Source organism: Aegilops tauschii, chromosome 3, assembly GCF_002575655.3.
Source record: "Aegilops tauschii subsp. strangulata cultivar AL8/78 chromosome 3, Aet v6.0, whole genome shotgun sequence".
NCBI lineage: Eukaryota > Viridiplantae > Streptophyta > Magnoliopsida > Poales > Poaceae > Aegilops > Aegilops tauschii.
Window position 1 is genome coordinate 333,563,001 of NC_053037.3, and position 72,089 is coordinate 333,635,089.

At 43.7% G+C, this 72,089-nt stretch overlaps 2 protein-coding genes across 2 annotated transcripts; one reads left to right on the forward strand and one right to left on the reverse strand.

Moving 5' to 3' along the window:
• The first annotated feature begins 19,039 nt into the window (after nt 1-19,039).
• On the forward strand, nt 19,040-20,890 carry LOC109741293 (uncharacterized). Its single transcript, XM_020300369.4, has 2 exons — nt 19,040-19,775; nt 19,900-20,890. The coding sequence occupies exons 1-2, from the start codon at nt 19,207-19,209 to the stop codon at nt 20,579-20,581; spliced, it is 1,251 nt and encodes a 416-aa protein (XP_020155958.1). The 5' UTR covers nt 19,040-19,206; the 3' UTR covers nt 20,582-20,890.
• Nucleotides 20,891-34,847: 13,957 nt separating this feature from the next.
• On the reverse strand, nt 34,848-39,056 carry LOC109741286 (plastidic ATP/ADP-transporter). The gene is made up of 5 exons (XM_020300364.4): nt 38,171-39,056; nt 36,685-36,954; nt 36,469-36,612; nt 36,033-36,380; nt 34,848-35,432 (listed from the first exon to the last, which is right to left on the reverse strand). Exons 1-5 carry the CDS (start codon nt 38,930-38,932, stop codon nt 35,094-35,096), a joined length of 1,863 nt encoding a protein of 620 aa, XP_020155953.1. The 5' UTR covers nt 38,933-39,056; the 3' UTR covers nt 34,848-35,093.
• Between the last annotated feature and the right edge of the window lie 33,033 nt (nt 39,057-72,089).

The following is a 72,089-nucleotide window of genomic DNA, read 5'->3' on the forward strand; positions in this document are numbered from 1 at the left end:
TAAGTCAATGTTATATTCATGCCCCAATCATGAGCTCTCAAGAGAAATTATTATCAAGAATTTTTATGCGCGGCTTTCTCGTAATGATGAAATGCTTGATACTTCTTGTGCGGGTTCCTTTATGAAGAAGACTAATGAATTCTGGTGGGATCTTTTGGAAAGAATTAAACGCAACTCTGAAGATTGGGAACTCGAGAAAGGTAAATAGTCAAGTATTAAATTTAAATATGATTGTGTTAAATCTTTTATGGATACCGATGCTTTTCAAAAGTTTAGCACTAAATATGGACTTGACTCTGAGATAGTAGCCTCCTTTTGTGAATCATTTGCTACTCATGTTGATCTCCCTAAAGAGAAGTGGTTTAAATATCTCCCACCTATTAAAGAAGAGACACTACTGCAGGATGCTGCTAACGCGACACTACGATCAGAGACCCTTTCACGAAACTGTGTGCGATGCATCAACCACAAACGGGGATGTAAGAAAACCGTCAAAAAGGTGCAAAACATTTGCAATGGAGGATGCATCAAACACGGTTCAGATTTTAGTTGCGTGTGTGATCCAGGGCATACGGTTCAGTCCAATGAACTATTTGCGATGAGGCGGAACAAAAGAAACGGGCAGCCTGATGAAGGCGTGTGCGATATAGAGAATACGGTTCACTTGGATGAACTGTTTGTGATTAGGCAACACAAAAGAAACGGGCAGCCAGATGAAGGTGTGTGTGATATACAGCATACGGTTCACTCGGATGAACTGTTTGCGATTAGGCAACACAAAAGAAACAGTCAGCCAGATCAAGGTGTGTGTGATTGAGGGCATATGCTTCAGAAGCATTAACTGTTTGCGATTAGGCAACAGAACAGAAATGGGTAAGCCAGATCAAAGTGTCTGCGATTGATGGCATACACTTCACATGGATGAACTATTTGCGATTGGCCACAACAAACTGAAACAGTTAGATAGATCAACGTGTGTGCTCTAGACGGGCACACCCATTCTAATTAAAATAAGCGTGCGCGATGGTAATAACGAGCGCGCACGGGTGTTGGAACAAGACGTGTGCTGACATTGCCTATTGCGGTGCACCCTATGGTGCAAACGCCACGTACGCGGCCGAGAAGGCGTACGTGCCCACATTACGCCTTCCGGGAATAGTGCCGCACTTATAATCGTCAATAAAGTTTGAGCATGCGTCCCGTCACAATATTTTTAGAAGAACAGGGAGGCCGCGTCCCGTCACATTCCAAATTGCAAACCTGTTCACACCGATCAAAACCTAAACGGTTTCCCACTTAGGAGCGTATTACTACGCGGTCATAAATACTACTACTACAAGATGACTGCACATTCCTCCTCAACTCCTCATCCACAAAAAGTCAAAAACAAACAAGTCATTCATCATTGTTCCATTGCGTCCGCCATGGCCAGTGTGAGTTCTGGGTCGAGAGACTGCCACCAGGGAGAGGCGAGCCTGGAAGCGGGAGCACGAGAGATGTCCCACCTCGCCGCAAAAGCAGCCAACATGTCCCGCCACACGACCGTAGCAGCAAAGAGGTCCCGCCGCGCCGCCGAAGTAGCACGAAGGACCTGCCGCGCCGTCGATGCAGCAGACTGGTCCGGCCGCGCCGCGGAAGCATAAGAGATGTCCCGCCGCGCCGCGAATGCAGCAGAGATGTCCTCCTGCGCCGCGGCGGCCTGGGAAAATTCCTCGCGGGCAGGCGAGGACTCTTACAGGCGCATGTGTGCCCTCGTCCTTAGGCGGATGGATCAGATCTCCAGGTGGGAGAGGTTGCAGGATGACCTGAAAGCCTCGTTTGAATAGTCTACTGACGTCATCCGGCAACTAAATGAGAGCAATGCGAAGCTCCGGGCCGAGCGTGACCTACTGAGGGCGAAGATCGTCGGAAGTGCGGAGCAGTAGGAGCAGACCACTGCCTTGTTGAAGAGGACCAGCGTCATCGTCGAGAAACTTATGGACGAGAATGCCGTGTTGCGCATCGAGCGCAGAAGGCTGGTGGAGGAATCTGTGGATGCTCTCAAGCAGCATCTTGAGGACAAGAAAGAGCTCGTCGCCGCTCGCCGCGGAGACTAGTTCCCGCGGCCTGCAGCAACGCATCAAGAAAGTAGAGATCAGCGAGCCAGATCGTTGTCTTCCTTCTTCTTTTGCCCTTGTGTATTTCGGGCGTTGCCGCATGTGGCTTTTTTAATTGTGTTTCTAAATATGTAAGACAATTATTATCCACTATCATCGTCCTTATATTCATCATGCTTGCTATAAGTCGCCGTCGATGCTATATAGGTCCGTCGGATCTTACATCAACATCCGTGCAAAACTTTCTTTTCAGATTTTCATTTTTCTCTCTTAAATCTCAGTCCAGTGAGACATATAGCCACGCCGTAGAACAGGTGCTCGGGCACCATTAATGGAGACGTTGGGAGGGAGGTGCGCGGCAGGTAGCGGTCAAAGGGCTCTCCTCCCAATGAGCACGCGCAGGGGTCTGATCGCACGCCTCCCGTACTCAAATAGCTACCCCGCACGGCACCTCCTAGCCAATAAAAAAGGGACGCGAGGCCGCACGTAATTGGTAAGTCGAACGCCCACGGTTTCAATAATACTTGTGTTTCTGATTTGTAACGTGACAGCACTTGTTCCAAATGACTTTGTTCATTGTTAATGTGTGGGCCTTCGCAAATCGGACAGAAAAATTATCACGTCATGTTGGTGCCATGTCATGAGACCATGCCAAGTTTCATAATTTTTAGGCGTGTTTTGGTATTACAGGGATTAAAAAACCAAGTTTCTCAACTTTCCGGTCGTGCCACGACGCCCATATGTTTGAATTTCACTCCCATCTCTTGCATGGGACCTAGAAATTCACCCAAGGACACACATGTGATTTTTCAAACAACTTTGGTGCACTGGAGCACGTGCTTGTAGTTCAAATTTGAATTATACACATTAAATGCGCAGAAACTCAATTAATGTATAAAGAATGCCAAACGAACATGGAATAATCCCAAATTTTAGCACAATACTTCTATTTGGTCTAATCTGCCTGTGTAAAAGAATTAAGGCGGGAGAAGGCAGTATACGTATGTCGTTTCGCACACGGAGGTGACACGTTCCCTCTCGGAACCAGGAGCCTTCTTGAGGGAAGCTCCGGTTTGCAAGAAGCCTACACCAAAGCTTGTCCCAATTCGGCAAAAAAATTACCGCAGCATGTTTGTGCCATGTCATGAGACCATGCCAAGTTTCATGATTTTCAGCCGTGTTTTGGAATTACAGGAATTAAAAAACCAAGTTTCTCAATCTTTCCGGCCGAGCCACGACGCCCAGATGTTTGAATTTCACTCCCATCTCTTGCATGGGACCTAGAAATTACCCAAGGACACACATGTGATTTTTCAAACAACTTTGGTGCACTGGAGCACGTGCTTGTAGTTCAAATATGAATTATGCACATTAAATGCCCAGAAACTCAATTAATGTATAAAAAAGGCCAAACGAACACGGGATAATTCCAAAATTTAGCACGATACTTCTATTTGGTCTAATCTGCCTGTGTAAAAAAATTAAGGCGGGAGAAGGCAGTGTACGTATGTCGTTTCGCACACGGAGGTGACATGTTCCCTCTCGGAACCAGGAGCCTTCTTGAGGGAAGCTCCGGTTTGCAAGAAGCTTACACCAAAGCTTGTCCCAATTCGGCCAAAAAAAATACTGCAGCATGTTGGTGCCATGTCATGACACCATGCCAAGTTTCATGATTTTCAGCCATGTTTTGGATTTACAGGAATTAAAAAACCAAGTTTCTCAATCATTCCGGCCTAGCCACGACACCCAGATGTTTGAATTGTATTCCCATTTCTTGCATGGGACCTATAAATTCACCCAAAGACACACATGTGATTTTTCAGCAAACTTTGGTGCATTGGAGCATGTGCTTGTAGTTCAAATTTGAATTATGCACATTAAATTCCCAAAAACTCAATTAATGCATAAAAATGCCAAACGAACCCAGAATAATTCCAAATTTAAACACGACACTCATGTACTAGTTGCATGTTTACTGTACGTAAATGTTCTAGCAATTCAAACACCATCCTTTCCCTCCGTAACACCATTTTGTCTTTCAAAACATAATGAAAAAATCAGGTGTACCACAAACAGTTTACTTGAAAGAATCGTGTGGGATGCGATATAAAATATCTTGGCGCGCCGTCTTATTTGGTTTACGCAGGAAGCTTCGTCGTCTACAGTCCACCGCCCCCGCTTGAACCACACTTGCGCGCCAGTTTCTCGCGGCACCGAGCGAATTTTTTTTGCCACCGCGGAAATATCTATCTCCCCGCCCCCTCCCTCCTACCAAAAGCCACATTTCCACTGTTCGTCCTTGATTTCCAAGTTCAAACCTTCACTGATGCTTACTAGCAGCTCAGCCGCCTCGCTGGCGACCCTTCTTCTTGCAGCGCCGCCTCCTCGTCGGCTACCCTTCTTCTTGCAGCGCCGCCTCCTCGCCGGCGACCCTTCTTCTTGCTGTGCGGCCTCATCGATATGGTCAGGTAATCCACACCCCACCCACACCATCATCCTCCTTTCCCGTCCCACATGTGACTGACGGAGCGACACCTTCCAACGAAATCACTGCCCCCCTCCTCCAATTAAGCGCCGCCCACAGCCATTTTACACGCAGTATAACGTGGAGCTGAGTAGCATGTGGCCGCACGTGCGAACGAGGTTGCTATGGATGACATGCATGTCGACCGCCAGATCTTGGAGGAGCACCTCGTCTTCGAGGCCACCGTCGACACCACCGCGCGGTTGTCTACTTTAAAATACAGCTCGTGATGTTTTCTCGAGGCCACCGCCAGTGCCTTCTAGTGATTTGTCCTCTGTAATGTCAATATGCAATCTGATGTTCAGTTAACAGTTTGGTCCTCTGAAATGTAATGTTCAGTTAACACTTTGGTCCAACAATTGCTACATTTCGTAGTACTGTTCTCAAGCATTCTTTGTTTTGTTAACTGTCTTATCTTCTAGTACATATTTCTATTCTGCAATGTCGTGCTCAGTTAACTATTTTGGTTCATTTGGTCTGCTGTCCATTTAACTGTTTGGTTCAGTTCTGCAATTTGATTTTCATTTGCTGTGGGTACAATTTTGTATTGTTATGCATGTGACACCAATCGAATTTGGCTATACTCAATACATATTCTACTGATAGTATGGCAACTCTCAGTTAACCTGATCAAGATCTTCCTTATGTGTGTTGCAGGGAAACAATGTGAGACACTGCGGTTTACCATCGAGGTTTATTCAAGCACGGTCCTTTGGCTAATAGCACATTATTGTGCAGTTGCGGGAATCATTCTAATATTTAGGCTTCTTACAATTTGGTCTTGCACATGTAGGTCTTGCTGTCAAAGGCTTAGACCCACTGTTCGACCCATTTTGCATATGGGAAAATGAGATGTCCATGAATATCAGTCAAGTCAAGAAACTCAGAAAGATTGTTAGGATGAAGAAACTTGCGACGAATAACAACAAGATCTTTGTTTGCAAAATGAAGAAGACATCAGTCAACTATAGGATGGTACCAACTCTTTTACCTTGTTTTTACCCCTTGCACCATTTCAAAATTTACAACAGCGATTTATGCATAGCTTTGTTTTCAGTACTTTTCAAAGCAGTTCACCGATGATTACCTCTCAAACCACCTGCATGGTCAAGAGGCGAGGAAGGCATTCATTCAACACCCACGGTACAATATTGAAGTCTTGCTGAAGAGGACGAAGGTTGGGCGGGCAATTATCCATAGCCACTGGCCTAAAGTTGCAAGGACATTCAACATCACTGAAGGCTCAATATTTGCCTTCCGGTTCTGCAGTTTCCCAGATGAGATTCATCTGTCTATTTACCATGTATGATGCTACTTTCCAAAGGTTTTTTATGCTGCATGTGAAACTTGGTGCTGCTGTGTAATGGCGTAAATGAGTGTCGAAGCTATCTGATGTAATTCGATTATGAAATCCTGGTTGCTTTTATACGGATATAAAATATCTGGCGTGTTTTATAAGAAATATCAGTTTGATTAGTACATGGATTATCAATAAAAGGCTAATTACCCTGCTTATTGGGGTTTTCTATTGCAAACGGCTACTCAGACAGCACCGTGGGCGATGAACTCAAACAACCCGCATGATTTCTAGAAAGTAGGCGTGTTCGATCAACTAACAATCACACACGGCTTTCGGCAGCGAACTGTTTGCGTTAGGCCACCTTGCACAAACGTTTCCACACAAAGAACTGTGTGGGATGTACATACATACGGAAATGATTTTCTGGGATTCACCGTATTGGATGTACATACCTACGGAAATGATTTCTGGGATTCACCGTATGGGATGTACATACCTACGGAAATGATTTCTGGGATTCACCGTGTGGGATGTACATACCTACAGAAATGATTTCTGGGATTCACTGTGTGGGATGTACATACCTACGGAAATGATTTCTGGGATTCACCATGTGGGATGTACATACCTACGGAAATGATTGGGTTTCCATGCCTCACCCGATCGCACACGGCCCCAGCCTGGGTCCCCCGAGGGCCTATCCCCGACGATTTCTGGGTCGTGTGGGAAGGTCCCCCCTATCGCCCACACTCACTTGGCGACGTTTTCAAATGCCGTCGCGGAAAGGGGTTTTAAACCGTTTGTTTAGGACATCGCTGTACCCGTGAGACTAAAGAACCGGTACCAGTTAAAGAAGAAACTATACTTTACAATGTTGATCCAGTTGTTCCTTCTGCTTATATTGAGAAACCACCTTTCCCTGTTAGGATAAAGGAACATGCTAAAGTTTCAACTGTGCTTACCAAAAGCTATATTAGAACACCTAAACCTGATGAACAAATTAAAGTAGAACCTAGTATTGCTATGGTTAAAGATCTCTTGGAAGAAGATATGGATGGGCATGTTATTTACTTCTGTGAAGAAGCTGCTAGAATTGCCAAACCTGATAAAAAGGATAAACATAGACCTGTTGTTAGCATGCCCGTTGTCTCAGTTAAAATAGGAGATCAATGTTATCATGGTTTATGTGACATAGGTGCTATTGTGAGTGCTATTCCTTACACCTTACATCAAGAAATTATGAAAGACATAGCACCCGCAGAAATAGAAGACATAGATGTTACTATTAAACTTGCTAATAGAGATACTATATCACCAATTGGGATTGTTAGAGATGTTGAAGTCTTGTGTGGGAAAATAAAATACCCTACTGATTTTCTTGTTCTTGGTTCCCCACAAGATGACTTTTGTCCCATTATCTTTGGTAGACCTTTCTTGAACACCATTAATGCTAAAATAGATTGTAAGAAACAAACTGTCGGTGTTAGTTTTGGTGATGAGTCTCATGAGTTTAATTTTTCCAAGTTTAGTAGAAAGCTTCATGAAAAAGAATTGCCTAGTAAGGATGAATTAATTGGTCTTGCTTCTATTGCTGTACCACATACTGATCCTTTAGAACAATATTTGCTAGACCATGAAAATGATTTACATATGCATGAAAGAAATGAGATAGATAAGATTTTCTTTGAACAACGTCCTCTACTTAAACACAACTTGCCTATTGAAACTCTAGGAGGTCCTCCTCCACCTAAAGGTGATCCTGTGTTTGAATTAAAACAATTGCCAGACACTTTGAAATATGCTTATCTTGATGAAAAGAAGATATATCCTGTTATTATTAGTGCTAACCTTTTAGAACATGAAGAAAAAAGATTATTGAAAGTTCTAAGGAAGCACCAAGCTGCTATTGGATATACTCTTGATGATTTAAAGGGCATTAGTCCCACTCTATGTCAGCACAAAATTAATATGGAACCTGATGCTAAACCCGTTGTTGATCACCAACGTCGTTAAATCCGAAGATGAAAGAAGTGGTAAGAACGGAAATATTAAAGCTTCTGGAAGTAGGTATAATCTATCCTATAGCTGACGGTAGATGGGTATGTCATGTTCATTGTGTCCCTAAGAAGGGAGGTATAACTGTTGTTCCTAATGATAATAATGAACTTATTCCACAAAGAATTGTTACAGGTCTAATTGATTTCAGAAAATTAAAGAAAGCAACTAGAAAAGATCATTACCCTTTGCTTTTTATTGATCAAATGCTTGAAAGATTATCTAAGCACACACACTTTTGCTTCCTTGATGGATATTCTTTTTTTTACAAATACCTGTTTCTCAACCTGATTTGTCCCTTTGGAACCTATGCTTATAGACGTATGCCTTTTGGTTTATGTAATGCACCTGCTACCTTTCAAAGGTGTATGACTGCTATATTCTCTGGCTTTTGTGAAAAGAGTGTTGAGGTTTTCATGGATGACTTCTCTGTTTATGGAAAGTCTTTTGATGATTGTTTAAGCAATCTTGAGCGAGTTTCGCAGAGATGTGAACAAACAAATCTTGTCTTGAATTGGGAGAAGTGCCACTTTATGGTTAATGAAGGCATTGTCTTGGGTGATAAAATTTCTGAAAGAGGTATTGAAGTGGACCAAGCTAAGGTTGATGCAATTGAGAAAATACCATGTCCTAAAGATATAAAAGGTATTCATAGTTTCTTAGGTCATGCTGGTTTCTATAGGAGATTTATCAAAGACTTCTCTAAAATTTCTAGGCCTCTTACTAGTCTTTTGCAAAAGGATGTTACTTTTGTTTTTGATGATGATTGTTTAGAAGCCTTTGAAACACTCAAGAAAGCCTTAATTTCTGCACCTATTGTTTAACCACCTGATTGGAACTTGCCTTTTGAAATTATGTGTGATGCTAGTGATTATGCTGTTGGTGTTGTTCTAGGACAAAGAGTTGATAAGAAACTGAATGTTATTCATTATTGTAGTAAAACTCTAGACAGTGCTCAACGAAACTATGCTACTACTGAAAAAGAATTCTTAGCAGTGGTGTTTGCTTGTGATAAATTTAGACCTTATATTGTTGATTCCAAAGTAACTGTTCACACAGACCATGCTGCTATTAAATATCTTATGGAAAAGAAAGATGCCAAACCTAGAATTATTCGATGGGTTCTCTTGTTACAAGAATTTGATTTACATATCATTGATAGAAAAGGAGCTGAGAACCCAGTAGCTGATAATTTATCTAGGCTTCAAAATTTGCCTGATGACCCACTACCTATTGATGATAGTTTTCCTGATGAGCAGTTAGCTGCAATAAATGTTGCTCACAGTACTCCTTGGTATGCTGATTATGCTAATTACATTGTTGCTAAATATTTACCACCTAGCTTTACATACCAACAAAAGAAAAAATTCTTCTATGATTTAAGACATTAATTTTGGGATGACCCGCATCTTTATGAAGAAGGAGGAGATGATATTATTAGACGTTGTGTACCTGAGCATGAACAGGGAAAAATCCTACGGAAATGTCACTCCAAAGCTTATGGAGGGCATCATGCTGGAGATAGAACTGCTCACAAGGTATTGCAATCCAGCTTTTATTGGCCTACTCTCTTCAAGGATGCCTGTAAGTTCGTCTTATCTTGTGATGAATGTCAAAGAATAGGTAATATCAGTAAGCGTCAAGAAATGCCTATGAATTATTCACTTGTTGTTGAACCATTTGATGTTTGGGGATTTGATTACATGGGACCTTTTCCTTCCTCTAATGGGTATACACATATTTTGGTTGCTGTTGATTATGTTACTAAATGGGTAAAAGCTATTCCAACCAGTAGTGCTGATCACAACACCTCTATTAAAATGCTTAAGGAAGTTATTTTCCCAAGGTTTGGAGTCCCTAGATATTTAATGACTGATGGCGGTTCACACTTTATTCATGGTGCTTTCCATAAAATGCTTGCCAAGTATGATGTTAACCATAGATTTGCATCACCTTATCATCCTCAGTCTAGTGGTCAAGTTGAACTTAGCAATAGAGAAATAAAATTAATTTTGTAAAAGACTGTCAATAGGTCCAGGAAGAATTGGTCTAAGAAATTAGATGATGCACTTTGGTCTTATAGAACAGCTTATAAAAATCCTATGGGTATGTCTCCTTATAAAATGGTGTATGGAAAAGCTTGTCATTTACCTCTTGAGTTAGAACATAAAGCATATTGGGCCATCAAAGAGCTCAATTATGATTTCAAACTTGCTGGTGAAAAGAGGTTATTTGATATTAGCTCTTTAGATGAATGGAGAACCCAAGCCTATGAAAATGCAAAATTGTTCAACGAAAAAGTTAAAAGATGGCACGACAAAAGAATCCAAAAGCGTGAGTTTAAAGTCGAAGAATATGTTATTTTGTATAACTCTCGTTTCAGATTCTTTGCAGGAAAACTCCTCCCTAAATGGGAAGGCCCCTATGTTATCGAGGAGGTTTATCGGTTTGGAGCCATCAAAAAAAATCTGAAGGTACTAACCCGAAGGTTGTCAATGGACAACGAATAAATCATTATATATCAGGTACGCCCATTAATGTTGAAAGTAATATTATCCAAACTTTGACACCGGAAGAACACATAAAAGAGTCCTTCCGGAGCTCCAGAATCGTGAAAATAAGGAGGTACGTGATACGGTAAGTAAACAGACTCCGAAAAATCCACAAAAATATTTTTTATCAGTTTTGGAATATTTAAAAATTTAGGAAATAAAGAAACTTCCAGGAAGCGTACCCTGGTGGGCACAAGACACCATGGCGCGCCAGGCTTTCCTGGCGCGCCCAGGTGGGTTGTGCCCACCTGGGCCACCTTCCGGACTCCGTTTTTCTACCATATGCTTGTCCTCCAAGATAAAAAAATCTATATATACTTCCCGAACCTGTTGATCACTATATCGTGGAGAAATCCTCTGTTCTCTTTTCTTGCTTTTCTCGGTCAGATTTATCAAGCCACGCATCATGTCTTCCTCCTCCTCCAACAACATGGAAGAAGATGCTTGGTTGATGAAGATCGAGCTGAAGAGGGAGGGGCCTACAGACGTCGTCAAGGGAGACAAGAGCAAGGGGGCCATCGTAGATCCCCCTTTGGTGGTAGAACAAGCACTACCTGCAGCGGAGGAAGAGGAAGATATCCTTAAGCCTTACCTTGCTCACCTTACTCCTGCTGAGATTGAAGCCTTTCGCATCATTGAAATAGTTTGCATACAAAATAAGTATCTTACTCGCGAAAATATTCTGCATCAAGAGCATATCATCCATCTCCGGAGCGTCATCCATCGTTTGGAGAATCTCTTGATCCTTAAGGACAAGATCTCTCCTTCATCACCATCATCTTCTTCACCACCAAAAGAGAACTAAGTATCGGGCATGGGCACTCCTCTTGGCTTCCGCCAAGCTTGGGGGAGGTGCCCCGGTATCGTATCATCCCACTATCTTTTTGTCTTTACTTATTTAAGTTCAATCTTGTAACACCCCAAATTTCCAATTTGGAATGTTATACATTAGATCATCATTGCATAGCATATTTCATTGCATTTTGGCAAAATCCTCGAAAATCCTAAGCAACTCAAGGACCCTCGAAGAGAGTTGGGGATTTTTCGCGGTTTTCATATTTGATTTTTATCAAATAATGAAACGAGGATTTTTGGTTTTAATTATTTTTCTCTCTGAAAAATATTTTGTATTAAAATAAATGAGAGGAGAAAATATGACTTCTCCAAAATAATTGAAATATTGGAGGAAAAATATTAAATCAAATATTTGATGTTATTCGGATTTTATTTGCAATTTTAATTGCATTAGAAAATTGCACGTTTTCAAAACTGCATTTTTGGGCCAAGAAAATGTTCATCTCGTTCTAATTATTTTAATTAGACGGCGAAAATTTGTTTTGGCATTTTTGGATTTTTATTTATTTTTCTACCATTTTTTTTAGGTTCGGCGAAATTATTTAAAAAAACGCGCGAGCGCTGACTGGGCCGAAGCCCAGCCGCGCGGCCCAGCCCACCGCCCGAGCTGTCCCCGACGTGGAGACCGCCGCCGCCCGAGTCCCGCTCGTCGCCGCCGCCCCTTGCCCCTCCCCCAAGGCAGCACCGCCCCCCCTCATATATACTCCCCACCTCGCCGCCGCCCTCACCTCACCCCACCCCCGACCCGAAGCCGCCAGGAGCCGCGCTGGAGCCGCCCGACCCCGCCGCCGAAGGAGCTCGCCGCCCGGAGCCCGAACGCCGTCGCCCGTCGCCCCCTCGACGACCCCGCCGCCTCCCGTCGCCTTCCCGCACCCCGCCGCACCCGAAGACCCCGCCGGAGCCCCGTCCCACCTGCCGGAATACCTCGCCGGAGGTATAGCCGAGCCGCCGCCGCCGTGCCGGTTTTTTTTAAATCGTTCGGTTTATTTATTTATTTTCCGAAACCCTAGATTTTTTTTTTAAAATAGATCGGTTTATTTTTTTCTTCGGTTTAGTTAGTTAGTGAATGTTCACCGACCCGTTCATTTTAACGAACGTGTTCGCCGGTTAGTCGCAGTTAACGAACGTCCGTTCGTTTAATCGTTCGTCAGTTTTCTTTTTCGTCGGATTTTCCGCGATTATTCCAGATCGCGATTTCTGATCAGATTTTCGTTCTGGTATATCTTTTAGCTCGTTTATCGGAATCAAGCGATTCAAGCGCCTAGAGTTTCGTCTCGAAATTCTCTTTCCGTTTAATCTATTCAAACAAGTTTTTGCTACTGTAAAATTTGACTTAGATCCAGATTAGTAAACGAAGCTTGTTTCTTTCGCCGTTTGATTTTCGTTGCTTCGTTTGATTCGATCCTTTTTGCAAACCGGAGTTCTTAAGTTGAACTTTCTGTTTAGATCTTTATTTGAGTTTTACCTGTGCATTAGATGAGTGCTTATTGTTTGCTTGTTTGTTTGCGATAGAGTACCCGGAGTGCGCCGCTTGCTACTTCGAATCTCTAGGTTTAACGGATCATCAGCAAGGCAAGTAACACTTTGATCATACTTCTTTTACTACCCGATTTTATTGCATTAGACCAATCCTCAAACATTGCATGATTAGGACCTAATTAAATTGTGGGTATTGGGAAGTAGTTGAGGTAGTACCTATTACCTGTTTGTTATCAAACCTTTGGGAGTTACTTCTACGTTTGCTCATATTGCTATGCTATGCTAGTAGACGTGGATTGGGTTTGAGTGTTACCATGATAGATGTGAGATTTTTAATTAATGGTTAACCTTAAGGTGGCAACTAAAACTCACATCTGGGTGGATTGAGGTACCTGGGTATTCCAGGATTGCCTGTTTTTCTTTTGGACCGTCACCCAGGTTCAAAGGGATGATGAGATTATTCATGCTAGAAACTTCCGTGTGCAGCCACAAGCTATTATGGGCTCTAGCATAGTTGAGTAGGTTACATGATCTCTTGAAGAGGTGGGCTAGCAGATGTAGGGGAAAGTAGGTGTAACTGTCCACCCGGAGTAAAGAGTTATTGTTTCTGAAAGACTGTGTCTCGGTCATCCGTTTCTCAAACATCATGTAGTGTGAGAATCAAGCGGAGGCGATCGAGTCTTGTGGGGAAAAGTGTACAAACCTCTGCAGAGTGTATAAACTAATCATGGTTAGCCGTGTCCCCGGTTATGGACATCTTGAGTATCTAGTACTTGGATTATCATGTGAATCTCATCATGTTACTTTAATTAATATTGTTGGGTTTGATGATGATACTTAATTGGGATTGAGAATGCTGTCAACCATTCTCAATGTTTAACAACCACCATGATAGTTAAATAAAATTTATTCCTTTGCAGTAGGGAAAAATTGGCTTTTCGCAAAACTGTAACCATAGAGCCTTCTACCAGCCATATATGCATGTAGTATAGCATTATTATGTTCATTACTCTCTATGTGTTACATTGCCAGCATATTCCATGTGCTGACCCGTTTTCGGGCTGCAACGTTTCATGTTGCAGACTTTTCAGACGACGAGTAAGGTGCCTTAGGTCGTGGTCTTATACTCAGTGATGCCGTTGGAGTTGATGGACTCACTTATCTTCCAAGTCTTCCGCTGTTATCGTTTTTAGATGGCCTTAAGCCATATTTGTCATACTTATTTCTCTCTTGAGATACTCGATGTAATAAGTGTGTGATTGCTACTCTGTTATAAATCCTCCAAGTATTGTGCGTGTCAGCATTACTGATCCAGGGATGACACTGGTGCACGGTAGATCAGACTATTTGAGGTCTGGTCGCTACAAATCTTTTGCTTTAGATGAATAAAAGTTTAGTTCGATCCTTTCTTCTTTGAGAGTTTGCTTAGTGATCTATCCTTGTAATCGTGTGCAAGTTATATAATAAAGTTTAGTTTGAGTTTTTGCTTGCTTTAGTTTCATGCTGCAAATAAAAGAAAAGAAATAAGAAAGAAAAAGAGAAAGGAAATAAAGGAAGAAAAGATCATATACTAATCTTATGGTAGGTGATGACACCACATAAGGAAAAGTATAAGTAGAAAATTTTATTAGAGATTGACAAACATAGCTTTAGTCAATGATGCAACTCATGAAAGAATTAATAAGGGAAGAGAAGATTCACATATAAATATACAATCCTACAAATCTTTTGTGATTGTGAGCCCTCATCAAAATATTATATGCCAAAATTGTTGACGTTGGACAAGGAAGACAACTTAATGGTTTGTGTTTGTTTATATTCACATAGAAGTCATATTGTCATAGATCCTTTAACATGTGGTGCTTGCCCCTATCTTTGCTAGCCAAAAATTCCGCACTAAGTAGAGATACTACTTGTGCATCCAAAAACCTGTAAACCCAAATCTTATTTTCAAGTGTCCACCATACCTACCTAGGGATTGATCAAGATCCCTCAAGTAGGTTGTCATCGGTGCAAAAAGGCAATAAAAATTGCTTCTAAAAGTGTGAGATCATTTAGCGTAAGAGAAAATTGAGCGTTGCACGAACTTGTGATGGTGAAGAATAAAAGCGACAGTCTGCATAATAAAGGTCGCTATCGCAAGGGGCAATGCAATGTGACGTTCTTTTGCACTAAGGGGTTGAGCATACAAACAAATAAGCGCATGGCAACCTCTGCTTCCCTCTGCGAAGGGCCTATCTTTTACTTTCATATTTACTTTTATGCAAAGAGTCAAAGTTTTCCTTCTATTCCTTTTTATTTTCTCCTTTGGCAAGCATCATGTGGTGAGGAAAGATCTAGGCACATATGTCCAGTTGAATATAGATAGCATGATTTATTATTGTTGACATCATCCTTGAGGTGAATACGTTGGGAGGCGAAACTATAAGCCCCTCTCTTTCTATGTGTCCAGTTGAAACATTTTGCTCATGTGTACGCGGTGAGTGTTAGCAATCATAGAAAACTATATGATGGTTGAGTATGTGGACTTGCCTAAAGGCTCCGATACGTGACCCTTCCTGAAAAGATGATGAATTGTAGTTGCAAAAGTTGACTGAGAACATAGTTTGTTAGTTTTTAATAGAGTTTTTTGCTTTATACTTCATTTGTGTGATGAATTGTTACTTATTCATGAGAGGTATATGATAAAAGTCTTATTTTTATTTTTTTTTGCTATTATAATAATCAACATGATGCTTCTATGTCCGTATTTTGTTTTTATCGACACCTCTCTCTCAAAGCATGTGGACATGTTTTTCGATTTCGGTTTTCGCTTGAGGACAAGCGAGGTCTAAGCTTGGGGGAGTTGATACGTCCATTTTTCATCATGTTTCCTTACTGTTATTTATAATGTTTTTATCCATAATAATGCTTTTTGGAGTAATTCTAATGCCTTTTATCTCATAATATGCAAGGTATACACAAAGAGGGAGAATTCCGGCAGCTGGAAATCTGGACCTGGAAAAGCTACGCCAGGCTACCTATTCTGCACAACTCCAAACAAGCTGAAACTTCACAGAGATTTTTTATGGAATATTTGAGGAATATTGGAGCAAATAACTACCAAAGGGGGCCCACCAGGTGGGCACAACCCACCTGGGCGCGCCAGGGAGCCTGGTGAGTTGTGCTCATCCAGGCCCACCTCCGGTGCCCATCTTCTGGTATATAGGTCATTTTGACCTAGAAAAAAATGAGGAGAGGACTTTCAGGACGGAGCGCCGCCGTCTTGAAGCGGAACTTGGGCAGGAGCATTTTTGCCCTCCGGCGGAGCGATTCCGCCGGGGGAACTTCCCTCCCGGAGGGAGAAATCATCGTCATCATCATCACCAACAACAAATCTCCCATCTTGGGGAGGGCAATCTCCATCAACATCTTCAACTGGACCATCTCATCTCAAACCCTAGTTCATCTCTTGTGTTCAATCTTGTTACCGGAACTATAGATTGGTGCTTGTGGGTGACTAATAGTGTTGATTACATCTTGTAGTTGATTACTATATGGTTTATTCGGTGGAAGATTATATGTTCAGATCCAATATGCTATTTAATACCCCTCTGATCTTGAGCATGATTATTATTTGTGAGTAGTTACTTTTGTTCTTGAGGTCACGGGAGAAATCATGTGAATTTGATATGTGTTCGATATTTTGATAGTATGTATGTTGTAATTCCCTTAGTGGTGTCATGTGAACGTCGACTACATGACACTTCACCATATTTGGGCCTAAGGGAATGCATTGTGGAGTAGCAATTAGATGATGGGTTGCGAGAGTGACGGAAGCTTAAACCCCAGTTTATGCGCTATACCGTAAGGGACCGATTGGATCCAAAAGTTTAATGCTATGGTTAGAATTTATTCTTAATACTTTTTTCATAGTTGCGGATGCTTGCGGGAGGGTTAATCATAAGTAGGAGGCTTGTTCAAGTAAGAACATCACCTAAGCACCGGTCCACCCACATATCAAATTATCAAAGTACCGAACACGAATTAAACCAACATGATGAAAGTGACTAGGTGAAATTCCCGTGTACCCTCAAGAACGATTTGCTTATTATAAGAGACCGTTTTGGCATGTCCTTTGCCTCAAAAGGATTGGGCTACCTTGCTGCACTTTTGTTACTACTATCGTTACTTGCTCGTTACAAATTATCTTGCTATCAAACTACTCCGCTACTTACAATCTCAGCACTTGCAGACATTACCTCACTAAAAACCACTTGTCATTTCCTTCTGCTCCTTGTTGGGTTCGACACTCTTACTTATCCAAAAGAGCTAAAGTTGATCCCCTATACTTGTGGGTCATCACACATACACAAAGAGGAGATACAAGGATCCAAATCCAACACAAGAGGGTACAAAGGGTAGCTAGTTCATCCCAATCCTTGAAGGAGAGAGGTCTTTAATCCTAGGAGGATCTTCCCATGAAGGGGTCTTGAATCCACTTGGGGGATCTTCTCACACGGAGGCCTTGAGCTCCATGGGAGAGGTAAGTGGATGAGCAAAGCTCTATCTCTATCTTGAGCTAATCCTTTGCTAACCCTAAAACATGGGCAGAGGAGGAGTATATATAGTCTAGGGGTAGGTAGAGGTACATGGGCCTCGGCCCAAGTCATGCACACACGCACGGTCCGGATGATCCGGACTCTGGGGGTCCAAATGATCCGGGCGGTCGCCCGGATCATCCGGTTGTGTCATTGCAGCCATCGTTGGTCCGGATGTCCGGGTCGGCGTTCAGATGCCCGGGTGGGTTCGGATGATTCGACTTCGTTTGGAGGCGTGCTGTGGTCGTCGGGCACATTACCCGGATCTTCTGGAATGAGGCCCGGATTGTCCGGGCTTCGTCCAAATCATCCGGGTAAGTCGTGTCTTGCTCCATTTCTTCTTCGTCTTCGCGTTCTTCTCCCTCCGTCGTTCGGCCTTGCTACTCGGCTTCTCCATGGCTGGTTCCTTGGTACCTGAGTATGCAAAGTGTCTCCGTTTGAGGTAGTAGTCATGTCTCATGTGATTCAAAAGGGAGTTGCGAGAGGAAAGGTGTCACCTCGGTCTCGAGAGCTCTTGTATGTGCTTGTGTCATCGGTCCAGTTGGCACTTGGGGAGACGAAGGTAGGTCCATGAGGATGACCGTGGGATGCTCCGCATCACGGTCTCCTATGGCGACGGGGATGGAGTTGTCGACTGACGGCTCGGCGACGCATTTGCATAGAGGGGCAGTAACGGATGAGATCCATAGCAAGGGAAAGAGAGATAGGGTGAGGGGAGAGAAAGAGAGTTGAGGGAGGAGGAGCTGGGAGGAGGGGGCGTCATTAGGAGGTGTCCTTGCCGAGCAGCCCAATGCACCAAGCACCTCTTGCACCCTCACCCTTCTCCCCTAGCAAGCTCTCTCACTGCCGCGACCGCGGACACCATCAACGCCCTGGAGGTGGTTGGTAACAAGGCCCTCGCTCCAACCGTGCAACAACAGCGCCCGCCCCAGCACTCGAATAGAAGGACGTCGAGGACAGCAGGGCGGTGTTGTACTTCTTCCTCACGTGCAGCGACGTGCAATTGTCCATCATGGCTTACAAGGTGTGGCGGGGGTATTGGGGTCATGCACGTGCGCGGTCGCCGTCGCGCTCCGGCAGCTCAACAGGCTCTTCAGTTGCTCCCAGATGATGCCAGACGCCCAGGGGCCACGACTTGGAGCCGGTGCGGCGATGTCGTGCGTGGTGGTCCTTGGACACAGCGAGCTTGGCCTTGGCGCCGATGATGGCCGCGGCCGGAGCGGGGCTTTTCTTAGGCGTCCCGACGATCGGGCCAGAGCAATTAGTGAAGTAATGCGTCCTTGCGAGTAGGCCTGTAGCAATTGGTGAAGTAATCAAACCGATTAGCATTCATCATTGGTGTTTTCTTTATCACGGTCAATTTTTCTGGTGCGGTGATTTTTACGATGAAATGTAATGTAGTGGTTTGCTGCTAATGACATTGTGGTGGTTTTTTGCATACTCTCACTAACGACACATGCATCACATTCCGAGATGAACCATTTTAGTGGGATCACGCACCGTCCGGAGAGCAGAGAACACAAGAGAATTCCTTTTTCTCGTGTAGAATAAAGTGAGCTGAGCCCTATAAAACATCACTCTTTCATCCCTGTCCACAAGAAAGAAATCCAGAACCCGATGAAGTAGAGATTTAGCGCACCAGGTCAAACAACCGAAAAACCGTCTCGCCAGCCCTGTATAAAGAGCAAGACCCGGCAAACTTGTCTCCCAAACCAACAATCCCGATCCCCATCCCCAAGAAATTAAACCTCAACAAACCCCTCCCATGTCCGACCACCACCTCGCCGGCGACCACCACTCCTCCGCGGCGAGCACCGCCACCACGGCCCTCGGGACCCTGCTGCTCCTGCCGTCGGAGCTCCTCCACGAGATCCTCATCCGCCTCGCGCTCCCGGAGCTGCTCCGCGTCCGCTCCGTCGCCCGTCCCCTGTCCCACCTCATCTCCTCCCCGGACTTCCGCCGCTTCTACCACCTGTCCTCCGTCTCGTCCGGCCCCGCCCCGGCCGCCGCGTGGCTCCTCGTGTTCAAGAAGCTCCCGCCCCGCGGCGCCGCGCTACGGGGCTTCCACGGGCCGTCCGGCCGCTGGTTCCGCATCCCCGTCTCGGACATCATCTCCCCCGCCGTGCCCCCGGGAGAGGACCTCTACTTCCTCGCCGCCTCCGGCAGCTCCTTCCTGTTCGCCGCCAACGGCCGCCGCGAGCTCGTGGTGGTTGACCTCTCGGCCCAGTCGGCCCGCCGGCTCCCGCCGTCCCCGCTCGGCCCCCGCGGCACCTCGTCCTGGCGTCGCTTCGGCCTCAAGCTCGTGGCCGATCCCCCCGGATCAAGCCAGTTTAGGTACACGTCCTTTTCTTTCGGTGGAGGACTCTGGAAATCCTCTTTTATTTTCTTTGTAAAAAACAGCACTAACCTTGACGATGATGATACGTTTCAACTTTCTTTTTTTTTCCTCTCCAACAAGGTTTCTCTTCGCCGAGATGGTGAACAACACGCCCGTTCTCTTCGAGTACCAGTCTGACACCGACGCGTGGCAGTCATCGGAGGCGGTGCTGGCAAATGGTCCCGCCGCACCGGCAGGTCCCGACGGGGACGGCACGTACCTGTGCGCTGCCCACGCCGGGCCGGACTGCGTGATGGTGTACTCAGGCCCGGGCGTCGACAGACCGGTCTTCTTTCGGCCGGGGTTCCCGCACAACCCGAACGCCGGCGGCCACGGTGATCGGCTCCACGTGTACGGCGACGGCAGCGCCGTGGTGGTCCGATCAACGGTGATCGATGAGCCGAGCCGGACTCGGGTGAAGTTGGTGGCGGGTGTGGACCTGTATGGGCTCGGGCCGGAGGTCGGGGGTGACTGGCAGCTGGTGTCCACGGTGCCGGGCGAGCTCATCGAAGGGTTCAGGAAGCCGTACGCCGTGATGACGGGGCTGCTGGCGGAGAGGGAGGGCGTCTTGAGGCTGGTGCTCATCTCCAACTGCAGGGGCGCGTGGGACCTCGTGTGGCTGTCGTACGACCGCGCGCGCGGCGAGTGGAGGTGGGTGCCCGTGCCGGACTGGGGCGGCGCCAAGGGCCTCAACATGGCCGGCATCGCCGTGTCGTCCACCTTCTCGCGTCTCTGGCCGCCGGCGCCAACCATCTGCCGCTGAACCGGACCGTCTCGGCCGTACGTGTTGCTTGTGTCTGTACGTACAGTGGGCAAGGTAGCGTGTGGGATTATTGTTCATGGGAGAGGTGTTTGGCCAGGCGTGGCAACAAAGGCCCCCACGATCATCCGAGTGGTACCTTCTCTGTTCTCCCCTCCATGCCGCTGGGGCCGTCGACATGATCCTGTGTGATAGCTTGGTTGATGCGGACAAGTGATGGCGTGAGTGTGTTAGATAAGGAGTGGTGTGTCCGTGTTCATAAATCTGGTATGTGCCTTCCTAAGAAAAAAAATACGGTATGTACCTAGAAAATCGTGTATCTTTCGTGTTCACGTCCGGGGGCCAAGAGAGAACGTGCTATGCTATCAGTTACTGTCTACTAAGGGCATCTCTAATGACGACCCATAAATTTTATCCCGCATCCGACCGTGAACAGAGTCCCGCATCCGGCCGTGAACAGAGGATCAATCCGCGGACACGGATGTGGAAGGGCGTCTTTCAAGCTGCTTCCATACATGTCAACAATTTTATAAACCAACCGGACGAAGTTCGTGCAAACACGGCGGATTTTATATAAACCGAACGCTATTCATGTAAACACAGTAGATTTTCATTACATTTCAAACAAAAGAAATTCCAGCAGCTGCCGGCGTCCAAGCCCTTGTTGTTCCCTTCCTTGGACTGCCTCCTCTATCCGACGTCTCTATGAGCACCGGCGATAAGACCGATGAAGTGAAGTTGCGGTCTCCGGCAAGGAAGATAGAACACGGGAGACGGACCAGCCCACATGGGACACAAGGTCTTGCTGCCTCTCGTGCCCTACTCATTCTCGGAGGAGTCCCCGCCTTGTCCGTCACTGATGGACGTCAGGTCCACGATGGAAATGGTGGCGCTTGCGCTGTCGTCGTCCCACCAGGCCGCCTGATAGTTCGTCGACGGTGCGTAGGAGGCGGCGTTGTTCTCCTTCGCGGTCGCCTGGAGGCGCGGCGGCTGCTTCTTGGCGAGCAGCGGCTTGAGCGCGGACGGCCTCGTAGATCCCACCCTGCTCCGCGACGAAGTTGGGGTTCGCCACGGCCTCCTCGCTCCAGGAAGAACATGTTGTACCGATGTTCATCCTGCACCAGCCGGCGTGCACAGGTGCGGGCTCCGGTGCGGTGTCGTCGGAGCCCGTCTCCACCGTGGAGTCGTCCTCATCATCGGAGACCTCGGGCGAGTTGGACGGCAAGCTGGCCTTGATCCTCATGGCACGGCGGCTCTGCCAGGCAGCCGCAAGGGCGGCCACCTCCTGCTTCATCTCCGTGGAAAGGCTCTCCCACAGAGATTCACCGCCTACAGTCATCGCAGATGGGGTACAAGGGAGGAGGATGTGGAGCGGCTTGTGTTGTGGTGTGGAGTTAGCTGGGTATGGCCGCCTTTAAATAGGGGACTCCGGTGAGGCCAGGTGTCCGTGTTCGTCAATGCACGACGCCGAAGTGGGTTTCTTGGCTAGCGGACCTTCTTAATGATGGCATACAGACGGACAGGGCATTGAACGGGCGTGGTAGATATCCGTTTCGTCCCGTCCAGTAATGCATCTCCAGCATTGAATTGGTGCGGACATCGAGGACGCGTCACGGGCAGCGCCCTCGGCCGGCGCGCCGCTTCAATGCTGGAGGCAATGAGAGGTCGCGTCCGCTCTGCAGCCGGCTTCAATGTGAAGCGGCCGCTCCACATTGGCATGAATACGGGCAGCTGGCGCTGGGCGGGAACGCGCGCGGGCGAGCGAGGTGGGGGTTTGGGTGGGCCGGGGCAGTCAGAAGCGGGCATGGGTGATGTCCGGACGCCAGAAAAGTACTCCCCCTCGTTTGTCTTCGGTTTGCGGGGGAAAGTGCGTCCGGACCATCCCGCGGACCGATGCAGGACCGCATTGGATGGCACAACACATTCGGATCACACGGCCCGGACGTATGCGAGCGGTTTGAGGGTCGTTGTTGGAGATGCCGCTAACCTCTAGAACAGACACATTATTCGTCCACAGACGTGTCCATGAACACATATATAAGAGTGAGCCATCCAACCGTAAATGTCTGTACAGATCAGCCATCCGTCATTTCAAATACATAGCCATGAGCAAATTAGAGTACGATGTTAATGGAACTTGGGCATGATAAAAAGACGTGGATGTTCATAATTTTTACATGTGCCCGACCACAAAAGTTTGAGTCCATGCAAAAAATAGCATTTTGAGGTTAATATTCTTCTCGGCCGTAGTCATCAAGATGTTAAACATCTCCACCTTCTTTTCCTCCTTGACATCGTAGCGCTTGAACATGACTCCTCCTTCGCCAAGATGTTCTCAAACCTTCTTGCTTCTCCTTCATCTTGGTTGTCTCCCCTTCTTGCTTCTCCTTCTCCTCCCACTTCTTTCTTCGGAACCCCCTTTTAACCGTTTTATGCGGCTCTTTTCTTTGGTCGGCTGGACACCGATTTGTCTTCATCGGCGATGTCAGCGGTCTTAATGGAATTGGCAATGGATAGTTGCCACTAATGTTGCGCATTCAACTTCAACCAACAATGCATGAGGACGAAGATCTTCTTCTACACCTTCAAATACAGTGTGCATGCACGGAAAGTCTAGCAAACAAAGACATTGCCAACAAAGTGCGCATATCCAGCCAAATGACCAACACATGGAGTATATCCGGCCAACAAGTTGCATATTCGGTAAAATAACCAACACACAGAACGACTTACTTGCTCATAGATTTGTGCACCACTTGGCTATCGGTTGAGTAGTTTTTTTATGTGGCCGCAATACTTGCTCTGAAAGCACAAGTGCTCCCTGGGTGATTTTGGTAATTAATGTCAACATATCTCTTGTTGGACTAATAGTCTTATCTAGTATATTTCAAATAAGTTCAACAGTGGCGTGGCAAGGACAATAGGATTGTGGACCCCTTAAAAATGCTAAGGACAAGGATTGGCAAAAGCTCAAGACACTTCATCTTTATTTAAGTGATCCGAGATCACATTGAGTCCATAGGAAAGCCAATACTATTAAAAGGGGATGAAGTGTTGCTTAATAGTCTTGTTGCTCAAGTGCTTAGTGATATTGCTCCAAAACCCTCAGCCACTTTCTCTATCCAAATATGTAAACCCTAATTCCCAACTCGGCCCCACCGATATTTCCTACCCGGAGCCACCGAGTTCACCTAGACTTAGCCACTGCCAAAACCCTCACAATTCGGTTCCACCGATATGGATCCCGGTCCCACCGAGATGGCCTTGCCGATGCTCTGTGACTTGTTGCATTCACTTCGCTCTCACCGAGATGTTGCAGTCGGTCGCACCGAGTTGGTTTGACTGATTCTCTGTTGCCTTATTGCTTCACTTCGGTCTCACCAAGATGATGCAATCGGTGTCACCGAGTTGAGGTTAGCCCTAGGCCCTAGCACATCGGTCCCACCGAGATTCCTAACATTCATATTTTTGTATAGATCGGTGCCACCGAGTTTACTGATCGGTGCCACCGAGATGGGTCAAAAGTGTGTAACGGTTGGATTTTGTGTGGAGGCTATATATACCCCTCCACCCCCTCTTACTAAATAAGAGAGCCATCGGAACGTGCCTACACTTTCACCATACATTTTCTGAGAGAGAACCACCTACTCATGTGTTGAGATCAAGAGATTCCGTTCGTACCATTTGAACCTTGATTTCTAGCCTTCCCTAAGTTGCTTTCCACTCAAATCCTTCTTCCACCATAACCAAATCTGTGAGAGAGAGTTGAGTGTTGAGGAGACTATCAGTTGAAGCACAAGAGCAATGAGTTCATCATCAACACACCGTCTATTACCTGTTGGAGAGTGGTGTCTCCTAGATTGGTTAGGTGTCGCTTGGGAGCCTCCGACAACATGTGGAGTTGAACCAGGAAGTTTGTAAGGGCAAGGAGATCGCCTACTTCGCGAAGATCTATCGAGTGAGGCAAGTCCTTCGTGGGTGATGGCCATGGTGGGATAGACAAGGTTGCTTCTTCGTGGACCCTTCGTGGGTGGAGCCCTCCGTGGACTCGCGCAACTGTTACCCTTCATGGGTTGAAGTCTCCATCAAAGTGGACGTATGATAGCACCACCTACCACGCCAAAAATTCTCCACGTCTCCATTGCGTTTGCACACTCTATTCCCACCCCTTACATTCTCGCACTTGCATGCTTTACTCTTTCGCTGCTCATACTCTTGCTATGCTTGTGTAAAATGTATTGTGTGCCCATTAATATGTGCTAAACTCAACCTTAACTTGAAGAAACTAAAAACTGCCACTTTTACTTGTTAAGGGTCTAGTCACCCCCCTCTAGACCCCTCTTCTCGATCCTTGCAATTGGTATCAGAGCATTGGTTTTCATTGCTTTGGTTTAATCGCCATTGGAGGAAGATGAATGAGTCTACGTTCGGGAGTATTAGACGTAGAGTGCGTATTCTTGATGGGGAGTTTTATGGTTCATGGAAAAACGAAATGCTTGAGATCTTCAATGAATATAATTTGAGCAAGTATATTCTTTGTCCTTATGTGCCTCCTATTGATCCTTTGCATCCTACCCCCAATGAGTATCTTGACATGGTTTGCAATATTAGAACGGTTGATCTTATCATTAGAGGCTTACCTAGAAATGTGTTTGTTTGCTTACCTACCTTTGAATGCACGTACACCATATGGAAATATCTTGAGGAACGCTTTCCAAATTACTCTTTGCAAAATCTAATGAAATTCTTCAAAAGTCCATTGCTTTTCAAAAGATGAAACCTAGTGATCCCAAGTTTGATGAATGCCTATTTGAGCTCCGTGATCTTATGCGTGCTAAGGGTGACGTTGGAACCATTAGCGACATTATCATGGAAACCATTAGAATTCATCAACTTGCACATTGTCATGGTCATAAATCTAACGAATCACTTGACCTAGGTGATGATCATATACATGATGATGGTGGTGATATTGAGCATGGTTATTATGATGAAGACGAAGAGAATGATATTGATTATGAGAAGACTATGAGAAATATCATGGCTAATCTTCGTGACTATATGGCCGGAGGAAAAGAGTGGATTCTTGATAGTGGATGTACCGATCACATGACCAGAGATAAAGACATGTTCCGTGAGCTTGCCAAAAATGATGGACCATGCAAGTATGTAACTTTTGGAGACAACTCCAAGGGTAAGGTACTTGGCCTTGGTAAGGTGGCCATATCCAATGATAGCTCCATTCAAAATGTTATGCTTGTTGAATCTCTTGGTTACAATCTTCTTTCCGTATCTAGACTAGCCGACTTTGGTTTTAATGTTCTATTTACCGAAGTAGATTGCCAAGTGTTTCATTGAGATAATCATAATATGGTCTTTATCGGTACTCGTAGAGGTGATCTATACATTATTGATTTCACTAAAAGAGCCAAACCTCATACTTGTTTAATTGCAAAATCTTCTAAAGGTTGGTTATGGCATAGAAGATTAGAACATGTTGGCATGCAAAATCTTGACAAACTTATTAAAGATGATCGTATCCTTGATGTTAAAAATGTTATATTTGACAAGGATAGACTTTGTAGTGCGTGTCAAGCAGGAAAACAAGTTGGAGGAGGCCATCCCATGAAGAACATCATGACCACGAGAAGACCACTTGAGCTACTTCATATGGACCTCTTCAGTCCCAATGCTTATAAGAGCCTTGGTGGTAACTCTTTTGTTTGGTCATTGTTGATGATTTTTCCAGATTCACGTGGGTGTTGTTTCTTGATGACAAATCACGGGTCCAAAAGATCTTCAAGAACTTTGCAAAGAAGGCCCAAAATCAATTTGAAGTGAAGATCAAGAAGGTTCGAAGCAATAACGGAACGGAGTTCAAGAACGCTAATGTGGATACCTTTCTTGACAAAGAAGGGATTTCACATGAGTTCTCAGCTACGTACACACCTCAACAAAATGGAGTCGTTGAGAGGAAGAACCGGACTCTTATTGAGATGGCAAGAACGATGCTTGATGAATACAAGACGCCAAGACACTTTTGGGCGGAAGCAGTTGAAACAGCCCATCATGCTACAAATCGACTATATCTTCACAAGCTTCTTGGTAAAGCGGCATACAAGCTACTCACTGGTAACAAACCCCAAGTTGGATACTTTTGAGTATTCGGCTCAAAGTGCTAGATTCTTGATAAGCATCGTCGTTTGAAATTTTCTCCTAAATCTCATGAAGGTTTTCTACTCGGTTACGGCTCAAACTCTCGCACTTACCGTGTCTACAACAATTTCACCCGAAAGGTTGAAGAGACGGTAGATGTGAAGTTTGACGAATCTAACGGCTCGCAACTAGAGCAATTGACAATTGATGTAGGGGGCAAAGACCCTTCAGAAGCAATTCCGGATTTGTCTATTGGCAAGATTCCCCCAATGGAGGTGAAGGAGAGCACTTCGTCCATTCAAGTGGAAGCATCAACTTCACATCAAGGTGAACCACAAGTTTGACATGGAGGCATCCACAAGTGGAACACGTCAAGACGAAGGAAATGAGGAAGTATGTCAAGATGATCCACCTTGACCTCCTTCTCCACCTCCACAAGCGAATGACAACGCCACCAACAATGAAGAAGAAGAAGAAGAAGAAGATGATGATGATGATGATGATGATGTTCCACCACAACCCAAGCAAAAGCTCTCACGAGTTAGAGCAAGAGTCCCAAAGAATCATCCCGTTGAACAAATCCTCGACGACATCAACACCGGGAGAATCACTCGCTCTAAAATTCGTTTGGCTAACTTTTGTGAACATTGCACATTCATTTCTAGTATTGAACCTATGAAGGCGGAGGAAGCCCTTGAGGACCCGGATTGGATAAATGCTATACACGAAGAGCTCCAGAACTTTGAAGGGAATCAAGTGTGGACATTGGTAGAAAATCCCAAGGATGATCAAAACATTATTGGTACAAAATGGGTGTTCCGAGGTAAGCAAGATGAGGATGGACAAGTTGTACGCAACAAGGCTCGTCTCGTTGCTCAAGGCTACACTCAAGTCGAAGGTATGGACTATGGTGAGACATATGCCCCCGTTGCTAGACTTGAGTCCATTTGCATTTTACTTGCTTATGCCAATCACCATGATATCACTTTATACCAAATGGGTATTAAAAGTGCTTTTCTAAATGGTGAAATTGAGGAGGAAGTTTATGTTAAACAACCTCCCAGCTTTGTTAATCCCAAGAAACCTAATCATGTCTACAAACTTCACAAAGCTCTTTATGGTCTTAAACAAGCACCTAGAGCTTGGTACAAATGCTTAACTAAGTTTCTTAATGCGAAGGGATTTGAAATTGGGAAAATTGATTCAACTCTTTTAACAAAAAGGGTTGATGGAGAATTCTTTGTGTCCCAAATTTGTGTCAATGATATCATATTCGGTTCTACTGACCCCCATTTTAGTGAAAAGTTTGGAAGGGTAGTGTCGGAGAAGTTTGAGATGTCTATGATTAGTGAACTCAAATTCTTCCTTGGCTTGCAAATCAAGCAAACTAAGGAAGGTACGTACCTTTGTCTCACAAACAAAGTATACCAAGGATCTTTTCAAGAAGTTCAACATGCAAGAAAGCAAAGGTATGAAAACACCCATGCCTACTAGTGGACATCTTGACTTGACTAAGGATGGCAACCCGGTTGACCAAAAGGTTTACCGATCTATGATTGGTTCATTATTATATCTTTGTGCCTCCCGTCCCGATATTATGCTAAGTGTGTGCATGTGTGCATGATATCAAGCTGCTCCTAGAGAATGTCATCTTAAGGCCGTGAAAAGGATAGTGAGATGTTTGATTCATACACCAAATTTTGGCATTCGGTACCCTAAGAGGTCATCTTTTGATCTTGTTCGCTATTCCAACTCGGACTATGCCAGTGACAAGGTTGATAGGAAGTCCACTTCAGGTACATGTCAATTTCTTGGTAGATCCCTTGTCTCTTGGTCTTCCAAGAAACAAAACTCGGTATCATTATCCACCGCCGAAGTGGAATACATTACCGCGGGATCATGTTGTGCTCAATTACTTTGGATGACCCAAACTCTTAAAGATTATGGGATACATGTGAGAAATGTTCCATTGCTATGTGACAATGAGAGTGCTATTAAGATTGCTCACAATCTCGTGCAACATTCTCGAACTAAGCATATTGAAGTTCATCATCATTTTATTCGAGATCATGTTGCTAAAGGAGACCTTAATCTTAAGCATGTTCGTACCGACAAGCAATTGGAGGATATCTTCACCAAACCTCTTGATGAGAAGATATTTTGTCATTTGAGAAGTGAATTGAACATCATTGATGCCTCAAATTTGGAGTAGAAACTCTTTTGGATACATGCAGGGCATGAGCTTATGTGACTAATCCTTGATATTTCTCTTATGATGAAGATCATTTATCTTGGATATATTTGCACCCTTGTATGGTATCTAACTATTGTAGGTACTTAGATGAGCCTCATTCCGCAAGATTGCAAACCACTCACACCTTGAGCAATCTTGTCATGACCAAGTATCTATGCTTTGGTTGGTGAAATCAAGGAAGCATGAACACATTCAACATATCCTTTGAAGATTTCTATATGATGAACTTCACGCCTGTCAATTTAGATACACAAGTGCTATTCCTTGCAAGACTAACCCATCTAGGAAGATGAGCTTCAAAATCCAAGGGATGCTCCCAACTCTTGATGGACAAATTCAACATTGAGCATCCACCACGAGTTCAACTACATGATCAAATTCAATAACAAACCCAAGGTGTGTCTTTCCATCTTAGAGAAGCTTTGCTCCAAGACATGATCCAAAGCAACTCAACAAGATGAGAAAACATTGAAATGCTTAATTGAAAAATGGCAACCCCATTTTGAGCTTAATGATGAGTATGACCTATAATCAAGTGATCCCACTTGACTCCTAAGTCAATATACACTAACATAGGTGACTATGTTGCCGACTATCTCTAGATGAAGTTCTCTAGTGTTCCCCTTCTTAGTTGCATTTTCTTTGCATTTCTCTTGCTAGAGTGAATCTCTTTTTCTTTAACAAAACAAATTCATGTAGATCCTTCTCTTTTCTATTTCTCTGTCAGTTTCTCTAAGTTTTAATTCATTGCAAACTTTCTCAAATTCCTTGAAAATCCTTGTGAAATTTCATTTGCAAGTGAGCTGAGTTGACAAAATCTTTCCTCTGCATTGAACTCGGTTCCACCGATCCAAGCCTATCGACCAAACCAAAACACAAGTACTACTTGTACACAGTTCATCGGTTCAACCGAAATGGACTAACTCGGTCTCTCTGATATCCTCTGTCTGTGGCTGCCTCATCTCGGAGTCACCGACCAATATGAATTGGTGTCACCGATTTCACTGCTGAGAAAACATTTTGTCATCTTACATTGATAATTTGCTTTCAGCTTCACTCAATCATTCTTTCCCTCTACCTGCATCTTAAGCCGCATTCTATTGAATTGTGTCTCTCAAGGACCACACTCACTTGACTCATATCCACGAAGGCTACCCTTCTTGGAAATTGATGTCAAAGGGGGAGAGAGAGAGCACATCAAAGCTTATCCTTACAGAACTAGTCTAAGAAAGGAAGAGAGATGCACTTTCATAAGAGAAGAGAATTTGCATGTCTTTAAGAGGGGAAAGACATTTAAGTTATTTCATTTGAGCCTTTATCTGCTCTGATTCATTTCTGTTTATCTGCTCTGATTCTTTTCTGATCTGATTTTATCTTACCTTACCTTCTCCCATTATCCAATACTAGATTCAGGCGGGAGAGGAAGTCCATGCTTAGGGGAGAAAAATCCTTGGAAATTCATCGTAAATTCTTAACTCTTTGGGGGTATGTACATATTCAATAGAAGTATTCACTTTGTGATACTATCCCATTATATGCCATCCTAGTCTTGGTACTCTTGTGGGTCTTAAAGTCTCTTTCTTGAAGTTCTCTTGTGTTTCCTAACCCTATTTTCTCAAGCTTGCTTCTTCAAGAGTCAGTTCAAGGACCACAAGGTAAGTATATGCATCTCACTCATGGGCATGATGATCTCTTGGTTTTTGCACATATTGTTTGCAAGAGGGAATCATAAACATGAAGGTACATTTCTCATTACTTTTCACTTTGATGCATATAGTCAAGATACATGTAGCTTATTGTTTACTCTGCCATGTTGTGCATTCACATGTCTTCTAAGTCTATCATTGCATGGCTGCACACATGTAGGGGGATCCTATGCAAGTTACATGTTCCTCCAAAGCTTTATGTACTACTCATCATATCATTAATTGAAGCTTTGATGTATGTTGTCATCAATTACCAAAAAGGGGGAGATTGAAAGCACAAGTGCTCCCTGGGTGATTTTGGTAATTAATGTCAACATATCTCTTGTTGGACTAATAGTTTTATCTAGTATATTTCAGATAAGTTCAACCGTGGCGTGGCAAGGACAAGAGGATTGTGGACCCCTTCAAAATGCTAAGGACAAGGATTAGCAAAATCTCAAGACTCTTCATCTTTGTTTAAGTTATCCAAGATCACATTGAGTCCATAGGAAAGCCAATACTATTAAAAGGGGATGAGGTGTTTCTTCATGGTCTTGTTGCTCAAGTGCTTAGTGATATTGCTCCAAACCCTCACCCACTTTCTCTATCCAAATATGTCCAAACCCTAATTCCCAACTCGACCCCACCGATATTTCCTACCCGGAGCCACCGAGTTCACCTGGACTTAGCCACTGCCAAAACCCTAACAATTCGGTTCAACCGATATGGACCTCCGTCCCACCAAGATGGCATTGCCAGCGCTCTCTCGGTCTCACCTAGATGTTGCAATCGGTCCCACCGAGTTGGCTTGACTGATTCTTTGTTGCCTTATTGCTTCACTTCGGTCTCACCGAGATGATGCAATCGGTGCCACCGAGTTGAGGTTTGCCCTAAGCCCTAGCACATCGGTCCTACCGAGTTGTTTCCGTCGGTCCCACCGAGATTATAACGTTCATATTTTTTACAGATCGGTGCCATCGAGATGGGTCAAAAGTGTGTAACGGTTGAATTTTATGTGGAGGCTATATATACCCCTCCACCCCCTCTTACTAAGTAAGAGAGCCATCAGAACGTGCCTACACTTTCGCCATACATTTTCTGAGAGAGAACCATCTACTCATGTGTTGAGATCAAGAGATTACATTCCTACCATTTGAACCTTGATTTCTAGCCTTCCCCAAGTTGCTTTCCACTCAAATCCTTCTTTCACCATAGCCAAATCTGTGAGAGAGAGTTGAGTGTTGGTGAGACTATCATTTGAAGCATAAGAGCAAGGACTTCATCATCAACACACAGTCTATTACCTTTTGGAGAGTGGTGTCTCGTAGATTGGTTAGGTGTCGCTTGGGAGCCTCCGACAAGATGTGGAGTTGAACCAAGAAATTTGTAAGGGCAAGGAGATCGCCTACTTCGTGAAGATCTACCCTAGTGAGGCAAGTCCTTCGTGGGCGATGGCCGTGGTGGGATAGAAAAGGTTGCTTCTTCGTGGACCCTTCGTGGGTGGAGCCCTCCGTGGACTCACGCAATTGTTACCCTTCGTGGGTTAAAGTCTCCATCAACGTGGACGTACGATAGCACCACCTATCAGAACCACACCAAAAATCCTCCGCATCTCCATTGTGTTTGCACACTCCATTCCCACCCCTTACATTCTTGCACTTGCATGGTTTACTCTTTCCGCTGCTCACACTCTTGCTATGCTTGTGTAAAATGTATTGTGTGCCCATTAATATGTGCTAAACTCAATGTTAACTTGAAGAAACTAAAAGCTGCCACTTTTACTTGTTAATGGTTTAATCAGCCCCCCCTCTAGACCCCTCTTCTCGATCCTTACATGCTCATATAATTTTTGATGGTGTGCCAGGTTGAGCGACTTTGGCCCATGATTTCGATGACTTCCTTGTGGTAGAGCTCGAAATACTTATGCTTATGGAACCAAGAATGAATATTGCACCAAATGTTGCGTCGTTTTGCTCCATGTCTTAGGATGGATCAATGCTAGTGGCCAACCATGCATCCCACAACAGTTCGCCCTCCCTCAACTTGAAACTTTCTTCTCTACCCCTCTTCTTTGGATCGGTCGGCCAATTGTACAGATCAAGGCTCGTCTCGTCAACGTACATGTCCTCCTTCGGTTGCGTGGTGTACGTGCCCGACTGCTGGGTGTATGCCTCTAGCTGGGAGTCATCCACTTGTCCATCCTCAAAGTAGCCTTCGCCTCCGTCATGGATCATCTCCATCATCACCCTGTATGTGTCATCATACGTCGTCGCGCCTGATTGAGACAAACCGGAGAATAGAGAGCCAGCTGATTCACGCCCGATGTCCATGACTGGACAAGCTGCGTCGACGTCAAGTAAGCAAACTGGAACGGTGCATTGAGTTTGACGCAATACGGAATGTACCCAACGGCAGCGGTCGCGGGCTGGTTGGCGACGTAGAAGTAGGGCGGCTGAAACTGCTCTGGCCAGGGGCGGCGTATTCATGGAAGACGGTGGGGGCGCCCCCTCCCCCATCCCTCCCAGCCAAACCCCTGCGGCGGGGGCTGGGGACTGTTGGTGTCGTCCGAGTTGGTTGGTGACGTAGTAGTAGGGCGGCTGAAACTGCTCTGGCCAGGGACGGCGTGTGCATTGACGGCGGTGCCGGCACCCCCGTCTCCACCTGACGCCCTTCTTTTTGCCATCCATTTCCCAATCTTGATCCTTTGTTCTCTTTTTAGGGTGGCAGGCTTGTCGTGTCGCCAAGTTGATCTTGAGGGCGGGCCATCACCTGTGGATCTTCCGCCTCCGCCGGCTCCCGCAGCTCTTCGAACGGAGAGCCAGGCGGCGACGAACGGCAAAGAGGGTGGGGAAAGCGCGGGTTTTGATATGAAATATAGTGCAGACCATTCCAAATGAGCGCGCTCCGCCTTGGTTTTGGGTGGACCGAGGGTGTCGAAGTCCTGTGTGGTAGATGTCTGGGCACCCACAAAGCCCCCTCCCACACACACATACACTTGCGTATAATTTGCGAAAAATGGATGTGCAGAGTAAATGCAAGTTTTGGTAACTGCGCCAATGCCGCATTCTGCAGCCATCGTGTAGTACAGAGTAATCACAATATATTTTGTGCGGGGAGAAATTTAATGAATCGGGTATGGTATTAACCCATCATAATGCAACGTCATTCTCGTGTCAGATGGGATGGGGGAGGTTTCTGGACTGTTCGACGGCTTCTTTGCCGACGTTGCCGCTTAACTGCTTAATGTCAAATCACGTGTTGTGTGATGGAGAATATTGAGAAGGACTAGGCGGAGAAAACTGGTCACAAGAGCTTCTGTAGCTGTACCCGCGAGGGAGTAGACGAGCAAAGCGTAAGCACTAGCCGTTGTACATGAGCGCTGAGGAGGATGTGTGTGGTTTTGGCGTCCGAATTTAGGTGATCCGTCCACGTCCTCTTTAGCTTTTGCATAAAGCAGCACAAGGACTCCCATCCCAGGTTCTACGACCCGCGCATTTAGGCTTTACGCGCGCGGAATTATCCGCTAATGGGACGACCAAAACACTCGTTACAACAGCAAAAAAACAAGAAAGGAAGCAATTTAAGCAAATACTATCAACAGAACGAGCAAGCAGCCACGCATATAGACCGAAAAGCATGGGTCAGGCGAGGGACATGGCTGGAGATCTCACTCGATCGCCACGAGGAATATGACACGATTTCCGGATCAATTCATCTGGCAAATATTGCACGCACGTACATGCAATCTCGTCCTCCTATATGTAGAGTGTGTACATGGGGTTTGCTATTTGTGTGATCACATCATCATCCCACCACTTGGGCCGCCCTATGAGACGACCTAGAAATGGGCAACAAAAGGATGGGCTCACATGTTTCTGCTACTTTGCCCTCTCGGCTCTCGGCCAGCCGCTGCTAATGCTCTGCTTGTCTGTCATAGTCGAATCGGACACAAAGTGTCAACATGAGGCGAGATTGCAAGTTTGATACGATTCGAGCTTTACAATGGCAAACACAAAATCCGTCGCCGGACTTGCAAGATATCATAGTTGGCTTACCGTTGGACATGCTGAATTCATTGCTTGCTCCTGCCTATAGAGAGTAGCAGTTCAATTCCAGCGGAAATGAGACCAGGCACCAATGACATGGTAAAGTTCTGAGCCCGTGTGACAGAAACTTTGCGAGAACACAATAAAAATCTGTGTGTTGTAATTGCAACAATGGTTGAATTTCCACACCGGCTCACCAGGCCTACCAGGCCAGTTGTCAAAATTTGCTTACCATTACAAACTAACCAGCACCTTGATGCTGCTCACTGTTACAAACTCTGGAAAGAAATCGTCAATCGTTCCTTCATCATTATTTCTGCTCAACGTAACCAGTATCCTCCTGCCTATGGCTTCTCCAAAGAAGGTTGACCGGTCTATTGAGCTGGAGATGAGTCGGATGGTGAGTTCTCAGTTCCATTTGATTGCTCCACCAATACATCAGTAGCCGACTCAGGTTCCTTGGGTGCCGCCGTTTCTACTTTCTCTTTCGACATCTCCTTTCTGAGATCCTCTTTGGCCAAGCTTGAGAACTGCTTGTCCAATGATCTTGCCGCGCCTAGCCACGCAAGCACGATGACCAACAGTATACCACCAAGGTAGGGGGTCGAGTTTGCCAAAGAGCCAAATATCAGGATCAAAAACTGTTGGATCAGTGCACCACCCGACTTGCCCAATGGGTTGCAGACAACATCAATGGCTGCCTTTCCCTTCAACTGCAAATTGATCGAACCAAAGTTAACATGTGCAGCATAACAATGGTGCAGTCAGTAAGTTCTGAAGAATTGAGAATTAGCTAACCAAACATGGTGCGAACCAGGAAACATGAAGGAGAATATGGTATGGTGTTTACTGGACTAGGCTACATGTGCACTGATCTTCTAAGACTGCTCGCGGCAAGGAATTGCACTTGTTGAAAGTACATATAAGTCTACAACACATGACAACACATTCAACAGCAGGGAAAAACAAGTAATGTGGTTATCCAACTACAGGACCATGCTGAGCTCTGTATGAGATTTGATATGTTTAATAAAGGTATATCTCATCTGCGTCCTGAGAAAATTGAACAGATTATCAAGTTGCCATACTAAATTCCGCATGACAGCAACCGATAATTATGTGTAAATTATTTACTAATATTTACATATATTTAATCAAGAATTTGCTAGAGTAAACACATATCAAGCAACCAATTAACATACATGAAATACCATTACACAGAAAAGAACATCAGTAAATGAATATATTTTTTTCACAGAAAATTTACCAAGGAATCACACAGATAAAAATGGAGTCTGGAAGGATGAACAAACCTTCATATCTCCATCCAAAGGAATATAGGCCATTTCCTTGCATGGGTCGAATAAACTGTACTTTGCACTCTTGCTAAATATGTTCTGCAACGCACCCACATAAACAGCCGCAAGAAGAGGGGTCATACCCCACGTGGCAAGCAGGGGAGTCAGTGGTTGCCCAAACAAAATCAGAGAGAAGAAACCAACGCCAGTCACCAACAAAACTGTGGGGGTGATCATGGCAGCCACCCCCCAGCCAAATCTTTGGAATATAATCCGGCCTAACAGCATCATCGTGAAAGTTGCAATTCCAGTTGCGGTAGAGAAATCACCCATGAAAGATGAGTACTCGTTTGGACTGGGGAACTGCCAAAATGAATAAGGAACCATTACTGCAATGAAAAGGTTAAAGGAGTACAAGGAAAGAAGAAAAACAAAAGCCGGAAAAATTTACCTGTGCCTTGAGCTTCGATTTCCATGTCACTTCCACAAGATTGATACTAATGCCATATGCAACGACTAAGGTAGCAAGGTCCCTCACGTATTTTGAAGAGATCAGAACTTTCATACTCTCTTTCATGCTAAGCTTAGGTTTGTTCTGTTGAAACAAAGGCTATCAGAATATGTAAGTGGTAATAAAAAGGGAAGCACATTCAAGTATTCTACTGACCTTTTTCTTCTTGTGGTCAGATTTTGGAAGAGAAGGATCATTCAACACAAGTTTGTTCACTCCCCAATAGATGGAAGTAATGACAAGCCCAAGAAGTACCACTATGCCCATCATTCCTTTCAAAGATACCTCCCAACCATCAACTCCTGGACCCATTGTCTTCCGCAAATTTGAGAAATACTTCACAGTACGCCCAGAAAAGATAAGGGCAATATTTGCCCCAAGGCCAAATAGAGGGTAGAATTCTTTTGCTTCATCGACTGTGGTGATCTGAAAAAGATTTAATCAACTCAACTGGAGCACGAAGGGCTATCATTTAATAAGAAAGCTGAGCAAATATAAAATAAATATTCAAACTCAAAATTCCATATGGCAGGCACAACAAGGACATGGACAAACAAAGCCATCACAAAGGTACCCTTTCTTTAGCAGTCTGCTCTCCAATGGACAGCAGGACAGCAATACAAACACCATGGTCAAACCAACAAGGCAACAACTACAACAGTGAGCTCCTACTCTTCAGATACCCCCCCCCCCCCCCCCCCCCCCTCCTCTGTTGCTCGCCTCTGGCAGGCATTAGTGTCTGGCTACACCGCTATGGTGTTGTCTTCAGATACATAACTCCCTCACTACCTAAGTCACAATGCAGGCTCGTAAGCTCTGTCTTCTTAATGTGCTCTGAACACTCCCACTTAGAGGTACTTTCAATAAAACTGACTGCAGAACAGAATGTTTCACATCTGAAGCGATAATAACTTAACAAGAATAGCCATTAAATTATGATAACTGAACCATTGAAAACATACAGGTGCTAAGCATGACAATGCAATGCTGAATATTTTCAGACATTATCTCTGTTCTCCTTCTGTACACTTATTTTTAGTGAGTTTCAGAAATGCTGTCCTGATTGTCTCTCTCAAAAGAAATTGCAGCTAGTAAAATGTCCATGAGCGCATGTCAAGTATGAACAAGGTACCCTTCCATTCTGGAAGAGAAGTAGTCATAATGCAAAAACCTACCATTAGCTTTGCTCAAGACTAAATTGCTCATAACTATCTAAGAAGGGGTTAGAAGGTGCGAACCATATCCAGCCAGGTGTTGCATAAAACAAATATACACAACCAGTTGATGACTGAAAACAACTCAAACCTAATTCAGGTTGGGAAGCTGGCAATCATGCAGCAAACGATATTCGTAGCAGAAAGCAACAAGCACATAGACCTCAACCAACAGTTTCAGCCATAGCGAAATGCTACAATGCAGGACCTACAAAATACGACTACAAAGAGCACATCCCGTTTATGTCATCATCAGCCGTCTAACCATTCTGAGACAGAGAAGTTTTGTTCTCGAATAACCAACCGTCCCGTCAAATATTTGACTGTGAACGGTCGAAACTACTGTATAAAATTAGCCTGGAAACTAACGACGGGAGTGACATTTGCACATTCCAAGGTTGAACGAAAAAACCAAAGCCGCAACTCACCTGGTTGGCAAAACCCCAGAAGAGGACAGAGACGACGACGCTGCCCCACAGCTCGGCCATGACATAGAATAAGCAGAAGCTCCAAATCCTGAGGATAGCTACCGGTCCAAGGAAGCTCGGGCCGAGCGCCGCCAGAAGCTTGTCGGCGAGGGCGGTGGGATGGATGGCATCCCTGAGCGGGTAGAGCACGAAGCCGAAGAGACCGAAGAAGGCGATGAATGGGAATATGACGGTGTAGAAGAGCGCCTCCCGGGAGAGCACGTCGGAGAGCTTGGAGTATGCGAGCATGAAGCCGATGGCCATGGGCAGGTTGACCCAGGTCTTGAGGAAGGGGATGATTTCCGCGCTGCTCCCCTTGGCGGTGACCACCAGCACGTCCTTGGTGTCCCGAAGGATGGTGTAGTTGAACAGGATGCAGAAGAACATCAGGCCCAGGGGCACGATCTTCTTGAGAGTCGGGAGGCCCACGCCGAGGAACTTCTTGACCTCCGGCTGTGCCGGGGGCACCGCCGCCGCGGCCGCGGCCGCCGCGCTGCAAGAGACGCCAGCACTGATTCTGCGCTTCAAGAGCCCATACCCCAGGACGGCGTCCTGCGAGGAGGGGGCCCTCGACGAGAGGAGCGGGGCTTGGAGGGCGGCGGGCCTGGAGCTGGACGCGGTGGAGAGGGACGCGCGGGTGGCCCGGAGTCGCGGGAGGGGGAGGCGGGGCCCCGCGCGGAGAGAGAGGCCGGGCTTAGCGCTGAGGAGGGCGAGCGACTCCATGGATGGGTGGCGGCGCTCTGCTCTGCTCGTCTCGTCGCCGCCGCTACCTCGCCCGCACCAAGGCGCGGATTGGGGGGAGGGGGAAGGTGGGGAGGGACCGAGGGAGGGAAGTGGGTGTCGAGCTTGGGCGTGTATTAAAAGATGGCGCATCCATATGAGGACGGGATCGGCCGTGGGTTTTCGGGCCCGAGACGATCCTGGCCGTTGGTTCGGGTTCTGGGGTTGGGGTTGGTGGGAGCAACGAGACGGCGTCAAGCGGCCGCCCCACGTGGGTTTTGTTTCAGGGCAAAGCAGGAGTTCTCCCACTACTTTTTCACGTTACCGAAGTCCAATTCAAAAAAAAAACGTGGAAGCCAGTTCAAATTCAACTTCAAGGGCTTTTCTCCGTGGTTGGTGGCGGTGAGGGTTTTATTCAAAAAAAAAGGTTTTAGAAGAGCACCTGATGAATACCTATATCGAGGCCATGACCTAGGGCGAGAATAGGGTTTTGACTCCACCGACGGAGGTTAGGGCCATCATTTTTTTCTCGAATATGCACGAGTGTGCATATCATATATTATAGAAGAAAAGGCAAAGAGTGCCTCCACCGTTGGTTACATGAATTCTATTACATGCTAATCCTCAGCACTCACCCACCTCCCTACCCTACAAAAGAAGGGAGTTACATTCCCTTTTAGTAGACCCGCAGAGGACCAGACTACACCCTCCTCTCGCACTCTTTGCAACAGTTGCTCAATAGATGGCCGAGCTCCGTCAAAGACAATCGCATTCCGGTGCTTCCACAACTCCCACCAAACAAGCGCGAAAATGGTGCGTAGATCTTTCGTGCCCACATTGTTAACTCCCTTCTTGCCGACGGCCCATTCAGTCAACACATCATTCGGCGAGGGTGTCCATTCAGGTTTGCCCAGCGAGCCACAGATGGCTGCCCAAGCGCTCCGAGCAAAGACACACGTAAGCATTATGTGATTGATCGTTTCTTCCTCTTGATCGCAGAACGGGCACGCATCCTGGTGAGGTAGACCCCTCCGTGCAAGGCGATCCGATGTCCAACATCGATTCTTCATTGCTAGCCAAGTAAAGAATCTGCACTGCATGGGGGCACGCGACTTCCATGTTAGATTTGCCGTAGGCATGACCTCCCTTCCGCCAAAAGCAGCCGCACAAGCCGATCGGACTGAGAAGTGTCCCTTCGCCTCCCATGACCAGGCAATCTCATCCGGTAGATCCTCATTAGCTTCCCAAGCAGAAACTGCTTGCCAAAGTGCAAAGAACTCATGCAAAGTATCCGGTCCAAGGTTGGGGCCAAGGTCCGCAGCCCAAGACCCGTTCTCCATAGCTTCGCAAACTAACCTCCTTCCTCGTGTCCGTGGTGCAATCAACTCATACACTCTAGGAGCAATCTCCTGGACTCTTCGCCCATCCAGCCATCGGTCCTCCCAAAAGAATGTTGTCCTACCAGAATGTGTTGTAAACCTCATGGCTGCATTACACAACATGGTTGCTTCCTCGGCCACCTTGATCTTGAACTCACTCCACGGCCTTGTCTCATCTGTTCTTTTTAACCACGGCCAGCGGGCTTGCATGGCCACGTTCATCCATGTAAGGTTGGGCAGCCCCAACCCACCTGCCCATTTGGGCGTGCACACCATATCCCATGCAACCGCGCAGTTACCACCATTTGCTTCTCCTCTTTTGCTCCACAAGAACCCTCGACAGATCTTATTCATCGCCGCGATAGTTTTCATAGGTAGATCCAGCGCCATCATTGCATGGATAGGCATGGCACACAGCACAGATTGCACTAGAGTAAGACGGCCACTCTTCAGCATTAGAGCTGCCTTCCACCTCGGTAGCCTATTTGCCATATGATCCACCAAATATTGTAACTGTGTTGCAGATTGCTTCCTCAGCGATAATGGCAGCCCGAGGTACTTTATTGGGAACGATCCCAAGGGACATTGAAGGGCATTGCATGTCGTTGCTATCTCCTCATCGGACACCTAATTGGTAGAGCTGCTGATTTGTTCATATTAATTTTCAGCCTGACAGCCTCCCCAAACAACTCCAGGATGCACTTGCACACATCCAGATCCACATGCCTCGGCTTGACAAAGAGTACTACATCATCGGCAAAAATGGATAGGCGCTTCATCATGCCCTCACGTGCAAGAGGCGTCAACACACCTCTACTAGTAGCCACCTCAAACATCCGCTGTAGCGGCTCCATGGTAAGAATGAAGAGCATAGGGGAGATGGGGTCCCCCTGTCTCAGCCCTTTGCAGTTCCAATTCGTATCTCCCGGATCACCATTCACCATGACCTTGGTGGTAGAAGTGGCAAGTATCCCACATATCCACGCTCTCCACCTTGGCCCAAAGCCAAGTTGCTGCAACACCTCAAGAAGGAAGGGCCATTTCACGGAATCAAACGCTTTTGATATGTCGAGCTTTAGCAAGATAGATGAGCACTTCAAGGCATGTAGGCGCCTTGCCATGCTCTGCACCAGCATGAAATTATCATGTAACGATCTGCCCTTAACAAACGCGCTTTGATGATTTCCAACCAACTTGGGTAGATCACCCACCAACCGGCACGCTAACACTTTTTCAAAGATCTTGATGGCCCTATGGACAAGGTTGATGGGCCTGAAATCGCTCACATCCAATGCGCCCTCCTTCTTGGGCAATAGCGAGACGAGAGATTTATTGATCGAGGCCAGCCCTCTCATATCACCATTGTAAAAGCAACCCATCGCCCTCATAAAATCCTCCTTGATGATACTCCAACACGCCGCATAGAACCTTCCAGTAAACCCGTCCGGTCCCGGAGCTTTGTCAAGAGGCATGCTTTTGATCACCTTCTCTACCTCCTCCTCCGTAAACGGCAGCTCGAGGTGCGACAAGTCAAGATGAGGAAGACCCAATATGTCCAAGTTCAGAGTGCGATGCCTGCTCTCCGAGTCTCCAAATGCCGCACCAAAGTACGCGTCCACCGCGGATGCAACCTCATCCTGCCCAGCATAGATGTTGCCATTGTACCGAACCGTACATATGACGTTCTTCCTTTGTCTGTGGCTGGCTTGCTGGTGGAAAAGCCAAGTGTTTCCATCCCCTTCTCGCAGCTGCAAAAGCCTTGATCTCTGCCTAGCGATCGTCCTCTCCAGAGAACTCAACCCAAGGAGCTTGTTCTTTAAGCACCTCCGCAGCTCCCGCTCATTTTCCATCAGAACCCTACTCTCCATAGCAGTATCCAGTTGTTTAATGACTTCCAGAGCGATCGCAATTTGCAACTTCACATTGCCGATCCATTTGTCACTCCAGCTTTGTAAGCTGACCGCAGTTGCTCTAAGCTTATTATGAAGCGTTAGATAGTTGTTTGAGGTAGCTGGTGTTGAGGTCCATGCTAGCTTGACCACATCCATGAAACCTTCCGCCTTAACCCAGAATGATTCGAACTTGAAATGGCTCTTAGTTTTGATTTTCACATTCATATCAATCATGAGCGGACAGTGATCCGAGATCGCCGTACCCAAAGACGAAAGAAAGCAGGCTGGGTAGGCCTCATCCCACTCATTGGAGACGAATACGTGGTCGATCTTCTCTAGGGTAGCAATTCTTCTTTCATTTGACCACGTGTACCTCCGCCCATTGAGATAGAGCTCTTTTAGCTCAAGTCGGTTTAGCTTAGTACGGAATCTCGCCAACATTCTGCGGTTTATTAGGGCATTATTTTTATCCTCCTCCCAAGCAATAAGATTAAAATCACCGGCCACGAGCCAAGGCCCAACGTGCAAGTCACGAATATCCACCAAGTCTTGCAAGAATTCCAACTTGTCATCCTCCTCCTGCGGCCCGTACACACATGTGAGCCACCACGGCTGCTCGTCCTTAGGGCCCATCATCACTACTCTCGTTGTTTATCTCTCATGCTTAGCTGGCAAGGGAGGGTGTTGTCCTTCGCCGGAGAGACGTAGGGTGAGATCATATCAATGTATGCTAGGATTTAGATGACCATGGTGATGGTGAGCTCATCCTCGATAGGGGATAAGGGAAAGAAGGTGCAAGTTGATCTATCTGCCAAAGAAATCGAATACCTACAAGATGGTCTTCGGGGAGGAGCACCGCTCAGAGCAATGAGCACCATGAGCTTCAACCGTCGTGCCTTGGTAGCGCTATGACAATATGAGAACTTTGCAAGTTGGGAAATCATGTTGTGTGTTCTGTAAACTCGGATTCATGAAGTTGAGTTAGGAAGTTGTCCAATACATGTTTAATAGGGAGTTTTTAGTAGATAGGGAGTTTCTAGTAGATATGATGTCCACAAGGGGCTTTAGCCCAGACTGGATCAATAAGATTAAGTCTTTGTTGTATAATGGATCTGTTGGTGTCAGGTTAAATGACATGAACAATGATTTTTTCTTGACCGGTAAAGGAGTGAGACAGGGGGACCCTGCATCACCCTTGTTGTTTAATCTTGTAGCTGATGTCTTTACTAGAATACTAGGCAAGGCTTCTAATAACAAGTTCATAGAGGGAGTTTTCCCTCCCACTAATCCTGCTGGAGTAATCAGCCTGCAATATGCAGATGATACTCTTCTTTTCATGGGTGATAATATAGACCAGGCTAAAAACTTGAAATGTCTCTTATCTTGCTTTGAGCAGATTTTAGGCTTGAGGATCAACTTCCATAAATGTGATTTGGTCCCCATTAATATTAATTCTGACAGGGCTAATAATTTTGCCCAAGTCATGGGTTGCAAGCTGGGTAGTTTCCCTATTAGATATCTTGGAGCTCCTCTTCACTATAATAAACTTAGAAAAGAGGATCTCCAGCCCGTGGTTGACAAAATTATCAAAAGAGGGGCAGGCTGGAGAGGAAGGCATATGTCCTTTGGCAAGAGATTAATCTTAGTGCAATCCTGCCTGGCTAGTATCGCTTCATATCTGATGGGAATTATTAAATTCCCTAAATGGGCTATAGCCCTGATTAATTCCCAATTGGCTCATTGTTTCTGGGATGATTATGAGGGGCATTTTAAATACCATCTTGCTAATTGGGGATCCCTAGCCACAAAAAAGAAATTTGATGGGCTGGGGATAACTAATTTGGCTGATTTTAATCTTTGCCTTCTTGCTTCCTGGGGCAAAAGATATCTTCTAGATGAGGGTAAGATCTGGAAGAATGTAGTAGACTTTAAATATAATATTCATAATCCTAATATTTTTGCCTGTTCTAGTGTGGGTGCCTCCCCCTTCTGGAAGGGGATTCTCTGGGCTATTAAGGCTACTAAATTTGGGTATGTTTGGAAAGTGGGCAATCGCAAGAGTATTAGATTTTGGGAAGATAGCTGGTGTGGTGAGGTTAACCTTGCTACTCAGTTTTGGGGGCTGTATTCTATAGCTGTTAATCAACACACTACTATTAGTGAGGTTTGGGATGGGATTAATCTCAAGATTAATTTCAGGAGATGTTTCTCCCCCAGCATGATGATTGACGGGAACAACCTCTTTGATGAGATTAAATCTCTAGTTTTGAGTGACAGACCTGACACTCTTATATGGAAATATGAGGCGAAAGGTCTGTACACTGTTAAATCCTTTTACAATATTGTTAATTTTAGAGGGGTTCTTCCTGTGAATATTCCTGTGGTATGGAAGATTAAAATACCCCCTAGAATCGAAATATTTCTCTGGTTGATTGCGAAGAACAAACTTCTGACCAAAGATAACCTTAACAAGAGGCAACATGTTCCAGATTTGACATGTCTATTTTGTTCTGAACATGAATCTTCTTGCCATCTATTTTTTTACTTGTGTCGTTGTTGTGGAACTGTGGAGAGTAGTTAGGGCAGTTACCAGTATTGTTAGCCGTGATAATTTTTACAATATGCTTGAATACTGGTTTCGTAACCCCAACACTGCTGCTGTCGTAGTGCAAGTTGCGGCCATGTGGGCTCTCTGGAAAAGCAGGAATGCCATCTGTTTCAATCGACCGACCTGGTTTGGTATGCAGGTAATCGTGAGGAAAACTGCAAAAAAACCTATCCTTATGGGAAGTGGCCTGGCCAGATGCTGTCAAGACGGAGCTGAAAAAGATCGTGCGGAAGTTGGGGCAAACAGCAAGAAATCCCCCACTCCTCCTGTGGCCAGATCCAGGTTGATCATGGGGAAATGTGGGGGGAGGACTCCCTGGGAGCGATCTGATAATGACTTGATGCGACCTGGTACCATGGCGATCTCCACTGCTAGTTTGATTGATGTAGAAAAGCAGAGTGGAAAAAAGCGTGGGAGGTGTGACTACGGGCTGGAGCTTCGTCTTGTTTGTCTTGGTTTTCTTTTAGTTTGTTTCTCTCGCCAAGTGGGGTGTTATTCCCCCTGGCATGTTGTTGCTTTTCCTTTTAAGCATTGTAATAACACTTGTTACATGACCTTGACTTGCTGGGTTTCATTGATGATTCAATGGAGCCGGGGCTAGGCCCTTTTTCTCTAAAAAAAATTTATCCAATACATTAGGTTTTCATAAAGGATTTGTTGGAGGTTTAGGCCTTTTTGGAACAATAATACAAGTGTTGCTACCACATTGATGCTACTGTATCTGGTGTGTTGTATGGATATGTGGCACTTTACTAACGTTCACGGAGAGGTGAGGACATCATACGATATAAAACATATGATACACTAAATGTCACTGGCGACTTCAGTGAGGTCCTCCATCACGGGGAACATGAAAGAGTGTAAGAGTTACCCCAATGTGCCGGAAAAATCTGGCCGTGAATCCTTTGGGATTCAATGAAGATTATGTGATGCATATCTGGTATAATTTTCAAAGATACCCATAGTGACATTGGGGTAACTCTCTAGATTAAGACTAGAACGATAAAGATAATGAGGTTGTTGTTTAATATAATTTTTGAGGTTGCCATGCCCTATGGATTAAGATTAGACAGAAAAACTTGTAGGTGTGTGATACGTTCCATACTATTAAAAGTGCCAGTTGCTGTTTTTTGCTTGTTTTTTACTTCGCAAAATATAAGTACCAAATGGAGTCCAAATGCCACAAAACTTTTTGGAGAATTTTTTCTGCCGAGAAGACACCCAGGAGGCCCAAGAAGTGCACCAGAGGGGGCATGTGGGGCCCACTAGGCACCAGGGCGCGCCAGGCCCCCTAGGCATGCCCTGGTGGGTAGTGGGGCCCACAGGCACCCCCTCCACCGACCTCTGGCTCTATAAATACTCTAAAAACCCAAAAACCCTAGGGGAGTCGACGAAACACAATTCTAGCCACCGCAAATTCTAGAACCACAAGATCCAATCTAGAGGCCTTTTTCGGCACTCCGCCGGAAGGGTCAACGATCACGGAGGGGTTCTTCATCATCATCCTTGCCCCTTCGATGATGCGTGAGTAGTTTACCACAGACCTACGAGTCCGTAGGCAGTAGCTAGATGGCTTCTTATCTCTTTTTTATCTTCAATACAATGTTCTCCTCGATGTTCTTGGAGATCTATTTGATGTAATGACTTTTTGCGGTGTGTTTGTTGGGATCCGATGAATTGTGAGTTTATGATCAGATCTATCCATGAATATTATTTGAGTCTTTGTTGAACTCTCTTATGCATGATTGTTATAGCCTCGTATTTCTTCTCCGAAACTTTGGTTTGGTTTGGCCAAGAAGATTGATTTTTCTTGCCATGGGAAGAGGTGCTTTGTGATGGGTTCGATCTTGCGGTGCTCAATCTCAGTGACAGAAGGAGACATGACATGCATATATCATTGCCATTAAGGATAAAAAGATGGGGTCTATTCCTACATGAATAGATCTTGTCTACATCATGTTATCGTTCTTATTGCATTACTCCATTTTTCCATGAACTTGATACACTAGATGCATGCTGGATAGCGGTCGATGTGTGGAGTAATAGTAGTAGATGCAGGCAGGAGTCGGTCTACTAATCTTGGATGTGATGCCAATATACATGATCATTGCCATGGATATCGTCATAATTATTTGCTCTTCTATCAATTGCCCAACAGTAATTTGTTTACCCACCGTATGCTATTTTCTTGAGAGAAGCCTCTAGTGAAATCTACGCCCCCGGGGTCTATTTCCTATCATATTATTTTCAGATCTATTTATCCAAAAAATCAAAAAATACCTTGCTGCACTTATTTTTGCTTATTTTATTTTGTGTTTTTGCTAGATCTATTTATCCAATCTCATACATTAATCTATCTCGGTACCGAGGAGGGATTGACAACCCCTCTTACGCGTTGGGTTGCAAGTTTTTGTGGTTTGTGTGCAGGTGTTGTTTACATAATGTTGTTTGGTTCTCCTACTGGATTGATAACCTTGGTTTCATAACTGAGTGAAATACTTACCGTTGTTGTGTTGCATCATCCTCTCCTCTTCGGGGAATTACCAACGCAGATACAAGCAACCAGGAAGAATTTCTGGCGCCATTGCCATGGAGACATCATCAACATCTACCAGGTTCCTACGCACAAACTCTCATCTCCTTGCAATTACTTTATTTGCCATTTGCCTCTCACTTTCCTCTCCCCCACTTCTAAAACATTTTCAGAAAAACAAAAAATATTTGCCTTTTTATTTGCCTTCTTTTCGTTTTCGTTTTTTCTTGTTTGATCTTCTGTTTGCATGTGATCTTGTTTGCGTAGTCACGATGTCTCAAGAAAATACAAATTCGTGTGATTTTTATAATACTAATAATAATGATTTTATTAGTACTCCGATTGCTGCTCTCGCCGCTAGTGCGGAGTCTTATGATATTAATGCCGCTTTGTTGAATCTTGTTATGAAAGAGCAATTTTCCTGTAATCCTAATGAGGATGCCGCGTCCCATCTAAACACTTTCATAGAATTGTGTGATATGCAAAATAAAAAATGTGGACAATGATATTGTGAAATTGAAATTTCTTTTTCTTTGTGAGATCGTGCAAAAATTTGGGTTTCATCTTTGCCACGAAATAGTATTGATTCTTGGGACAAGAAAGATGCTTTCATCACTAACTATTTTTCTCATGCGAAAATTATTTTCCTTAGAAATTAAATCATGGATTTTAAGCAACTTGAGCATGAACATGTTGCCCAATCTTGGGAAAGGATGAAGTTGTTGATAAGAAATTGCCCTACTTATGGTTTATATCTATGGATGATTATACCAAAAAAATTATGCGGCATTGAACTTTGTTTCTAGAAATCTTCCACCGTGGGTAGTACTTTTATGGAAACTAGAAGATGCCCTGCGCGTTGCTGCAGGAATCCCTTGTACATGATATGGAGCACTCCTTTTTGTGAGATTATATAGAAGACTTTGAATTCTATTTGGTTGAATAGAAGATGGTCCCCGCAAAAAGATAGAGAAGAACAGTAGACACTCATTTAAAAAATAGTGGACATATCAAGAGAAACTGTACCAACAATAGGCTGCTATGTGAATTAGGAAGTGTGTTAATAATGTGGAGTGGAAGACTGCATATATACATGTGATTGAAAAGTGAGAATTCATGCACTCCACAGGAGTAAGATGATAAAATACAAAATGCAACTCAGATGCAATCCAACAACACACGTTTAGCATACCCGGCTATCATCCTCAAGAATTGCTTGAACTGCTTGATAATCTAATCTAATCTGTTTTCCTGTTATGATATAGTTCATGTCAAATAAATATCAAAGCTCCAACCCTCGTAATGTCATAACCATCTATGCTTCTTGTACTGATGTAGGAAATCAGATAGCACAATTCGCAAATAATCTAGAAGAACAAATCAATAAATATGCGTCATTGGGGATGCATGATTGCAAAAAAGGATCACAATAGATGTATTTGCAGATATTTGAAGATAGTCATGGATGCACAAACACCAACCTAAGTTGTTTAAAGGGTCAAGGGCGGTGGCGGAGGTCCGAGGCTGCAGCGTACTGGTGAAATCCTGATGCATGTTCTACTTGATGTCTACTACACAACCTTCTTCTTGTAGACGTTGTTGGGCCTCCAAGTGCAGAGGTTTGTAGGACAGTAGCAAATTTCCCTCAAGTGGATGACCTAATGTTTATCAATCTGTGGGAGGCGTACGATAAAGATGGTCTCTCTCAAACAACCCTGCAACCAAATAGCAAAGAGTCTCTTGTGTCCCCAACACACCCAATACAATGGTAAATTGTATAGGTGCACTAGTTCGGCGAAGAGATGGTGATACAAGTGCAATATGGATGGTAGATATAGGTTTTTATAATCTGAAATTATAAAAACAGCAAGGTAACTAATGATAAAAGTGAGCGAAAACGGTATTGCAATGCGTTGAAACAAGGCCTAGGGTTCATACTTTCACTAGTGCAAGTTCTCTCAACAAGGATAACATAATTAGATCATATAACTATCCCTCAACATGCAACAAAGAGTCACTCTAAAGTCACTAATAGCGGGGAACAAACGAAGCGGAGAACAAACAAAAATCATAGGTTAGTCCCAAAATTCTTCTCATTCGGGATAGTGGGAGTATCATAAGAAACTCGAATACTATAAATTGTTTCCACATTAAAAGAGTAATGTTCAGAAAAATGGTAATCATAATCATGACAAGTTTTATAAATATAATCATCACTACTTTTTATAGCATAAGTGTCATCACAATAATCATCATAAGTAGCAACTTTGTCCTCATCATAATCAATTGAAACCTCTTCCAAGATAGTGGAATCATTACTAAATAAAGTCATGACCTCTCCAAATCCACTTTCATAATTGTCACAATAAGATTCAACACCCTCCAAAATAGTGGGATCATTACTTCCTAAAGTTGACACTCTTCCAAACCCACTTTCATCAATATAATCATCATAAATAGGAGGCATGCTATCATCATAATAAATTTGCATATCAAAACTTGGGAAGTTAAAAATATCATCTTCATAAAACATAGCATCCCCAAGCTTGGGGCAAACATTAATTGCAGCAAATAAATTCTCAAACATGTCATTCTCATCAAACATAGCATCCCCAAGCTTGGGCCTTTGCATATCATAAGCATAATCAGTCTCATCATTAATAGTATGGATAGCACCAATAGTATAGCAATTATCATCATCACAATGAGTAATAGGAGCAACATCATTTGGGAGGGATACCTTTTTACCTTTGCTTCTCCGTCTTTTCTTTTTCTTCTTCACATTAAGTATGGGTTTAATCCTCTTTTTGGAGCTCCTTATTAATGAGATTGGTTGAATAGAAGGCTCCTCCTTGTTACCTGATTCATCATAAGAAAGAATAGGAGGATATTGGGAAATCTCTTCCCTTTCATTAGTATTCTCTTCATCTTCTATTTGTTTTCTTGTCTTTATGTAATTGGCAATATAAGGATTTTCAATGCAATTCACCGCACAATACATATAAATTTCCTCTAGATCAAAATCAAGAACTTTATCAAGGAAAAATTCTGGAATATCCTTAGTTATACGTTTCATTTCTTCATAACCCACAAGCAAACTAAGTTCATTATGATGCACAAGGAAAATCAAGTCATCACAATTTTTGGACACGATACGATCATGAAACAATTTTGCATTGGAGATTTAAATGATCATGTTCATTGCAAAGTTCACAAGGATGGCAAAGAAATTTTAAATTTTCAGCACAAGCATCTAGCCTCTCTTGCAACCGTTTAGTTTCTAAATACTTATGCCTCTTGCAAAATCTATCTTCCCTATTTGGTGTGTACCTGCAAACTCTATGCACTCCACAAAAATTAACATGCTTATAAGAGACATTTTCATCATGACTAGTGCAATCATCATTAGTACTACGGATATTCAAAGAGTTCATACTAACAACATTGCAATCATGCTCATCATTAAAAGATTGTATGCCAAACATTTTATTGCATTCTTCTTCTAACATTTTGGCACAATTATCGGAATCCTTATTTTCACGAAAGATATTAAAAAGATGAAGCATATGAGGCACCCTCAATTACATTTTTTTGTAGTTTTCTTTTATAAACTAAACTAGTGATAAAACAAAAAACTAAAAGATTCAATTGCAAGATCTAAAGATATACCTTCAAGCACTAACCTCCCCGGCAACGGCGCCAGAAAAGAGTTTGATGTCTACTACACAACCTTATTCTTGTAGACGTTGTTCAGCCTCCAAGTGCAGAGGTTTGTAGGACAGTAGCAAATTTCCCTCAAGTGGATGACCTAAGGTTTATCAATCCGTGGGAGGCATAGGATAAAGATGGTCTCTCTCAAACAACCCTGCAACCAAATAGCAAAGAGTCTCTTGTGTCCCCAACATGCCCAATACAATGGTAAATTGTATAGGCGCACTAGTTCGACGAAGAGATGGTGATACAAGTGCAATATGGATGGTAGATATAGGTTTTTATAATCTGAAATTATAAAAACAGCAAGGTAACTAATGATAAAATTGAGCGAAAACGGTATTGCAATGCGTTGAAACAAGGCCTAGGGTTCATACTTTCACTAGTGCAACTTCTCTCAACAAGGATAACATAATTAGATCATGTACCTATCCCTCAACATGCAACAAAGAGTCACTCCAAAGTCACTAATAACAGAGAACAAACAAAGATATTATTGTAGGGTATGAAACCACCTCAAAGTTATTCTTTCCGATCAATCCATTGGGCTATTCCTATAAGTGTCACAAACAGCCCTAGAGTTCGTAGTAAAATAACACCTTAAGACACAAATCAACCAAAACCCTAATGTCACCTAGATACTCCAATGTCACCTCAAGTATCCGCGGGTATGATTATACGATATGCATCACACAATCTCAGATTCATCTATTCAACCAACACAAAGAACTTCAAAGAGTGCCCCAAAGTTTCTACCGGAGAGCCAAGACGAAAACGTGTGCCAACCCCTATGCATAGATCCTCAAGGTCACAGAACCCGCAAGTTGATCACCAAAACATACATCAAGTGTTCTCAAATCCTTAAAGACTCAATCTGATAAGATAACTTCAAAGGAAAAACTCAATTCATCACAAGGAGATAGAGGGGGAGAAACATCATAAGATCCAACTATAGTAGCAAAACTCGCGTTACATCAAGATCGTGCCACATCAAGAACACGAGAGAGAGATATCAAACACATAGCTACTGGTACATACCCTCAGCACCGAGGGTGAACTACTCCCTCCTCGTCATGGAGAGCGCCGGGATGATGAAGATGGCCACCGGTGATGATTCCCCCCTCCGGCAGGGTGCCGGAACAGGGTCCCGATTGGTTTTTGGTGGCTATAGAGGCTTGTGGTGGCGGAACTCCCGATCTAGGTTTCTTTTCGGGGGTTTCTGTATTTATAGGAATTTTTGGCGTCGGTCTCACGTCAGGGGGGTCTCCGAGTCATCCATGAGGCAGGGGCGCGCCCAGGGGGTAGGGCGCGCCCTCCACCCTCGTGGATGGCTCGGGACTCTTCTGGCCCAACTATTTTACTCCGGGGGCTTCTTTTGGTCCATAAAAAATCATCAAAAATTGGCACGTCTATTGGACTTCGTTTGGTATTCCTTTTTTGTATAACTCAAAAACAAGGAAAAACAGAAACTGGCACTGGGCTCTAAGTTAATAGGTTAGTCCCAAAAATCATATAAAATAGCATATAAATGCATATAAAACATCCAAGATGGATAATATAATAGCATGGAACAACCAAAAAATTATAGATACGTTGGAGACGTATCACTGCTCCCTTTGGCAACCCATCTTGCTGAAAATAATTATAGAAAACATGACAAAAAAATTAATCAACAAATCATGTAAGATAACCTCAGGGCAAAGTAGAAATATAGTAGAGTATAGGTTTAGGATTGGATCCATGGAGGAATCAAGAACAAACTGACACAAAATCGACAGTACAACGATGTTAATTTGACAGATATAAAAGGGGATCGATGTAAGCGATTATTTACCTGCTCACCGATGTGGTCTTCGGCTCTGGGGAAGGAAAGAAAGTCGGGGGTTTGCTCCTGAAGCATCGAGCGTCGGACTGCCAAAGATGGCACTACAACTTCGATCATGGAGCACATACAGAACGACCTGGAGATATGAATGCCTCCTCCAAATCCACCCTGTTCATCATGGGTAAAGGGTTGCAGGCTTCAAATTCATCGCTCCAGCAAATTGATTTTCTATGGGTGAAAATTGATTGGCAAATACTCTCAAATAGGGCCGCTAACTGATGTGAACACTAAGTAACCCACGAAGACAACAAAATAAAATCTTCAGATCGGGGGTCCTCCCACCTTCCACACGGGCGATGGCGACAAGTTGGCAACGCCGACGATTTCTCCGGGCAGGCCATAATGTGACGGTAGGTCATCTCCAAGCTCTCAACCCGCAGCAAGGCACACCGCAGGGGGCCTAGGAGATGGAGAGACGGGGTAGACGAAGGTTGTACAAAGGAGGCAAAGAGATTGAAATATAGAGGGACAGAGGGATGCGCTAGACTGACTCCTCGGTTGCACACGGCTGGTGGTAATTTCGTGGACCTTCGGTTCGGTAGTAAAAATGCTAGCCTGACTCCTCCTTTACCAAAGTCAAGACATATGTGCGCAGCCTATGGTGGGTTCTAACGTGGCTATTTTGTACCGTGTTGGGTCCCCCATGCAAGTCTCTAACAAAACGCTGATGTGGCAATGCTGCTGATGTGGATAGGCTGCATGTCGAAAGAAATATGATAGTGGGGATCAACTATTTAATTATTATAATTACTTTGGGTGAAGCTACTAAATTGCTAGATAATATCATGGCAAATTATTCACAATGGCATACAGAAAGAGCTCCTACTAGTAAAAAAGTTAATTCTGTTGAAGAAATTAGTACTTTGAGTGAAAAGGTTGATGCTCTTATGAAATTGGTTGCTAGTAAAAATGCTCCTATTGATCTTAATGATGTGCCTTTGTCTACTTTTATTGAGCAAAATAATGATCCTGTAGATGTGAATTTTGTCGCGCCAAACAATTTTAATAACAATGCTTATGGAGGTAATTTTAATCCTAGGCCTTTTCCTGGAAATTCCTCTAATAATTATGGCAATTCCTATGGTAATTCTTCCAATAATAATAATAGGATTCCCTCTGATCTTGAAAGTAATATTAAAGAATTTATCAATGCTCAAAAAGTTTTCAATACTACGATAGAAGAAAAATTGAGTAAACTTGATGATATGTCTAGGAACATTGATAGAATTACACATGATGTGGAAAATCTCAAGATTAAAAATTTTCTACCCAGGGTTGATATTAATTAATCAATTAAAGCTTTATATGTTTCTATGGATGAAAGTAAGAAAAGAACCGCTATGCTTAGAGCTAAAAGAGAATTTTTAGAAAGAGCATTTTCGTCCGATTGCTTTCATAGTAGTGATGAAGATGTTAAGATGACTGGTTTTTCTTCTATTGATTCCTTGTTTAGTAATATTAAACTTGATGATAAGGGGACTGAAGAAGATTCAACTTTAGTTAGAAGGAATCCCCATAATTTGGAGGGTGAAAATCTTGTTGAAAAAATTGATAAAAGTGGGTTCGGAGAGGTAAAAACTTTAACTAGTGATGTGCCCACTCTTTTGGATTGCAAAGATTTTAATTATGATAGTTTTTATTTGATTGAATGCATTTCTTTGTTGCAATCTATGCTAAATTCACCCAATGCATATGAGCTTTTACTAAACATATTGTAAAGGCAATGATGAAAGCTTTAGAAGAAAAGTTGGAATTAGAGATTTCAAATCCTAGAAAATTATATGATGAATGGGAACCCACCATTAAAGTCAAAATTAAAAATTATGAGTGTTATGCTTTATGTGATTTGGGTGCTAGTGTTTCGCAATTCTGAAATCTCTTTGTGATGTACTTGGTTTTACCAATATTGAAGAATGCTCTCTGAATTTGCACTTGGCGGATTCTAGTATTAAAAAACCTTTGGGGAGAATTAATGATGTTCTTATTCTTGCAAATAGGAACTATGTGCCCATAGATTTTATTGTTCTTAATATTGATTGCAATCCGTCTTGTCCTATAATACTTGGTAGACCGATTTTACGAACTATAGGTGCCGTAATTGATATGAAACAAGGGAATATTAAATTTCAGTTTCCTCTGAGAAAGGGTATGGAACACTTCCCTAGAACTAGAATTAAGCCACCATATGAATCAATCATGAGGGCAGCCTATGGAGCAAAAACTAAAGATGACAATACTTGAATCTTTGCATTATGCCTAGCTAGGGGCATAAAACGATAGCGCTTGTTGGGAGGCAACCTAATGAATAAAATATTTTTTCTCTTTTTCTTTCTGTTTTTGTGTGTTGACACAATTATGCCACTGTTATGATTGTGTTTTTATGTTTTAATTAGTGTTTGTGCCAAGTAAAGCCTTTAGGATCATGTTGGGTGATAGTTGATTTGATCTTGTTGGAGAACAGACACTTTTGCTCCCAGTAGCAGAATTATTAAAAATCACAGAAGCGTGATAAAATTCTGATTTCTTTATACAAGATTTATATACAATTTCCTACATTGTCCTCATGTTTTAGAATTTTTGGAGTTACAAAAGTATGGTCAAAGTCCAGATTACTACAAACTGTTTTGTTTTTGACATATTCCATTTTCATTGCATTATGTGCTTATTTTGATGAATCTATGGATTGTATCTGGGGGTATAAGCCATGGTAAAGTTAGAATACATTAGGTATAATGCAATAAAATATGAATGGATTTGCAACAACACTTAAAGTGGTGATTTGCTTTATTATACTAACGGGTCTCATGGAGGTTTTAAGTTTTGTGTGATTGAAGTATTAAGTTTTGGGTGAGATCATGATGGATGAAGGAATAAGGAGTGAAAAGAGCCTAAGCTTGGGGTTGGCTATGGCACCCCAAGGTAATATTCAAGGAGAACCAAGCAATTAAGCTTGGGGATGCCCTGGAAGGCATCCTCTCTTTCTTCTAACTACCATCAGTAATTTTACTTGGAGCTATATTTTTATTCGTCACATATCATGAGTTTTGTTTGTATCGTCTTGTATTATATGAGTCTTTCCTTGTTTTGCTTTTTAGTTTGTCACAATCATCCTTGCTGGACACACCAATTTGAGAGAGCCAGAATGAGTCTACCATACCTACCTATATGCGGTATTTCCGTGCCATTCCAAGTAAATTTGTGTGTGCCAACTCCAATTTTCAAAATGATTTTCCTTTTTGTGTGCTCGTACCGCTCATGAAGCGGCATGGGGTGGCCTACATTTTTCCATGCTAGATGTGTTATTCTCAAGATGAGTGTTTATTCACTTGTCATTGCACGAGAGTATGGTCGGTAATAGGGATGCCAAGTCCCGAGATGAAAAAGAAATTTACTTTATGTTGTCAATAATAAATTCCTAGGAAAATGTTGGCATGGAAGGCACCCGTGGAAATGGCTAGCCATGGGTTGTGAAAGAATGGTGGAAAAAGGAATAAACTTTATTTTATGTTTGGGAACGGCCTATGATGTATCTAGCATGGAAAGTATTGGGAATTCTCAGTCGTTTTCATTGACGGGAAAAGCATGCCTTTCAAAACAATTTTATCTCTGAATTTAAACTTTGAGCTCTGGCACCTCTACAAATCTCTGCTTCCCTCTACGAAGGGCCTATCCATTTACTTTTATGCAATTTTTATCTTTATTGAGTCTCCACCTTTTCTTTTAAAAGCAACAGTTAGGGAGCACTATGATCATACTTGTGCATTGGATGTAGCTAATATTTGAGTGTGTTTCATGAATGGATCAATGATTGAGCATAATGAGCTAGGGATAGATTTCTTTAGCGTTGATATTTTGAAAGACATGGTAGCTTATTGATATGCTTGAGTATTGAAGTCTTCATGTCAAATTATAGACCATTGCTTTGAATCATCTAAAGTCCAAATGTCCATGCTACAAAGAAAAGTATATGTGATAAATATGATGGGTAGCATTCCACATCAAAAATTATGTTTTTATCATTTACCTACTCAAGGACGAGCGGGAATTAAGCTTGGGGATGCTGATATGTCTCCAACGTATCTATAATTTTTGATTTTTCCTTGCTATTAAAGTATCATTCTTGGATGTTTTATACTCATTTACTAGTAACTTTATATCATTTTTTGGGACTAACCTATTGACATAGTGCCCAGTGCCAGTTGTTGTTTTTTTGCTTGTTTTTTTACTTCACAGAATATCAGTACCAAACGGAGTCCGAATGCCATGAAATTTTTGGAGAATTTTTTCTGCCCATAAGACACCTAGGAGGCTCAAGAAGTGCACCAGGGGAGCCTATGGGGCCACTAGGAACCAGGGCACGCCAGGGCCGCCAGGCGCGCCCTGGTGGGTAGTGGGGCCCATACGCACCCCCTTGATACGTCTCCAACGTATCTATAATTTTTGATTGTTCCATGCTATATTATATTCTGTTTTGGACATTATTGGGCTTTATTATACACTTTTATATTTTTTTGGGACTAACCTATTAACCGGAGGCCCAGCCCAGAATTGCTGTTTTTTGCCTATTTCAGAGTTTCGCAGAAAAAGAATATCAAACGGAGTCCAAACGGAATGAAACCTTCGGGAACGTGATTTTTGGAACAAACATGATCTAGAGGACTTGGACCCTACATCAAGAAATCAACCAGGAAGGCACGAGGTAGGGGGGCGCGCCCTCCACCCTCGTGGGCCCCATGTTGCTCCACCGACGTACTTCTTCCTCCTATATATACCTACGTACCCCCAAACTACCAGAGACGGAGCCAAAAACCTAATTCCACCGCCGCAACCTTTTGTACCCGTGAGATCCCATCTTGGGGCCTTTTCCGGAGCTCCGCCGGAGGGGGCATCGATCACGGAGGGCTTCTACATCAACACCATAGCCTCTCCGATGATGTGTGAGTAGTTTACCTCAGACCTTCGGGTCCATAGTTATTAGCTAGATGGCTTCTTCTCTCTTTTTGGATCTCAATACAATGTTCTCCCACTCTCTTGTGGAGATCTATTCGATGTAATCTTCTTTTGCGGTGTGTTTGTTGAGACCGATGAATTGTGGGTTTATGATCAAGTTTATCTATGAACAATATTTGAATCTTCTCTGAATTCTTTTATGTATGATTGGTTATCTTTGCAAGTCTCTTCGAATTATCAGTTTGGTTTGGCCTACTAGATTGATCTTTCTTGCAGTGGGAGAAGTGCTTAGCTTTGGGTTCAATCTTGCGGTGTCCTTTCCCAGTGACAGTAGGGGCAGCAAGGCACGTATTGTATTGTTGCCATCGAGGATAACAAGGTGGGGTTTATATCATATTGCATGAGTTTATCCATCTACATCATGTCATCTTACTTAAAGCGTTACTCTGTTCTTATGAACTTAATACTCTAGATGCATGCTGGATAGCGGTCGATGTGTGGAGTAATAGTAGTAGATGCAGGCAGGAGTCGGTCTACTTGTCGCGGACGTGATGCCTATATACATGATCATACCTAGATATTCTCATAACTATGCTCAATTCTGTCAATTGCTCAACAGTAATTTGTTCACCCACCGTAATATTTATGCTCTCGAGAGAAGCCACTAGTGAAACCTGTGGCCCCCGGGTCTATTTTCCATCATATTTAATCTCCTGACAACAAGCTATTTCTGGCGCCGTTTTTATTTTGCTTTCTTTACTTTGCATCTTTATCATAAAAATACCAAAAATATTATCTTATCATATCTATCAGATCTCACTTTCGTATGTGACCGTGAAGGGATTGACAACCCCTTTATTGCGTTGGTTGCGAGGATTTTATTTGTTTGTGTAGGTGCAAGGGACTCGTGCGTGGCCTCCTACTGGATTGATACCTTGGTTCTCAAAAACTGAGGGAAATACTTACACTACTTTACTGCATCACCCTTTCCTCTTCAAGGGAAAACCAACGCAGTGCTCAAGAGGTAGCAAGAAGGATTTCTGGCGCCGTTGCCGGGGAGTCTATGCAAAAGTCAACATACCAAGTACCCATCACAAACCCTTATCTCCCGCATTACATTATTTGCCATTTGCCTCTCGTTTTCCTCTCCCCCACTTCACCCTTGCCGTTTTATTCGCCCTCTCTTTTCCGTTCGCCTATTTTTCGCTTGCTTGTCATTATGGCTAGTCCCCTATCTTCTCCGTTGTCTCCCGAGAATGAAGTTCTTAATTTTAAGCAAATGGAGGGAGAAAATCTAAAAGACGCTTGGTATAGAATTTGCAATGCTCAAAATAGATCTACCAGGAAGCAATCCACTTCCGTTCTTCTCCGTAATTTTTATGTAGGCGCTACTCCTTGGTACAGATATATCCTTGATACCATTACCGGAGGGAATTTCTTGGGTAGCCATACTTTTGATTCTTATAATGCTATGATAGATTTGTTTGGCTCACCACCTCTTTTGGTTAATGGAACTATGTTAACTTTGGAGCATGTAATGCAAAGACTTGAAATTATTGAAAATAAAGTTGCTACCATAGAATTAATTGAAAATTTGGATAAAAAGATCCACAACCAAATTACCCAATATGGATCTAAAGTAGGAGTCACTTTGAAAAATATTAAGGAGAAGGTACCCATAGTTAATGAAAGAATAAATCAGGATTCCACTAGAATCGATAAACTTGAGGGTATCATTACCAACTTGGGAACCGCTTTTTCTTTCGTAAAGAATACTCCAACTCCTCCAACTAAAATTTCCAAGCTTATGTATGTTCCTAAAAATAAGGGTGAATCCTCTAGTAAGGAAACTGCGGATCTCAAATCTATAAGTATTCATCCCAATCTTTTTGCTATCATTAAGGAACCATTTGCTACAAATGAATTTTTTGGTTAGGTGCCTAGAAGTTTGATAATTAATAAAAAGAAAGAAACTCCTAAGGATGATAGATGTCTCATTGAAGAATTGCCTACCAAAGATGGCAATACCTAGATCTATCCTTGCTTTTATGCCTAGCTAGGGGCGTTAAACGATAGCGCTTTGTTGGGAGGCAACCCAATTTTATTTTTATTTTTTTGCTTTTTTGCTTCTGTTTTGGAATAAATATTTGATCTAGCCTCTGGTTAGATGTGTTTTTATGTTTTAATTAGTGTTTGTGCCAAGTTAAACCTATAGGATCTTCTTGGATGATAGTTATTTGATCTTGCTGAAAATTCTAGAAACTTTCTGTTCACGAAAATAATTGTTAAAAATCACCAGAACGTGATAAAATATTGATTCCAATTGCTGCTGATCAATAATATTTTTTCTAGGTCTTCCTATTTTGGCTGAATTTTTTGAGTTCCAGAAGTTTGCGTTGGTTACAGATTACTACAAACTGTTCTGTTTTTGACAGATTCTGTTTTTCGTGTGTTGTTTGCTTATTTTGATGAATCTATGGCTAGTAAAATAGTTTATAAACCATAGAGAAGTTGGAATACAGTAGGTTTAACACCAATATAAATAAATAATGAGTTCATTACAGTGCCTTGAAGTGGTGTTTTATTTTCTTTCGCTAACGGAGCTCACGAGATTTTCTGCTGAGTTTTGTGTTGTGAAGTTTTCATGTTTTGGGTAAAAGATTTGATGGATTATGGAACAAGGAGTGGCAAGAGCCTAAGCTTGGGGATGCCCATGGCACCCCAAGATAATCTAAGGACACCTAAAAGCCAAAGCTTGGGGATGCCCCGGAAGGCATCCCCTCTTTCGTCTACTTCCATCGGTAACTTTACTTGGAGCTATATTTTTATTCACCACATGATATGTGTTTTGCTTGGAGCGTCTTGTATTATTTGAGTCTTTATTTGTTAGTTTTCCACAACCATCCTTTCTTTACACACCTTTTGAGAGAGACACACATGATTCGGAAATTGTTAGAATACTCTATGTGCTTCACTTATATCTTTTGAGTTATAAAGTTTTTGCTCTAGTGCTTCACTTATATCTTTTAGAGCACGGCGGTAGATTTGTTTTATAGAAACTATTGATCTCTCATGCTTCACTTATATTATTTTGAGAGTCTTGAAATATCATGGCAATTTGCTTTAATTATAATATCATGAGAAATTTGATGCTTGATAATTGTTTTGAGATATAAAGGTGGTAATATCATAGTTGTGCTAGTTGAGTGATTGTGAAATTGAAAAATACTTGTGTTGGAGTTTGTGATTCCCGTAGCATGCATGTATGGTGAACCGTTATGTAACGAAGTCGGAGCATGAGGTATTTGTTGATTGTCATCCTTTGTGTTGTGGCCGGGATCGCGCGATGGTTAACTCCTACCAACCCTTCCCCTAGGAGCATGCGTAGTAGTACTTTGCTTCGAGGGCTAATAAATTTTTGCAATAAGTATATGCGTTCTTTATGACTAATGTGAGTCCATGGATTATACGCACATTTACCTTTCCGCAATTTTCTAGCCTCTTCGGCACCGTGCATTGCCCTTTCTCACCTTGAGAGTTGGTGCAAACTTCGCCGGTGCATCCAAACCCCGTGATATGATACGCTCTATCACACATAAACCTCCTTATATCTTCCTCAAAACAGCCACCATACCTACCTATTATGGCATTTCCATAGCCATTCCGAGATATATTGCCATGCAATTTTCCATCGTTTCGTTTATCATGACACGCTCCATCATTGTCATATTGCTTTGCATGATCATGTAGTTGACATTGTATTTGTGGCAAAGCCACCATTCATAATTCTTTCATACATGTCGCTCTTGATTCATTGCATATCCTGGTACACCGCCGGAGGCATCCACATAGAGTCATATTTTGTTCTAAGTATTGAGTTGTAATTCATGAGTTGTAAGTAAATAAAAGTGTGATGATCATCATTATTAGAGCATTGTCCCAAGTGAGGAAAGGATGATGGAGAATATGATTCCCCCACAAGTCGGGATGAGGCTCCGGACTAAATAAAAAAAAGAGGCCATAAAAAAAAGAGAAAAGACCCAAATAAAAAAAGAGAATGAGAGAAAAAGAGAGAAGGGACAATGTTACTATCCTTTTACCACACTTGTGCTTCAAAGTAGCACCGTAATCTTCATGATAGAGAGTCTCTCGTTTTGTCCTTTCATATACTAGTGGGAAATTTCATTATAGAACTTGGCTTGTATATTCCAATGATGGGCTTCCTCAAATGCCCGAGGTGTTCGTGAGCAAGCAAGTTGGATGCACACCCACTTAGTTTCTTTTGTTTGAGCTTTCATACACTTATAGCTCTAGTGCATCTGTTGATGGCAATCCCTACTCCTTGCATTGACATCAATTGATGGGCATCTTCATAGCCCGTTGATTAGCCTCGTTGACGTGGGACTTTCTCCTTTTTTTGTCTTCCCACATAACCCCTACCATTATACCTATTTCCACCATAGTGCTATATCCATGGCTTGCGCTCATGTATTGCGTAAGAGTTGAAAAGGCTGAAGCGCGTTAAAAAGGATGAATCAATTGCTTGGCTAAAACCGAGGTTGTACATGATATGAATATTTTGTGTGGGGAAGATGGAGCATAGCCAGACTATATGATTTTGTAGGGATAACTTGCTTTGGCTATGTTATTTTGATAAGACATAATTACTTGGTTAGCATGCTTGAAGTATTATTGTTTTTATGTCAACATTAAACTTTTATCTTGAATCATATTAAATCTGAACATTCGTGCCACAATAAGAAGAATTACATTGAAAATTATGCTAAGTAGCATTCCACATCAAAAATTCTATTTTTATCATTTACCTACTCGAGGACGAGCAGGAATTAAGCTTGGGGATGCTTGATACGTCTCCAACGTATCTATAATTTTTGATTGTTCCATGCTATATTATATTCTGTTTTGGACATTATTGGGCTTTATTATACACTTTTATATTATTTTTGGGACTAACCTATTAACCGGAGGCCCAGCCCAGAATTGCTGTTTTTTTGCCTATTCCAGAGTTTCACAGAAAAAGAATATCAAATGGAGTCCAAACGGAATGAAACCTTCGGGAACGTGATTTTTGGAACGAACGTGATCCAGAGGACTTGGACCCTACGTCAAGAAATCAACCAGGAAGGCACGAGGTAGGGGGGCGCGCCTACCCCCTGGGTGCGCCCTCCACCCTCGTGGGCCCCACGTTGCTCCACCGACGTACTTCTTCCTCCTATATATACCTACGTACCCCCAAACAACTAGAGACGGAGCCAAAAACCTAATTCCACCACCGCAACCTTCTGTACCCGTGAGATCCCATCTTGGGGCCTTTTCCGGAGCTCCGCCGGAGGGGGCATCGATCACGGAGGGCTTCTACATCAACACCATAGCCTCTCCGATGATGTGTGAGTAGTTTACCTCAGACCTTCGGGTCCATAGTTATTAGCTAGATGGCTTCTTCTCTCTTTTTGGATCTCAATACAATGTTCTCCCACTCTCTTGTGGAGATCTATTCGATGTAATCTTCTTTTGTGGTGTGTTTGTTGAGACCGATGAATTGTGGGTTTATGATCAAGTTCATCTATGAACAATATTTGAATCTTCTCTGAATTCTTTTATGTATGATTGGTTATCTTTGCAAGTCTTTTCGAATTATCAGTTTGGCTTGGCCTACTAGATTGATATTTCTTGCAATGGGAGAAGTGCTTAGCTTTGGGTTCAATCTTGCGGTGTCCTTTCCCAGTGACAGTAGGGGCATCAAGGCACGTATTGTATTGTTGCCATCGAGGATAACAAGATGGGGTTTATATCATATTGCATGAGTTTATCCCTCTACATCATGTCATCTTACTTAAAGCGTTACTCTGTTCTTATGAACTTAATACTCTAGATGCATGCTGGATAGCGGTCGATGTGTGGAGTAATAGTAGTAGATGCAGGCAGGAGTCGGTCTACTTGTCGCGGACGTGATGCCTATATACATGATCATACCTAGATATTCTCATAACTATGCTCAATTCTTTCAATTGCTCAACAGTAATTTGTCCACCCATCGTAATATTTATGCTCTCGAGAGAAGCCACTAGTGAAACCTATGGCCCCCAGGTCTATTTTCCATCATATTTAATCTCCCGACAACAAGCTATTTCTGGTGCCGTTTTTATTTTGCTTTCTTTACTTTGCATCTTTATCATAAAGATACCAAAAATATTATCTTATCATATCTATCAGATTTCACTTTCGTAAGTGACCGTGAAGGGATTGACAACCCCTTTATTGCGTTGGTTGCGAGGATTTTATTTGTTTGTGTAGGTGCGAGGGACTATTCCTACATGACAAGTATGTATCGTTGCCATTAAGGATAAAAAGATGGGGTCTATTCCTACATGTATAGATCTCGTCTACATGATGTCATCGTTCTTATTGCATTACTCTATTTTTCCATGAATTTAATACACTAGATGTATACTGGATAGCGGTCGATGTGTGGAGTAATAGTAGTAGATGCAGGCAGTAGTCGGTCTACTAATCTTGGACGTGATGCCTATATACATGATCATTGCCTTGGATATCAACATAATTATTTGCTCTTCTATCAATTTCCCAACAATAATTTGTTTACCTACCGTATGCTATTTTCTTGAGAGAAGCCTCTAGTGAAATCTACGGCCTCGGGGTCTATTCCTACCATATTATTTTCAGATCTATTTATCCAAAAGTCCAAAAATACCTTGCTGCACTTTTTCTTTACTTATTTTTTGTGTGTTTTTGCTAGATCTATTTATCCAATCTCATACAATTTAATCTATCTCAATACCGAGGAGGGACTGATAACCCCTCTTACGCGTTGGGTTGCAAGTTTTTGTGGTTTGTGTGCTGGTGTTGTTTGGTTCTCCTACTAGATTGATAACCTTGGTTTCGTAACTGAGGGAAATACTTATCATTGTTGTGCTGGATCATCCTCTCCTCTTCGGGGAATTACCAACACAGATACAAGCAATCAGTGTGCATAGCCATACCTATTCTATCTTGTTCTACTTTGATTCGACAAAATAAGGAACTTTGAGGGTATATCACGCCTTTTAACTATGCCAATGATGTTGATAGTTGGAACTAGTGAAAGTATGAATCCTGGGCCTTATTTTTAAATATCGAAACTCCCTTTTGCTACGTGTCACCTTGTTGTCTTTATTATTGTGAAAATATAAAAATATTGTTACCATCTAAAATATCAATCTATCATCCAAATTATCAACATTTTTGTCGAACTAGTGCACCTATACAATTAGCAATTGTATTAGGTGTGTTGGGGACAGAAGAGCCTGCTTGTATCTTGATTGCAGGGTTGTTCTAAGAGGGAGGTCTTTCAACCTACACCCGGTTCTTCAGGAAACTTCTTGATCCAAACTGCCTCCTAATAATCCCCATCTACAAGGAATTGTCGCAACACTTTCCAATGATGGAGGTGGTAAGTATGGAGTGTCGAACCCACAAGGAGCTAAAGGTAGGATTGGTATTCTCTAAGGTCCTATTTGCCACTGATACAACCCTACGATAAATCTATGCTATGGATAAAAAAGATAGGTTTGCTAGATAATAAAGAACGCAAAAAATAAAGGTTGGGTATTGTTTATGTAAAAGTACAATAATATGCAAATAGAGAGTGTGAAAAAGTGGTGGTAAGATGAGCGGAATTTTCCCTAGGCAATTAGCTAAGTTACTAGACCGATTATCATAATTGCAGTTTTATATGTGGGCGAGTGATACCCACAAGTATAGGGGATTGTTTGTAGCCTTTTTCAATAAATAAGAGTGTCGAACCCAACGAGGAGCTAAAGGTAGAACAAATATTCCCTCAAGTTCTATCGACCACCGATACAACTCTATGCACGCTTAACGTTTACTTTACATAGAACAAGAATAAAACTAGAAGTACTTTGTAGGTGTGGATAGGTTTACAAGATAATAAACGTAAAAATAAAAAGTAGGTGATGTTTAAATAAAGATACAATTAAGTTAGTATAATGAGTGTGGATTAGTGGTGGTAGGATTTGCGGAATTCTCCCTTAGCAATTGACTACATTACTAGACCGATAGCAAGTTTTTATGTGGGAGAGGCCACTACTAGCACATCGTCCCTTACTTAGAATGCTATGCACTTATGATTGGAACTATTAGCAAGAATCCGCAACTACTAACGTTCATTAAGGTAAAACTCAACCATATATTAAGATATATATTGGCCCCCTTCAATCCCATGTGCATCAATTTCTATGATAGGAAGAAGCTTCTGTCACCCTTGCCCTCCAATGCATAGTCCTATCAACATACAACTAACCCTATGGTGTGATCCACACACGCGCTCATATGATGGGCACCAAAGGACAGCAACATAACCACAAACAAATTAAACCAATCATAGCAATTCACCAATTACCGATAGGACAACAAAAATCTACTCAGACATCATAGAATGGCAACATATCATTGGATAATAGTATGAAGCATAAAGCACCATGTTCAAGTAGAGGGTACATCAAGTTGCGGGAGAGTGGACCGCTGAATATAGATGGGGGAACGTGATGAATATGTTGGTGAAGATGATGGAGTTGTTGGAGTAGATCGCTGTCACACGATGATTGCCCCTGCAGCGTTCCGGCGCCACCGGGAGAGGGGGGGAGAGAGCCCCCCTCCTCCTTCTTCCTTGTCCTTCCCCCTAGATGGGAGGAGAGTTCCCCCTCTAGTGCATTTTTGCCATGGCGGCGGAGGGGCGGGAGCCCCTCCGAGATTGGATCTCCCCTGTGTTCTCTTCTGTTTCGCGTTCCAGTTTTCTGGCCGAAAACCGTTTCTTATATTCCCGGAGATCCGTAACTCCAATTGCGCTGAGATTTTAACACGATTTTTTCCAGATATAAGCTTCCTTGTGCCCAAAGTAGAGCAGCAACCGCCTTACGAGGTAACCACAAACCACCACCTGGCGCCTGGGTCTTGGGGCGCGCCCTGGTGTACTGTGGGGGCTGTGGGGCTCCTTTTGCGTTGATTCCACCTCCCAAAAATCACATATATTCCAAAATAATTCTCCATAAATTTTTATTGCATTTGGATTTCATTTGATATGGATATTCTGTGAAAAAAAACATGCAACAAAGAGGAACTGGCACTAGGCATTGGCCAATATGTTAGTCCAATAAATCATATAAAATGTTGCAAAAATATGTGAAAGTTGTATAATATTGGCATGAAATAATCAAAAATTATAGATATGACAGAGACGTATCAGAGAGGCATCTTCTAACATACTATATGTACTTGGAATTATATGTACTTATGGTTGGAACTATTAGCAAGCATCCGCAAATACTAACACATTCATTAAGGTAAACCCAACCATAGCATTAAGATAAAATGGCGCCCATTCATCCCATATGTGTCGATCCCTACACATAGCCTTGGTAATATATGTCACTCTGGTCGGCTTATGCATAGTTCTATTCAACATACAACTAACCCAAAGGTGTGATCCACGCACACACTCATATGAGGGTCTCCAAAGGACAACAACATAACCACATGCAACTCAAATAAATCATATTAATTCACCAATTAACCCACAGGAAAAAAACAATTTCTCAGACATAATAGCGATGAAACAAATCATTGGACAATAATTCATAGCATAAAAACCATATTCAAGTAGAAGATTACAGTGGGTTGCGGGAGGGTGGACTACTGAATAGAGGCGGAGGAAGGTAATGGAGATGTCGGTGATGGTTGATGCGGCTTGAAGCTACGTCAGTATTTCCCCAAAGAGGAAGGGATGATGCAGCACATCGACGGTAGGTATTTCCCTCAGTGATGAAACTAAGGTTATCGAACCCATAGGAGAACCAAGCAACAATATGTAAATGGCACCTGCACACAAATAACAAATACTCGCAACCGACGTATTTAAGGGGTTGTCAATCCCTTTCAGGTAACGGTTCCAAAAATTGGCAAAACGAACGTGAATAAATTGTAGTAGATTGATAGATCGAACGCCAAATAAAATAAATAAGAATAAATTGTAGCAAGATATTTTTTGTATTTTTCGTTTAATAGATCTGAAAATAAAAGCAAAGGGAAATAGATCTCAAAGGCAAATAATATGAGAAAGAGACCTGGGGGCCGTAGGTTTCACTAGTGGCTTCTCTCGAGAAAAATAGGAAACGGTGGGTGAACAAATTACTGTTGGGCAATTGATAGAACTTCAAATAATCATGACAATATCCAAGCAATGATCATTATATAGGCATCACGTCCAAGATTAGTAGACCGACTCATGCCTGCATCTACTACTATTACTCCACACATCGACCGCTATCCAGCATGCATCTAGTGTATTAAGTTTATGGATAAATGGAGTAATGCAATAAGAACGATGACATGATGTAGACAAGATCTATTTATGTAGAAATAGACCGCATCTTGTTATCCTTAATAGCAACGATACATACGTGTCGGTTCCCCTTCTGTCACTGGGATCAAGCACCGTAAGATCGAACCCACTACAAAGCACCTCTTCCCATTGCAAGATAAATAGATCAAGTTGGACAAAAAAACCCAAATATCAGAGAAGAAATACAAGGCTATAAGAAATCATGCATATAAGAGATCAAAGAAACTCAAATAACTTTCATGGATAAAAAGATAGATCTGATCATAAACTCAAAGTTCATCCGATCCCAACAAACAAACCGCAAAAAGAGTTACATCATATGGATCTCCAAGAGACCATTGTGTTGAGAATGAAACGGGAGAGAGGAAGCCATCTAGCTACTAACTACGGACCTGAAGGTCTACAAAGAACTACTCACGCATCATCGGAGAGGCACCAATGGAAGTGGTGAACCCCTCCGTGATGGTGTCTAGATTGGATCTGGTGGTTCTGGACTCTGCGGCAGTTGGAATTGATTTTCGTCGACTCCCCTAGGGTTTATGGAATATTGGGGTATTTATAGAGTAAAGAGGCAGTCCAGGGGGCACCCGAGGTGGGCACAACCCACCAGGGCGCGCCTGGGCCTCTAGGCGCGTGTCGTGGAAGTAAGTCTGACAGTAAGAATAGGGGGTACGTAGGAGGAGGCAAGGCCCTAGCTACGGCAAAGTTGTACACGCGAGTTTACGAGTTCAGGCCCCTCTCGGAGGAGGTAATAGCCCTACGTCTCGGTGCCCAGAGGCTTGTCAACTGGAATATGCGTGTGAGTTACAGGGGGTGCGAACCCTTGTGCCAGAGGAGGGGGTGGCTTATATAGAGTGCGCCAGACCCCTCCAGCCCTCAGTTACACAGGGTTCAATGTAAGTTAATATAGGGGCGTTACTGGTAACACCTGCTATAATGACTATTAATGACCTTCAAGACTACGGAGTGAACGCCTCACCGTTGCCATCCTGGGGTGGCTTTAGATCTTCTATACTCTGAGTGATTCTTCGTACGGTCAAGTGGTTCTATCTTGGTCGAGTGGAATTGGGGTATCCGAGTGGATTGCACTCCAAGGTGATTTCAGTCGGTATCTTCTATTGTACTTTGAATGTCTTTGACTCTAGGGCAGTGTCCTTGGGTAGGGCATCTAGGTCAGGCCCCCGAATGGATTGAGGTCCAAGTGAAGAGGGGTTGAAGTTTGTTCTGACTCGATTCCATGCTTCAGAAGCATTTCACTGGAGTCTGGAAATCATGCTAAAGCTTCGACCTCATCTCAGTCACCTTGATTAATTCAGAGGTCGTCGAGTGAATTATGCTGGTCATCTTCGAGTGAATTAGAGTGTGAAATCTTCTGTGCGATTGATTGCTCTGCAGTTCCCAGATCTCACAGGATTCAAAAATTTGGAGAAGCGCGCGGGACGGGGCATGCTGCAGTAAACGGAGTGAAAAGACACAGACGCCTTGATCTCTGTGCCGCCTTTTTCGCCACGTATCGGGCAAGCGCCTGTTGCGGGATGTGATAAGATCGCTCGGGCCCACAGGTTAGTCACTCAGAAGCAGCCCCATAAAGAGCGCTCGGGCCGATGCAATGCAGAGTGCTCCTCATTCGGTCCTCTTCTCCTCTGCTTCTCCCCCGCGCATCTCTCTGCTCTCGACGCTTCCGCCTGCCCTTCTCCCATTCAACCGCTATGGGGAAGGAGAAGACCGTGGCTATGGAGCGCGTGAAGAAGGCGGCGACGAAGGGCAAGAAGACGGCTCGGGGGTCGTCGCCGCGATCCGGTCTGCCACTTGGTTGGATCCAAGGGGACTAGATCCGCTCCACCGTCGAGCAGGAGGATCTGGAGAGGCTCGCCGCGGATGACATGATTGTTGATGGATCTTGGAGGCTGCCGGAGGGGGAATTCGAGCCCCAGCCACGCGAGGGTGAGCGTGTCCTCCTCACCACCCACGTTGATCGAGGTTTTTCCCTTCCCCCGCATCTGTTCTTTCGGGGTTTCTTGAACTTTTTCGGTGCTCAGATTCACCATCCCCCAATACAAATCACATATCTTGCTGTGTATATCTCATTGTGCGAAAACTTCTTGGGCTGCCAACCACACTGGGGTCTCTTCAAACACATCTTCACTTGCCGTTCTCAAACGGTGAAGAAAGCAAATCCAAATGACGAAAAGACACACGTGATCCAAATGTGCGGGGGTTTAGGGATTCGAACTAGGGGTAGAAGCACTTTTCCTTCCATGACCCTTCCCAAGTCAGTCAGAGGATGGCAGTCGACCTGGTTCTACTGCAAAGACATCATGACTTCTGGTTAATCGACCGGTCTCCCCCCTTTCACTATGGAGCGACTCCGCCAACCTTCTTCACCGATTGTGACCCCAGAGGAGAAAGGCGAGGTGTCCCCTTTAGTCGACCAAGTCGTTAACTTAGTCCGGGAGGGTGTGACTGGCATGGATCTGTTGGAGGTGTTCCTGAGTTGACGCATCCAGCCTCTCTAAGCCCACAATCATCCGATGTGGATGTACTCGGGCCCTGAAGACACCGCTCGGGTCCACCCAGAGGAGGTCGCCGAGGACACAGTAGCTCAGTGGCTGCGGAGCATCACTGGGAACAAGGATAACCCAGGGGGTCCAGGAGGATTCTGCCATTCGACGCCGACCATGAGCCAGAAGAGGTCAGGCTTAATATACTGAGTGCTTTCTTCTTTCGATTTGCAATTGCTCTTGAATCTGACTGATACTTGTTAACTTGCGCCTTGCAGATTTATACCAAGATGTACTCGATGCCAAACGGGGAGCAGCTCCAGGAGGGAGAGGAGAGCGAAGGCGGAAGTGCCGACTGGCAATCTAGAGACGATAGTGAGGAAGGCAACGAGGATTCTGGTAGTAGTGAGGAAGTCGACTCGCCGCCCTGCTCTAAGCGGCGGTCCAAACAGTCGCATGATCCTGTGGGCGGGCGCGGCAAAGCAGTTCCGCCAAGCACGCAAGTTCCGAAGCGCACTCGGACTTCGACTCCAGATCCATCGGAGAAGGCCACGAAGCAGCCCAAGGTTGTCCCACCAAAGCCCCGGAAGGCCCTGCCTAAGATCAAGGTGGATGTTCATGTTGCTTCTGCGTAAGTGTTTTGTTTCTTCTGTTTGTCTTATGTGTTACCATCGACTCGTCCGCTTGCTTGACCGAGTGAATTCTGGAGCTTTTAGTGCTGCGACTTCAGCAACATCCATGGAAGTCGATGAGGAGCGTGGTGATGTGGAGATTGCGGATGCGGCTACCTCTCGGGCAGGTACAATTCTATGGCCGTATTCATTTTCTGTCAACTGTTTCTCTGGTCGACTGCATTTTTACTGTCGAATGTTTGCAGTGCCAATAAATGTTTTCCAGCTTCCTGATGATGATGATAAGGACGTGCCCCCAAGGAACACCGGGAGGAGAGGCAAAACTTCAGGGGTCATTTGACCTTTTAAAGACATTTAAGTGATTTTCTAACCATTTAATGACCGTAGTTCAAATTTGAACTACATCTACATGCAACGCCTAACCAAAACGGTTTGAAATATCATATTTGTGTAGTTGTGTGCGAGTTAATTCCATGTGCAGTAAACTAGAAGGAAATTTCAAACATATTTGTCTCACGACATGGACACATGCATGCATACGTATGCATGGAGTGACATGGCATTTTAATTCAAAAAAAAATCAGAAACAAATGAAACCTTGGTTAATGTAATGTCATGCCACCAAGATGAT

Excerpts from the sequence above, each read along its gene's own strand:
- LOC109741293 (XM_020300369.4), top strand. The coding sequence starts at position 19,207 with ATGTCCGACCACCACCTCGCCGGCGACCACCACTCCTCCGCGGCGAGC. Across the intron at positions 19,776-19,899 it reads CCCGGATCAAGCCAGTTTAG|GTTTCTCTTCGCCGAGATGG; the intron begins GTACACGTCCTT and ends CTCTCCAACAAG.
- LOC109741286 (XM_020300364.4), bottom strand. The coding sequence starts at position 38,932 with ATGGAGTCGCTCGCCCTCCTCAGCGCTAAGCCCGGCCTCTCTCTCCGC. Across the intron at positions 36,955-38,170 it reads TCTGGGGTTTTGCCAACCAG|ATCACCACAGTCGATGAAGC; the intron begins GTGAGTTGCGGC and ends AATCTTTTTCAG. Across the intron at positions 36,381-36,468 it reads AATCGAAGCTCAAGGCACAG|TTCCCCAGTCCAAACGAGTA; the intron begins GTAAATTTTTCC and ends TCATTTTGGCAG.